General features: G+C 26.0%; 3 protein-coding genes across 3 annotated transcripts; all 3 read left to right on the top strand.

Moving 5' to 3' along the window:
* Positions 1–18267: 18267 nt before the first annotated feature.
* Positions 18268–19626, top strand: LOC108773582 (elongation of very long chain fatty acids protein AAEL008004; the record flags this gene model as incomplete). The annotated part of the gene is made up of 2 exons (XM_018539434.1): positions 18268–18438; positions 19081–19626. Coding segments are annotated over 2 exons (717 nt in total), but the record flags the coding sequence as incomplete, so codon positions are not given.
* An 8477-nt stretch (positions 19627–28103) lies between these two features.
* Positions 28104–37086, top strand: LOC108773578 (elongation of very long chain fatty acids protein AAEL008004). Its single transcript, XM_018539430.1, has 5 exons — positions 28104–28352; positions 32988–33178; positions 33514–33594; positions 33831–34014; positions 36739–37086. Exons 1-5 carry the CDS (start codon positions 28292–28294, stop codon positions 37083–37085), a joined length of 864 nt encoding a protein of 287 aa, XP_018394932.1. The 5' UTR covers positions 28104–28291; the 3' UTR covers position 37086.
* Positions 37087–56527: 19441 nt separating this feature from the next.
* bond (elongation of very long chain fatty acid james bond protein) lies at positions 56528–61520 on the top strand. The gene is made up of 6 exons (XM_018539384.1): positions 56528–56588; positions 58459–58649; positions 59023–59118; positions 59227–59283; positions 59855–60097; positions 61219–61520. Exons 1-6 carry the CDS (start codon positions 56528–56530, stop codon positions 61375–61377), a joined length of 807 nt encoding a protein of 268 aa, XP_018394886.1. The 3' UTR covers positions 61378–61520.
* The last annotated feature ends 10569 nt before the right edge of the window (positions 61521–72089 follow it).

A 72089-nucleotide genomic window follows, 5' to 3' on the forward strand; every position in this document is an offset into this window, starting at 1 on the left:
TACGCATAAATATAAAATTAAAGTTAAGTAAGAAAATAATATGTATTTTTAGAGAATTTGTTTTAAAACATATAATTTGTGTTTTATAAGTAGAGAGAATAGTACATGCTTGTAGGTAATAATACATACAAGCAAAAGTAATTCCGTTTCTAAAATTTTTATTTGTGTGCAAATATGTATGTAGGTAATCAAGCCGTAGTAAATAATTTTTGTTCACAAACGAATTGTCAGCAAAAGTAATGTAGGCAAATAATGCTGTAGGCAATTGATTTGTTAGACAAAAGAAGCTATCTTTTCTTATAGATAATGAACAAGTATTATATAGCTTTTTTATATTATATATATATATAAAAAAATATATATATATATATTAATTGCAAGTTTGTGTTATTACGAAAATAATTCAAAGCAAATATTATAAAAATCAAAAGATGGTAGATCTTTTTGAAAATATATTTTTTACTATAAAAACCCATACAATAAACATTTATTTGTCGAAAAACAAATTTTTGATTAAAATTTGTTATTTAGTTTAATGCATGTTTTTTTCAGTTGAAGAAAATATCATCTAAGACTTTATTTTCTTTGAAATATTGAATATCACAGAGAGAAAGAAAGAAAAAGAGAAATAAAGATGAAATAATAATAATGTTATTCGTACACATAAAAATTCGTGTAGAAAAATATTGAATTTTGTAGGAATATTAATATAGTATTATCTATCTGTGAATAAAAGAGAGAAAGACTCTGTATATATGTTTTCTAAAACTCTAATGCGGCTGATAGACAAGGAACATTTACTAAAGATTCTCTGACAATGAGAAGAAACATGTGCGCACGTGTGAGAGAAAACAGCCTAACCCTTGTATTCAACGAAAGCTATGTTATCGGTAAGATGCAATTAGCATTATATATTATTGCGAAAGAATGTAATCTTCTTGTTATGCTCATGATAAACGTTCTATGAAACGGTATTTTATGTAAATACATATATATAAATAGCAGTAAACATCGCTTAAAGCAAAATCCGAGAAATGCAAATGTGATTACTCTGATGCACACCATGAGATACACAGATACATTATACATATAAGTCATTGTGATTCTATATGTCTTAACACTTGACTTTATTATAAAATGGATGTTTATATAAAATCAACAAATCCGATCATTTCAATAGTGCATATTAAAAATTGTTCTACTCGCATTTAGGCCAGTATTCATACTTGATTCTTATATTTAAGACTGTCTTAAGATGTCATGAACCAATCACAGTATCGCATTAGCACTGTAAAATATTACTTACGACGGTCTTGAAGTAAAAATTAACTATGAATATCGATTATATTATTTCTCCTATCTTTTAGTTGTAAGTAATAAAATTTAGTTAATACATGTTACAAAGATGCAATTGTAATTGGGAAAAAGTAATGAAAAAATACATTTAAGAATCCATACAATTAATAGGAATTTATATATATTATGTTATTAGGTGTACAAATTCGAAAATTGAGAGATTGGAAAAAGTAATAGCCAGCGATGGACAATACTTTAATTAATCTGTTCATTCATTTTGTTTTGAAATAAATGCATTTTTGAACACAAAAAACGGACCGAACTAATTTGTACTCCCAATATAATAATATTTTTCTTTTATATTAGTGAAATAATTACGTTTTTGCCATAAATGATTATGTTATTAAATACCAATTTATAATGAATTAAAATGACATTATTCCGAGAAAAAGAAAGAACATTATATCCATTACACATAATTTACAAAGGAATTCAAATATTAAACAATTATTAAACATGACAAAAGAACTAATCAATATTACGAGAAAAAAATAAAAATAAAGTGCAAGTATAATTACGATTTGATATAGTGTTTTTCAAAAAGTAGCAAGTAAATAAATAATTCGATAAAGATTATTAAATATTTAATAAACTAATTATAAATATTATAATATTTTGATAGAGAGAGAGAGAGAGAGAGAGAGAGAGAGAGAGAGAGAGAGAGAGAGAGAAAAATTATAGATATATGCAACTGCAAAGAAATTTGTAATGTATCAGAAAAATGTGTCGATAAAGGATTGGAAAGGCCTCGGGCAAGGTTAAAGGAAAGCAACAAAACTGCAGACATTACCTTCGTTACCATGAGAACCTTCTCCGCAACTTTTTTTCACCGTGCTTACGACCGACCTCGACGTATGCACGTAAAATTCGATGGCAGTCGTCTTTCACAATGTCCTTTGTTCTTGCTCTTAACTAGATCTAATATATTACAAAGATTTTACCTCTGCAAATTTTTTAATTTATAAAGCTAGATACAGTAGAAAATATTATACACAATTTGAAAATAATATCGTTATTTATAATTGCTTTTGCGTAAGTCTCCTCGTTAATATGCACGCATAATTATAGATAATTGTTGCAATATATTAGATATCACATTGATAGATCAAGTATACCGGTATACTAGATTGATAAATCAGATATTAATTACCATTTTTGTACTGTATCAATTTTACTGTACCAAATATGTATATATACATTAATGTATATATATACATACATACATATAAGACTGCTGATTGTTTAATAACTGCTAAAAAGAATGCATGGAATTTCTTCCAGGATATATATGTATGTATGTATATATATATATATATAACTGCTAAAAAAAATGCATGAAGTTTCCAGTCTCATGCAGTCTTCGTCCAGTAACTGAGAAGTAACATCGTACATAGAATCTCAATCAAGATATACCTAATACTTGGCCTGCAATTAATGCGCACAAAATTTGAACCCATTTATTGAACAAGACATAAATACACAATAATATTTTAATTAACAATAATCTACTAAAACTAAGCAATAACTGAGCAGATTTAATTTGATAGATGTTTATAAAAACTATTTCTAAGATATACTATATATATTATATATAATAGAAAGAAATACTGAAAACACTATTTTATTTTATTCTATTTACTATTTGATCACTTAAAGTTAATTTATTTAAAACATGCTAAAGTTCTTCTGGTTATGTATATTCTATTAATTAATTGTCTAAGAATTGTAATTGCCAATATACACAAATCAGGAAATAAATTTTTTTTAATAAAAAATAATCTCGCAAATACCGATTTCTTTTCCAATCGTCATATAAATTTCCATTAGTCGCTATATATTAACGTTGTAAGATAACGTATGTATTTTAGAAGTAATGCTATAATGCAGGAGGAACGAGTTCGTAGGGAGTGGCGCATTGCAATTTTGAAACAAATTTTGAAAGTAACCAAACGAGCATAAATTTCACGAGAAATCTCAGGCAATAGTCAATTACTAATAAAATCTTTAACTAAAAAAAAGTAAGAAAGTGAAGGGGTAAATTGTATATAAGGGTGAGCAAAACATACATATACATTTTTTAAAACATAATCAATCTGTATTATGCTAAACTTCATAATGACACATACAAATACTTTCATCAATCGTTGGAATTTCAAAATCTTAGATTATATAAAATAGAGTAGCACAAAAATGAAAATAATGTAAGTGTATACATATTTTGTCCCTTTTTCTATGTATTTTATCCAAGTATTAATCTAATGCGTTTTGTTTAACATTTAAGATATCTATTTACGTCGAATCGTTTTATGTATTTATTATCCTTTTCCTTAATTTCATTATATATTTTTCTAACATTACACAATGTACATTAAATTTTTTTCTGACGCCATTACGATAGTACATTAAGTTACACAAAGATAGTAAAAGATACTTGCTCTTTTTACGATCAGCCCATAATCTTCAATATAAGTTCATGTCGCAATACGACTATTACAAATATGTTTGCACAAAAGAAGATATAATTATTAACTAATTAATAAAATATTTTAAAAGACTATATTAATTTAAAAACTTTAATACACATATATAACTCTAATTCTTGTTCTTCTCCAAAATGTATTCTATTTATATATATTTCATTGACATATAATTATAATAGATTTTTTCAAGTCTTTATGAATTATTCACAAGGTAAAAGTAAAATACTGATAAGTTATTATACATATGCTTTCTTCTTTAAATAGTAGACCCCCAAACACTTAATAACAATACAAAGAAAGAAGGGTTCAATACTAGTCCAATAAAAACACTTCTTTAATGTGTGCGCTACTGCTGCATGCTGTCACTTCTGCTCCGGAGGACATCCACATAGTTTGCGAAAGGGGGAAAGAACCGCGGCACATACACCGTACATCCGTCGTACTGTAGATACGAACTGCCACTTCACACACGGTGTTCGAACAGTGTCTCGTTAACTTGCATTGGAGACTAATCTGCTCTATTCATCTATCGTCTCACTGGTTTTTCCTATATTTTTTTTTTTTATTTGCTTATCATTTCCTACGTATCTTAAGAATCAATTATACATAAGCATCTGATCTTGCTCGTCATTTCCATCCGGAGAACCATTTTATCAACAACGAGACTCACGGGAGATCTGATAAACGATATATAACAAGAATAAAAAATAGCTATATATACAATATACACCAAAAATAAAATATAGCAAGAATAAAAAATTGTAGCAAATATTTCGTTAGTAACAGAGATAGACGAATTATCGGAACGGCGCAAATTATCTGGATCAAACATCTTTCGGAATCGTGAGGTGACACAATCAGGAATAACTATACATCAACTATTCTAGCTGGAACCTGTGACAAGAAGAGTCTAGTTGAAATTTAGTGTGTGACTGATTGTATTCTGTACTTTTATGTGAGTATTAATAATATAATTTAATAAATTGTATATATATGTATATAATTATATATATATATTTTTTTTTATTTAAATGGCGGTTAGAGAACATTCACTGTTGACATTTTTGTTTACTATCCTTGTCATTTTAAGTTTATTACTGAGCAAATATGGATTAAATTAAAATAAAATTTTAAAAAATTAATATTCTGAGACGACAACATTATACTACTTTATATTTTAAGTTTAATTCACAATTATTAATTTTAATGAGTGAGAATAATTTATTTCTTTCAGAACGTTATTCGATTGTTCATGTTTTTAAATATATTCTATATTATTACTTATAAAAAAAAATCGAGTATATTTTGCATTATGATTTTTAAAAAATAATAAAATTTTTTTAAAGCTTTGTAATTTCTACATACTAAAAATTCACGTATGGATTTATTTATTTGAACAAATGACTAGATTAAACGTATGTACTTTAAACGTATTTTAAACATGAAAATTAATTATATACAATATGTAACTTCTATTTTCAAATACAATTTTGTAAATGTACATGACTATTTCCACGTATTAATTTTTCACTTTAATTAACTTACACTAGAAAAATAGTGTAAGAGATTTAATACATCACGAAAAAAAAAACGGCTACGGTTGGCATGGCCAAGTCGTCGTGTATAAAAAAAATAAAATATCATATTTTAACGATTATGGCTGTTAAGATATGATCATTTTACGATTATCACAACTAAATGTCTTGATAGGCGAAAATTATCATTATGTCCGATTGTAACAACAGTACATTTTTTCTGTGATTGTTTTAAATTGCAACTGACAAGGATCGAGAAAACATTGAGTGTTAAATTTTAAACAAATTAGTATAATAATGTAAATGTACCAATAATCAAATTTTATTCTTAAAACATTTTTATTTATAAAAAATTATTTAATTTTAACTCCCTTTTCTTCTTATTTTATACTTATTTTTTAATTTAAATCTTTATCTTTATTTGTCTTTTAAATAGCTTTGTAAAATCATGTATCTTGGTAACACACACAAACACACTTTTCAAATATTTTAATAACAAATTAATTACTTTTTTTGTTACAAAGCTCTTAATTATATTATTATATAATTATGTAAAATATAACCTTATGAAAGAATGAATTCTCTTTCTTCATCTTAAAACTTTTTTCATATTAATTAATTTTTCTCAATTTCTTTTCTAAACAAGAGAGAAAAGAGAGGTATATTAAAGTTTTGGTATTTGCATATAGATATTTTTAAATATAAATATTCTTTAATATATAAATATTAAATACAGAGTAGATATTTCGATGTATACACTTATGTAAAATTATATCTTATTATTGTAATAACACATGTTTTTATTTATATTCCATTAAAGTTTACTATATTCAGATTTTATTATATTTTTCTTTGAATGTTTTAATTATGTCAAATTTTAATTATATTATTATTGAATAATAAAATTAAACTCACACACATATTAAAAATTTTATTATTATATATAATATTATTTCATGTAGCATTTTATTTACAAGTTTGTTAATACAATTGTTTATTTATAATAATATTATAATTATTTTTTGCACGCAATATATTGTATACGGATTAAAATTACAATAATTTAATAAGTGCTTATTTATTTATCTTATCTAGCTATTTGTCTGTTTGTCTATCTACTTATATGTCTATTTGTCACGCTAAATAGTTCTGCTCAATTGAATCACGTAAGTATAGTTTCCTCTCTCTCTCTCTCTCTCTCTCACTTTTATACTAAGTTTTAAATTCATCTGATTTCATAAATTGCTAATTTTACATAAATGAAGTTGATTCACTTATATGCGGTAAGTCGAGAAACAAAGGAAAATATCATGATATTTAAATTTCTTCATAAATGTAAGTGCATATGGCAAAGACTCTATCAATCACTGCACCTTCACTTGCATGCCAATCTCACAGGTTCAATGAAAGACTTGAGAACCGTTCATATCAGTGAACGGTTCCCAAGTCTTTCATAACCCAATGAATTTCACTAATGTATAAATGTTAAATTTACAGTTTATTTATATTAATTCTTACATTTCTAATTTATTGCTTGATTTATTTACTAAATTAAGTACTATTAAAATAGTGCTTGCTTCAATTAATTATGTTTATCATAATAAACTTTAATTTTGAGTTATAATATTTATTATACATTTACATTATTTGTTGCTACATATACAGTGATCCGAGAGTTTCTTCCAATCGCTTTTGTGTAGATAGAGCGGACTAAACTGAGTCGAAAAGTCTTGTATCATTTTGTAAATTTTGCAATGTTAAACGAGATATTAATTTTTAAAGATAGCCGAATGTTGGTGTTCAATAATTTGTTCTCAAGAATTTTTCCAAAATTTTTGAATACTGTATTTCTTATGTTGGTAAAAATAGTTGCCAATAAGAAAATGCAGTACTAAAAAGTTAACAAAAAATTCTGAAAAAAGTTTTAGAGTTCTATGAGAAGAAGATACACAATTTTTATCCCTTTGCAGTTTTTCTGTAAAGTTGATAGTATTTGAAAAAAGAATTATTAAAAATCAATATTCGGCTATCTTTAAAAATTAATACTATAACTATTGCGAAATTTGCAAAGTGATAGAGAACTTTACGACTTAGTTTAGTCCACTCTATCTATACAAAAGCGATTGGAAGAAACTCTCGGGACACCCTGTATACATACATATATCCGCAATGTGAAATGATACACGTGAGATATATTCTTATCTATATTAAACTGATTATGTTGATTTTTAATGTTAAATTTTATATAATATTTACGTGATATCCACGTACATTAAAAATAAAATTGTTTTAAGTATGTACAAATGAGTATATATAATTAATAAACAATTTTTAACTTAGTAAAGACTTTACTTATTCGGAAAAAATATTTGAATTTTATGTATAATATTAAATTTAATTAATATGATTACTTTACATCTGAAAAATGCATTCAATCCATTGTATTATATTTACATAGTTTTCTATGCATATAAACTTACATATATGGCGATGGCACGTATACCGGTTCTACAGACATTTCACAATTGTACAATGAAATGCGATTTGTGTATTCAATGACCCCTTTATGCCCTTGCTATATTTAAGAAATAGCAACTACAGGATGTGTTGTATGTTTCAGAAGAGCGGTATACATATTAATGTTACCGTGACATTAAGAAAAACATTAAGAATATATATATAATGAATCTATCGACCGCGCGAAATCAGACAATTTCCGCGCAAGTCTCGACGCCGAAGGACGCGTGAATGGGTGGTGGCCGGAACTTTTTGAGGACGCGACCAAGAAAGTTACTGACTTTAACGTGACTGAAAACCACACATCATTATTTTATTATCTATCGACCGAAAAATTCGTATGTACGAAAAACAAATAAGAAAACGTGATTAAAAGTCTATACGTTAAAAAAAAACTAAATTATTAACCATTTAAAAATCCAAGGACCTCTTATTATAAGAAAGATCTTTAAAGCAGCGAGATGAGATACTCTTATAAATAATTCGCACTACTGAACATTCAAAGCCATAAAAACTCTTTTGCTGTAACAATTTTTAACAAATCTATTTCCTATTAAGAATTAAAAGTACAAAAAAACCTTTTCATTAAAAGTATCTTTTATAGATTCTTTGAGGAAACAACGTATGTAAAACGTTACAAAAAAAGTAATTTTATTATTATATGTAAATAATTAAAGAACATCGATTTTTTTCGATTGTATCACGATATCTCAAACGGGAATCAATAATTTTGTCTTTTATATACGAATCTTAAAAATATCTACAAATTAAACTTCATAAAAAAAAACTTTCCACGTTTTAATAAATTAATAACAATATCATGATTTAAAATAAAAAATTTTTAGTTTATATTAAAAATTTAATTGATAAAATTATTGTTTACAAAGAATTAAAAACAATCTTAATTGTAGCGCGCGCAAAAGGAAAATAATATTATTTAAAATCATTTACAACTTTTGATAAAATTACATTTGTACAACATTTTATGCACAACTTCTCATAAAATATCTAACAATTATGTTTTAAAAAAATTCTTTAAACATCTTTAGTTTTTCAATTGATAGTAAATATTATATTATAATAGAAGTGTTTTTCCGTGTGAAAAGGTCCTATAAATATGTTTTGGATATTATTTTCTTTTAGATTTTCCAAACGTTCGGCGTACCTTTCATTTGCTTGTCCCAATTACCGAGACACGTCATGGATATTGATAGTAGTTTACGTATACCAATTAATACTTCGGTATCTAATCCGTGCACTCTGCGACAGAAAACGGAGAAAGGATCTGGATCAATTTTGTCCGATCGATTTCAGCACAATGATGCAATTGGCGTACGAAAGCAACAATGTCGCTGCTGCACTAAAAATAGTATGCACTTTTGTACGCATATATTGGTTTAAGTGTTTTGTATTTGTTCTTTACTTGAATCATCACACGTACTGCATAATTTGTTCCGTAAGAACTGAATAAATATTTTGTTTTACATATTGTGACACGTGATTGCAAAGACAAATAGATTGTGGAAACATACCAAAACGTATTATACATATACAACCATGCCAAGTGTATTTCAAACAGTTAATAGAAGATAAATATTTGAATTGACTATAATACATTTTTAGACCTGTCAGTCCATAACCGCAGTTATTAATTATCTGCTCATAATTTCAGGAAATTTGCATTATGAAAGCTGTCTTTAGTAAAAAATCTCTCTTAAATGTCTATATTTAATTTTTTCTATCTTTTTCAATATGTTTTAAGATTATGACATCAAGATAGAGAAAACAAAGATACGTGCAAAGAGATTTTTGCAAAAATTACACTTAAATATACATCTTTTCTAATAAAACAACACTTACAATTACGACAGAAATTTATAAAATACATCATAAACTATTTTCTTATTTCGAGAAAAAATTAAATCATATTTATTTTTATATTAATATATTTATTTCTATATATTTATTTAATAATTTATCATCGCTATAAATATAGCTTACTTTATTTTAGATTATACATATTCATTTCCAGATATATGATTATTTATTAATTTACAAAATAAAAAAGATGTTTAATATGTTTTACAAATTAATCTTATCGATCTTTTAACTGTTATTTTATTAATGTTTCTACATCAATATATCTTGCGAGAACTTTAATCTGCATTTTTTCGCTTTTGATATCATAATCCGATATAATAGTGGTAATAAAACAGAATTCTTAAGTAATTTACATTATGTTTAAATTAATATCGTAAAAATTAAATGAATTAATTATCATTTTTTATAATAATTATTTACTTCGACATAAAAACCATTAGAGTATGTAATCTGTGTTATTTATTATCTTTTTCGATATCGTTTAAACGTTTACAGATGTCTAATGAAATATTTGGAAATTTAATACGCAAAAATATTTAATATATCTAATACGAATAAAGTAAGAATATAGAGTTACATAACACATAGAACTGCGACTCAATTTAAAATATGCTTTTAAGTTTTTATGTTTGGATCACATCAGAATTTATAAGATCATTTTTCTACAATCAAATATTGGACACAATAATTCGACACTGTACAGTGTATTGCCGATTCTGTCAAGTTGATAGACTACACTGACAAAATCGGCAACCAATCACGCGCCACACAGCGACGTTGACACATGAGCGCTGACATTTAGTACTGTAGTAGGTACTGAGTTCTTACCGTCGATTCCTTTGAACACTTGCTTTTCTAAAACTTCATTTACTGCCTTTTTGAAAGAATAATTTTGTAAAGCCACTTCGATTACTGACGATGTTAAAAATTGTTGAATTTTTCTACATATTACTCTCATATTCATAAATAATTCTTTATCAAGATTTACATACCTCCAACTTCGTTTTAATATAGATAAATTCTTCCACGGTTTCTGTCTGATCGGCTTCATATTTGTTCATTATGTATTTTGTTTTTATACCGCAAGTATCTCGCATCGCGTCGGCACGTTCGCACATGTTCGTACGTACGACGCTGCCGGTTCCGACTTCTCAAACCCTCTCTATGCACTTACCACCCGCTGGAGGGAGAAAACTTGACAAAATCGTACTTGTTAGAATCAACAACGCACTGTATTGAAAAAAAATTAAAGACAAGACGTCTTTTGGTAAATTTAAGGTAAATTTTCTGTTTATTGTTACATATTATATATCGTGTGTACGGTAAAACTCATAAACAAATTTTTACATATATAATTACATTAATATTATAATATTTAAATATTAAATCTTATAGGACCCTACACATGTGAGAAATACAACCAATAAAAAATTGCCTTTAACGGTCGAGCTGGATCTTAGGTGTTATTATAATTCCGTGTGAATTTATATGCTACGTATAGTATGTAGTCTTTTAAACTGCGCGCCAAACAATTTCTCGGTCTTGATACGCACAACTCTATAAAACTAATTAATATTATATTTGTGAAATATAGCCTACATCGCGATGAGTGTAAAAATTAAAGTATAAAAATAATTATTTTTTGTTGTTACATTATTCATAGTTGTAATACTTCCTTGAGACGTTAATGATGTTATAAATTTAGAAAATAAAAAATATAAAGAGAACATTGTATGTAAAACAAATCATAAAAAGATTCTTTATGTGTAATTGTTTGGTACGTGTGTAAAATATAGCTTATAGCGGAGGTAATAAAAAAAACTCTTATCACGCATGTGTTTGTCTCGTCGATCAGAAAATCTCTTTGAAATCTTTTTTCTAAGCCATTTGAATAAATGAGGTTTATTATCTTCGCTGTTTTTTACTTAACAATTTGCTCTGTTGAAAAAGAATCTAAACAAGTCGTATGATTTTCAACAAATTAATATTTTAATTTTATGCTCAATGAATATCAAAATAGAAATATAATACTATAGATAAATATGCAATAGATAGATCTAGAACGAAGACTTATATAAAAATTTCCACTTTTAAAAACGTAATCAAATACAAATGCAAATTAAAAGTTGTTGCAATTGAAAATTAGATAATATCTATTACACCAGCGTTAAGTATTATTCAAATATAAAGAAAAAATTAATTTTTCAAAAATTAGTTGCATTTCTGAATTATATAATAAACACGTTTAATATCGGCAATAAAAACGTGTTTATAAATGATACCGTGACACCATATAAAATAATATTTTTCTAGAATACATAAGAAAGTGATTTCTTTCGCGTAAATTACAGCTATTATTTTAGTCGCAATACTTCTTGCTTATTTTCATATTTTCAAAAAAGTAACTTTTTTGTGATTAACCGGAGAGTATTTCTTAAATACATTGTTGGACTTAATAAGTTGATTTTTGATCAAACTAAGTGAGTAATTCTTACGTTGATTGTACTAATAAATATTTTGTAAACGTTTAACAAAACGTTTGAAATTATTGTAACTTTGAATCACGTATAGAAAAGTAATTCTTCGTATTTATTTACGTATTTAAGTCATTGTGTTTATATGCATACGCATACCTATGAATTAAATACGAGTTGATCATATTTTTATATTCAATAGCTAGAAAATGCGAATACTTTGTAATTTATACTTTGATTATGAATTATTTGCATAATTGTGATGATGTATTTGCAAAAGAATATGCGGTCAGAGAATATAAAAATGCATGATCTTTTATTAATTACAGATTTTTTACAATCTGTTAGACCATGCAGATATCTCATAGAAGTGCGCTTCATGCGCGCTATTTAGCATTTTATTTTTTATTATTTACTATACTTATTTAATTATTACTTATTATACTTATATATAAATATATATAATTTATTACACTATTTCGGTTATATATACTATTAAACTTCTCGACACTCTCAATATATGCGATGACAATTACTTATGAAGTAATAACATAACTAGAAAATCAATTGGCACATAGTAATCTAAAATCTATGCATCAATTATTATTTATCATAGGTTTTAAAACGCAGTCTAAACCAAAGCTGGAATGTTATATGATACATGATGTATAATATTTGCTTTATTGTTAAATAAATGTACAATTTAAAAATATTTACTCAAAGTTAAACAATTTAATATGTGTTTGATAGCGTTTTGTAAATACAATATTACTTTCACTGGTCTTATACATTATAATATGATTATAATGTACGAATATCAGAATTCTTCAAAATAATGACATCTTTATATCTGATAAATAATCATGTATCAACTTAATTATGTGAAATATATTTTTGAGCAAAAATATTTATTTTGTATAGTGGACAAGATTCATATTTTGTTCGAACCTTTTTATGCTTATAACTTTTCAATGAGTAACAAGCGACGGAAAAGATCAGTGACTTTGATCTCCTTGAGGGTCAAGGTCAAGGTTATTCGGAGGTCATTTGGAGCGGCGGACATTTACCTTCTCTTCGTATATTCAATTGGATGATTAGAAAAAAAATTTAGACATCTCCCACAGTTCGTAGGTTCTTTTTGTAAGTGTGTATGTGTGTATCAATGACAATTCTACACCATTCTCTAATATCAATCAAACGTCTAAAAAGTTGACGATATTATTTAAACCCATTTCTGATAGTAAATTGTATCCTATTATTCTAAGAATTATAAACTTATTTAAAATTTCATTGATTCGACGCGCTCGCGCGTACGGGTTCCGATTAAAGATTAATTTATCGTTAATACATGCTTTTAAAAAATAAATTTTTAAACGCAAGTTTACACTCAATTTTAATAGTTTAATACAATTCTTCTCCGTAGAAAACATGTTTATAATTTAATAAATTTTGAAAAAGATAGTTGAGTTGTGTGTATGTGTATGTGTGTCAATAAATATAATTCTATAAATTCGTGGACTAAATTACAAATAAGAAAAATTACTGTAGCGCAAAACGCATTCTTTATTGACACAAACACATAGGTAGAAAACATTATGTATTTGTAAGTTATTGATTATGTGTGTAATAATTGCGATCAGTGTACTGAGAATGGACTAATTAAATCCGAATCGTTTATATGCTTCTTGTTTATTTAATTCTTTGAATTTTATTTCATATGGAAGTGTGTTTTAGTTTTATGTTGTTAAAACTAATAATATCTTTTTCTATTACTTCTTTGTATAGACTAGACTGATTAGACTTTCCTAATAATCGGTCCATCTGTATGTTATTCTTGTCCAGAGGTATTCATAGAAATAATTTTATTTTTAAATAAAAGTTTAAGTACAAGAATCTCAATTTCAAAATAAGAATGTCCATCTTTTTTCATCAAAATAACGCTTTTACCGTTAGATCTATTTTTTTGCGTTTATTAGATAATAAGATAGATTATTGTTAATTATTATTTGAATCATACAGCTGAAACATGTAATGTTAATTGAAGTGAAGTTTATTCTTTGTTTGTAGTATCTCAGTTCTTTTATTTGAATATTTGTAAAAATGTTTCTATTTATCACACTCTTACTAGTCCTTTCGTATTACACAATCTTATTTTATAATAATTTGCATTAATAAAATAATTTTAGCCATTTTTATTATTGTTTAATTGATTTTGAAACGTTGAAAAAATTAATTTTGTATCTTAATTGTTATATCAAATTACTTAATTGCGTATTAAGAGATGTAATAAAATCTCATCAATTTTTTTTACTTTACTGACGTAAACATGTGGCTTTTACGGAAGGTTCCAGATTAATACTAACAATGAATCGTAATTCTATGAACACAAATTATAATCTTACGTAAGTACCGAGTAGTAAAAAACATATCCAATTATTTCATCGTTAATGTAGTTCAATACAAGTAATACTATAATGACACTTGTGCTGTAGCAAGCGTGTCGCAAGAATCGACTAATCATAATGTTGTCTTATGAAATCATTATTAGTAGTAAATCGTCGTTTAACAACGGGTTTTAAAAGTAATGATCTTTGAAGGACGACGATAATCGTGGCCAAATTTCTGTGGTTAACCGCTGCTCACAAGAAAAAAAGACAATTTCTCTTTGCAGAATACCATATTTCATATTGCCGCTTACATGCATCATTGCTATTATACCTATGAAGCGTCCTCGACTTGATTTGGCTTAAAATTTCCATTTTAATATTAAACGGAAATTGGTATGTTATTGAATGTAACTATAATAGAAACAAAGAAGAAATAAAATTAAATTAGATGAAATTTTAGCATTGCATTGCTCTATTAATAAAAACTACATTGAAACACCCTATTCATGACGTATTATGAAATTATAGAGCAACTCAGGTCCTTGGATAAATAACCTTGAAGCAAAAAATTAAGCATAAACCAGTTATGATGATTTGGGGCTTCCTACAAGTCATAAGAACTTAAAGTAAGTTATGTTAAAAATAAATGTGTAACTCGTAATGACGGTCAAAGCATAAATAATTTACTTTTTCTTCTTATATGTATGTATGTAAGATTCTAATCTATAATAAAGTTCTAGTTATTTTTAATAGTATGATATTATCGTTCTCAAATATAGCAATTATTTTTTTGTAATATATTTTATTCATATTATAGTAAAAAATTTGTATTTTAATAAAAAAAATATAACTTTTATTATATTTTAAAAATTAAACAATTACTTAAAAAGTAGTATTTATTAAAGGTAGTTTTCAGAATACAAATTAAGAGATTATCCAGACAACTCGAAGACCAAAATTGTGATGTAAGATATTTTAATAACGTCTTTTAGGCGTGTTGTATTCTATTTTTGGATAAGCATGATGTCTGAGTATGAATGATAATAAAAGAATTTCAAAAATGAAAACAAAGAAACTAACAAGAGTTTTTTACGCTGTAATTCGAACGATAAAGAAGTTTATTGTAAATTGCGATAAATCAGACGTTTCGGCTTACTTTTGAGCCATGTTCAATATATTTGATTAATACAATGTAGAACATTCCATGGTTAGACGAGAGAATGACAAATCCATCCATCCTGAATCATTTTAACACAAGGTTGGCAAGTAAAACAATATATCCTGGTATGAAATTGGTATCCTTGATCAATAAGAAACGCAATATAATAAAAATTAATAAAACTCCTCACACATGTACACACATTTCCGAATAAAAAGACATCGCGACCTCGTTAAAGGTGGATGTACTTGTATATTTATAATTTCATAAAGACAAGTTGCCCTTTTGCGATTAAGAAAAGTTAGGATAATTTCTCGCGAGTGTTCCACCTTGAGGCCAGTCGAACAAGACGATGACCGTCAAAATTAAGTTAAACGTGCGCGCGCGTGATTTCAATTGTAAAATACATTTGATTAATCACAAAATATAATTATTTCATTTTACATGCACTTTTATATGCGCTTAATATCGGTGTTGTACTGAATTGCGTTAAATTTTTTTAAACATATATTGTAAATAATTGTAATGTTTTAACGTAAAAAGTTTTTTTTTATTTTTAAAATTCTAGAGGTTTAAAATAAATTAATTTTATGTAAACACACACACTGCTCTTTAAATGCTAATTGCATATGTACCTATAATTTTATGACCGTTGCAATTGCCCGTTGCAGTTTGCTTTTCCGTAGGAAAAGGCGCAAACAAGTTTTCATCCTTTTACAGCTCGTAATTTATATTGTCATTAGGACCACCAAGGACAGTCAAGGAAAGACTAGCATAACAATGCAAAGAATTTTCACAATCATTTGTTTTTTAAATGTGAGTTTGCTGCATAACTGCAACGGCTTGCAGTACCAATGTTGCAACCGCTCATAGAGTAATCTAGTCTCCTCTTCTTATAAGCTTCTTTTAACTCATAATTTTTAATTTATGTAAGATTCAAAAATTTATATTAATAAAATAATTAAATTCTTATAAAATATACTGTACTGAATGTTTTTCTACAAATATTTTTTATCATTACTATTATTATTAAGTATACACTACTCAACAAAATCTATAGGGAATACTTTCAAACAAGGTAAAAATTGGGCAATATTCTGAACACCATAACTCGGTGAAAAATCATCTCAGACAAAAAATTAAAATAGCACTTTAAAGGTTGAAATCTCTACTTTCGAAATCTATATAATTAAAATTTCAATATATGACTGATACTTTACAGAATTATACAAACATAAATGGATATCCGTTACATCTAAAAGATTTTCACAAACTTTACAAAAGTTCTGTAACACGAGGTAAAAATTACATGAAAATGCGGTTTACAGCAGTCGAAAGAGTGAACCTTTAATTTGTTTTTTTTTTACTGTTTAATTTGTTTCTTTATCTTTATTTTGTTTCTTTTTAAAAGTTACAAACATTTTTGCTTTAACATTCAATAATTCGATGAAAAAAAATCATATAACGTTCAGTAAAAAAACAAATTAAAGGTTCACTCTTTCGACTGCTATAAACCGCATTTTCATGTAATTTTTACCTCGTGTTACAGAACTTTTTGTAAAGTTTGTGAAAATCTTTTAGATGTAACGGATATCCATTTTTGTTTGTATAACTCTGTAAAGTATCAGTCATATATTGAAACTTTAATTATATAGGTTTCGAAAGTAGAGATTTCAACCTTCAAAATGCTTTCTTAATTTTTTGTTTGCGATGATTTTTCACCGAGTTACGGTGTTCTGAATATTGCCCAATTTTTAGCTTGTTCGAAAGTATTCCCTAGATTTTGTTGAGTAGTGTATATTATATTAAATTAGGTTTTTATATTTTATTACTATTTATAAATTGTTATTAAAATGTAATCAACACAAATTCTTCTGTATTTTGAATTTTTTTAAATGTATTTGTGCTTTCATCATTATTATTATCACCTTTGAAATGCAATTCTACGGAAGCTGAAACAGTAATATTACAAATTAAATTGATACGAAATTTAATAATGTTAATAAGTATCTTAAAATATAGCAAAGAATTTATTGCGAAAAGTATTATTTTAGCCAGATCTTTTTCACAATAAATTTTTTACAGTATGTTTCAAACTTATTATTATTAAATTATTGATTTAATTCGTAATATTATTATTTCAGTTTTCATTTAGGATTGTGTTTTATAATCTATAATCAGTATGCAATCTGTAGAAGATAAATACCTATATTTAAATTTTTACAGAAGTATAAAATTTATTTTTGAGGAATCAATGTTGATATTTAAAACTAATTTGTAACGTGTATTTTTGCAGATTTACAAAATCAGACTACGAGATGTCGTACATTGTGGAATGGTACAGAGATGTGATCGACAACAAATATGGTGATTTTATAACAGAATTAAATTTGCAATAAATAATATTATTATACATGTTAATGTTATGTTGAATGACATTACATTATGTTATATTATATATATATATATATAAGATATATGAAGGACAAGAAACCATACGATTTGAGAAACACTCTAATAATTTATAATTTTATTCAAGTTCTTGTAAGCCTTTATCTTGTTTACGAAGGTTTGATGGCTGGTTGGTTGTACGAATATAGTTATATTTGTCAACCAGTCGATTATTCATATAAACCGAGTTCAGTGAGGGTAAGTCTGAAACACATTATTAATATAATAACTCTATAATAATAATACATAGAGCACGGAAATAATAATAATAATAATTTGTATACAGTACGAAATAGTTTAGCGGTATTGCAGTAATATTGCAATGTTACAAATTATAGTGCAAGGGACATCTCCCACTCCTCTCATATTTATACATTAAAATTATATGATATTTGTAGACACATAATATGTAATGCCGTATGCTTATAATAACATTCCATTAACATATTGCGATATGTTACATTGCAAATTTTCTCAAAACGGATGTTTTTATTGGCTACTCCAATATCACGATAATGTTACGACATAGAAATCTAATGCTACGCAATAGGTATATTTGCAACTTGGCGATTGTTCTATGCTATATAAGAAAATTGTAATAATAAGACTTTTGGAGACATTCGTATTTTTGTAACGCGACGGGTTCCTATCATTGCACCCGTTATTGCGAAAACTTTAAACCGGTGCTCGAATTCAGTGCAGATTCAAGTCCACTTTAAGTGAAAGAGCGTTCCAGAGCATACCAGAAGAAAATGTTGCTTGACTTGATAATTACAATGTATCATTAGTTCATATCATTAATAATATTTGTTTGATTTTTATGTAATTATGTTCTTGTAGATGGCCGATGGTGTTTACCTGTACTTCGTATGCAAACTGATTGAGCTACTAGACACGGTGTTTTTCGTTCTGCGCAAAAAAGATCGACAGATTACGTTCTTGCATCTTTACCATCATTCGCTGATGCCAGTCTGTGCTTGGATTGGTGTGAAGTTCTTTGCCGGTGGTCACCCGACTCTCCTTGGCGTCATCAACGCTTTCGTCCACGTTTTTATGTATACCTATTACATGTTGGCAGCATTCGGGCCGCATATGCAGAAATATCTTTGGTGGAAAAAATATCTGACCATCATACAGATTATACAATTTATTATAGTATTTTTCCACAACTTCCAAATGCTGTTTACTAGCTGTAATTTCCCTAAGCCACTGTCGTTTTTGCTCATGATCAATGCCGGCTTATTCATGTACATGTTTGGATCATTTTATGTAAATAATTATTTGAAGTCGAATGTAGGACGATTATCGAAAACTAATGGCGCTATTAATGGCTCTGTTAGAACTAACGGTAACGCAATTTCCAACAAGCATAATAAATCCAACTAAAAGACTTGCGGATCCCTTCTGATCATAGGACTGTAACTGTGAGAGTAGAAGAATGATTTTTCAAGGTTCTTATAAGAATAATTCACTAAAGAGCGGATTAAATTTTTATAAAATAAATGTAGGTAATCAAATGTCACGTTCGCTAAATAACGTGATGTTCTTCCAACCTTAGCATTATTCTGCCAATATTTCTATAATACAACGAAAATAGATTACTGCGAAGTAATGATATTTTATAAGTATAAATAAAGATAGATTTGTCTTATTTGTATCAGGAACGATCTACATATAAGAGAGAGAGAGAGAGAGAGAGAGCGATTCTTACAAACTAAATGTGATTTGGATGTATAAATTAAATCGATCTGTTTTTTGTGTTCAAAAATGCATTTATTTCAAAACAAAATGAATGAACAGATTAATTGAAGTATTGTCCATCGCTGGCTACTGCTTTTTCCCATCTCTCAGGCAATTTTCGAATTCCATCTCGAAAAAATAACTCGTCTTTGGAGGCGATCCAATTTTAGAAAACGGACCGAACTAATTTGTACTCCCAATATTACAGAGAGAATATTTGATTATTATTCTCGCATAAAATTTACAGATGCTTGTCTAAAATACTTAACGATATTAATATGATTATAATATGGTCTAGCATAAAATAATAGTAATAGTAAGTTCTAAATTCTGTTTCAAAGTTTTATTAAGAAATTCATGTTTGCGTCATATAAGTAAGATAGGCGTTCGATTGAAATTTATATTTTAAATTTTATTTCAAAACATATTTTGTTTTACTTATAATATGTTTTTATTATGCAAAACTATATCTACAAATTTATTTTCAAATCTCCTTTTATATTGTAAAAATAAATGAAATATTTGAGGTAAATTATTAGAACATAACTTTTGTTACATGTATATACATGTACTTATATAATATACGTATATACAACGTGTTTGACAAGTAATGAAAAATTCTATCGCATAGAGGTAAAATGGATTAAACTGAGAAGAAAGATCCTTTATCATTTTACAATTTTCGCAATAGTTAACGAGATATTAATTTATAAAATGTTAGTATTAAAAAAAATGAAGAGAAAATATGTGACAGAACATCTTTGCATTAAACTTTATATTTCATAACATATTTGAAAATTCGTCAAAAAATACATCAAGTCAGTGATTTAATTATTCTCTTTTGTCATATGCAACCTTGGTCAAAACTATAAAACACCTTCAATTTAATGAAGTTGCTGCATTTTTTTTTAAAACAGTAATAAAATCTAAAGAATTAACAAAATATTAAAATTGTAATAAAAATAAGTATTATTTTTAAATTTATTTTTTGTCAAATGTAGATCGTTTATATTAATTTATGGAAGTATTTTATATATTTATGGCCAAACCAATACATTACATTTTAATTATCAAAGTTTCGAAGAACATCATTTATACAAGTGTATTTATGTGTTATTGGGAATGTGCTACAATAATTAATTTTATAATCAAGCCGTTTCATAAGACGAAGTGCGATGTAGTGTAAAAAAAATAGGTATTTGTATAAGATTTTTTTATCAAACATTGATAAAATAGAAATTTTCAATACTATTATCAATGGTTGCACGGATAAAATAAAAACTAATTAAATTTCTTTTGAAATCTAGCTTCAATAAAGCCAATTCAATAGATAATATTGTACTTTATTTTTGTCAATATCAGAAATCTCTTTATTTAGAAACAAATTACAATAACATTTGTTTTGAAAAGACAATAATAACCTTATATATTTTATATATAATTACATACTATTATATTAACCCTTACTAGTCTAACGTTTTTTCGGCACCTTTAATGGTCTAACGTGGGCCATTCGTGTCTCGGCGTTTTTTAGACATGTTAAAGGGCTTTAAAAAATCTGCAAAAATTCATGGACCTTCATTAATTCTTCAATTTCAAGAAAAAAAAATTTGTATGTCGAAAATAATTATTTTTGTATATAATTTTGTATTAAAAATGGTGGTACCGCGTGTAAAATCACTCGATCACTTAAAAAATCATAACTTCAATCCAAATGAAGCTATCGACATAAATCAAAGTGGAAATTAAAGGTGAAGAGTGTACCTTTTAGGGGACTTGAACGACCCACGTTAGACCATTAAGGGTTAACCTGGCAAACCACACATATAACTTAGATGTAGATAAAATTACATAAGTGTCAAGAATATTACATGTATTATAATATCATTTGTAATGATAAATATATATAACGTATAACTCTACGTCAGTAACTTTGAATATGTTATTTCTACATCAGAAATAAATAAGTATCTAATATATTACTGCAATGTAATATAAACTTTTTTGACATATGTCTGATATATGTATATACAAAATATATATAAAATAAATAAAATAGATAAAATAGTATCGTTTCCATAATCATACAATATATCACTGTTCTTTCTATATGCTTTCTAAATTATATTGCGTTTTGGTTTGTTGGGAATAAACAATGCTGACTATTTAACCTTTAATTAATTTAATAAGGCATTATATGTATACAATTCATTGTTACAAGCTCGAAGTCGAATAATTTTCTGTTTTTATAACGAAATTTGCAAGTATACGAAGAGACAAATCACTAAACAATATACTTTACAACTCATCACAAATATAATTTTTCTTTATCATATCAGTTAAAAATTAATTTTATATAAAAAAATATTTACTGTTTATCTCTGTTAATGTCATTTTTTAATGTATTTTCTAAAAATTAAGATTTATTAAAATAAATTAAATAGCGTCGAAATATTATATAATATTGTATAATATTCACAAGAGCAGTAAAAAAAAGTTGTATTAAATGTTAAATAAATCCTTGTTTTTTTTAATTAGAAAATATTTTAGTTAAAAAGAGTATAAGTAATAAATTGTACATCTAGTATACATATTTAAATGTATAATATACATATAATACATATATGAAAAGTTATTCACAATGTTTATATTATATTACTACAGAGCTTCTGCATTAAACATTTTATATTAATCATAAATTGTGTAATCATATTAATGATGTAAATAATGATAAAGCTATTATATGAATTAATTTATATTATGTTTATTAATGTTTATTTTTATGTATAAATCCTCATTATTCGATATACAATAATAATAATGATTTTTAACGGTCATTTCCTTTACAGTTACAACTTCTTAATCGCATAAATAAGTATTTTGCAAGTCATGATGTGTATCATATCGGAAACAATGACGTGCTGATTTCAAACTCTGTATTTATAATTTAAGCAATGCTTTATTATAACAAAATATAATTTGTTTCTTTTAATATAATTTGTTTCAAATTTCACATATTTACAATGGTACTAATTATAAAAATTGTCAATTTTTAGTATGTATAATATGATTATTATACATATATAAACTTTCTAAAACCGACATAATGTATAATTTGACATTAATTTTTATATTATATAGGATTAATTTCTATTAGAAAAAATAAAATGAAATATTTTAATTGTATTTTATATTAACATAATTTTTGTAAGAAATATAATAATAAAATACAATATTAGGTAGTATAAACTGAGTTTCTGCAGTTTTTTTGCTTAAAAAACTCATTTATCTCGATCAAAAGCAAAAAATACGTCAATCAAAATATTTGCTCTCACTAGCTATACATTTTTCCTATCTTCCGGGCAATAAGTGGATTCCGCGACGATAGAACGATTGGTCTTTTGAAGCAATCCATTCGTCGATCCATTTTTGCACATCCTCGTAATTTCTGAAGTGTGTATCCATCAAGCCGTGCTGCATCGATCGGAACAAGTAATAATCTGAAGGAGCTAAGTCTGGTGAATATCCTGGGTGAGGGAGAATTTCCCACTCGAGCTACACCAGTGTTTCCTTGATGGCTTTTGCAACGTATGGTCGTCGAGCGTTCGCTTAAATGAATCTTTTCTCACTGAATTTTGTTGACAAATGACTAACTTCTAAAATGCAGCGTTTCAGATGCAAGAATTCAAGGTTGTGGCCTTAGAACTGTGGCCTTAGAGTATTAGAGTTCTTCTTTCCGCTTCATATAAATTTCACAATACTAATAACAAGATACATAAGAGTATCACATACTTTATTTTCATCTTTATCAAATATAATAAAACATGCCAAATCTAAAATAATTTGGAAATAAATTTTCTATTTTATTCAGCTCTAGATAATTTACATAATCAGAAAATTGTTTTAAATAATTTTTCAAAGAAGATATAATTGTAAAAATTTTATAAAAATTAATATAATATATTAATATAATAAATAATAAAAAAGAAATTAAGGGATATAACGTTGAAAGACAAAATTAAAAAACCAAATTATAAATACAGAATATTGTAAAATTTATGAAAATATTTTTTTACTTTCAATACAATTTTATATTATTTCTATTACATTATTTTTTACAAATATATATGATTACCTGCAAAGTAACTTATAGGTAATTTATGAAAAAACTTTCTCAATCCTACTTATAATAGTACTTTCACTTATAATAGTACTTTAAAAGTTTTAGTGGCAATTCCTTAAGAAGAATAACAGTACACGGCAAGAATTAATTATAACTGTGAACTTAATTGAGAAGTGACAGCGATAATGGAACATGAAGTATTATTACGTTTCAGTGACGGTACGTTAAATTGTTAATTAAGTAAGACACACATTGCAATCGTTGTCTGATGTTTAGTATTAATTTTATACTCTTAATGTTTTTTTATTTTACGATTATGAGATTGATAAGAATAATGATTAAGACAATAACAATACGACAAATTTAATAAACAAATAATAATTAAAATTAAAAAATAAGAATAAAGATATAATTAAGAAATATATATAGATATTCTGTTGTTATATGGATTGTCAAAATAAGCCAAAACTCAATATAACATAACGCACTGTAATAAATAAAAAGTTGAAATATTTGAAATTTGTTTAAATATTATTTGGTATGTGTATAAATTGTGATTTTTTTAAGATTTGCTATTTAATTAAATCACTATTATTTCAATTTTTACACAATCTTTCAAATAACAAGAATGCCAGAAGTCAATAGCATAGAGTTTCAGAAGAAACTTAATGTTTGTTGCAAGTTATACGTATATTAATAGTTTATTCACGAAATTCTAACAAATTAAAGTAAACAAAATCGCAATGTAAATAGGAAAAGCTTTATATTCATATTAAATCTTGGTTAAAAGGTATTTTCAATATAATCAACTTTAAGAATATCTGTTTTACGCGGTCAGTGGCCTGTGTTACAGTACATTGTATGTTAAACGACCAGTAAATTTATCATGAACCTGAATATAATTAAATAAAACAAAATATAGCTTTTTGTTGTGAGATAAAATAATACATTCTTATAAAACTTCTTTGATCTGCTATATGATCAAAAAACAGTGAAATTTCATGTTAATGAAAATTGTAGACAAATGGAAAATAATTTTTTTTTTTATACAAAAATTATAAATTAAAAATAACCCTTCCATAGAACAATTTAGGATCTTTAAAATCAATCTTGCATTTTTTGTACTACTAATCGATGATATAATAATTTAAGTTTTCGCATGAGCAACATTTTTTATAATAATACTACTACATATAATAATACTACATAAATAAGACTACTAGAATTGTACAAACATTGATAAGTATCCGAAATGAGATCGAAACGTATGTAATAGGAAATGTCATCTAATTTTTGAATAAATCATATCACACACAATCAACCAACTGGCTCTACAAGGCATTATTTATCGACTATATGATACATCTCTACCGAGCTTTATTAATTATATTATTCTTAAGTATAAATAACTTTACAAAAAAATTCTCAATTTTTTGACTGTAAAATATATCAACAAATTTAAAAAATATAATAATTAAATTAATATATAATAAATAAATTAGAAGTTCTTTGAAAAGGATCCAAACTGTGGATCGAAACGTAAGAAAAACTGTACATATACAATAAATCAAAGTTTTACACACATCAACATCCGGTGTACAAGATTCGATTTGACACGTCTCTTCCTTTGATTAATAATTAAAAGTTACGATATTTTAAAGATGCCTAAATTGACTTGGAATGTCTTATAATCATAGAGGTCAAAAAGTATTGGATGGAATACAGTTTAGGATGGATGACCATTTAAAAAAATATAAAATTAATTTTTGAATTTATAGAAAAACATTTCTTTTAATTTTAATTTTGCCGTGTGTATTCTGAAATATAATGTGCGTGTGCGTGTGCGAGTTCGCGCGCGCGCTACTCATCAACATTTATTTTATCAACAAAACTAATTAATTTTATAGTTTTCCTTTTTCTTATCAGTATATAATATATAATTATATTATTATACAACATTATAAACATATTTTATATGTAATTACATATAATTATATACTATAAACAATTTTTTCAAGCGAAATTAATAATTTTGTAGTTGATTTCCAAAATTTTTAGTTTTAAATTAATTTAAAAATTAGAAAATTGTATTTACAGAAAACTAGAGAAAATTAATACTTGGTTACATGGAACAATACAGTGTGTTACTATTAAATATTAATAGATAAATATTTTAATGGAAGGCAAGGAAATAATTTTTTTTGTTAGAAACTATGTAGAAATAGCAACGTCACAATATGCATATCTTTTCTTGAATGTCGGTCGCGATTGTTGCAATGCTTCATATTCGCATTCTTAACAATATATCATACGTCTGAACATTGTAAGTGCAATTACGTTGCAATTAGCCGCAATTATTCGCAAGAAAGCTAAAACTGAAGAATTGTGTTGCAGACAAATTAGCGGCTTAAAAAATTTTGGAAATTAATTATATGTCAACTACAAGGTTGTCAACTAGAAGAGGTAAGTAGAGTAAAAGCAGATAGATGCAATATGAAATATTCGTTTGTAAATTTAAATTACTCCAATATAATGTATTTTAAAATGTGTACATTAAAATATATATATTAATTATCTATTTTATACATAACTCTTAAAAAAATATTACATATAATATATAATTAAAAATCCGAGAAACGGTTAATATATAATATTAATATATAAGCTAATATATAATTAAAAATTAAAAGACTCTTGAAATATAAATTATATTAAGAAGGAATAAAGGCTAAAATAAGAGGCATGCATCAATATGGTATTAACATAAAAAAAATTAATATCTTCAAAACTTGTATATTAATAAATTTGCAAAACGCTAGAACATTTTTTTATTTAAAAGTTACAAAAATAAGATAATTAAGAAAAGATCGATGCTGTAAAAATATTTTCATAATTTTCTTATTTTTCTAATTTTTAAATTAAAAAATGTTCTAGCGTTTTGCATATTTTTTAATATATATGTGTTAGTTTTTAATATATTAATTTTTTTCGTGTTAATATATATACTAATGCGTGACTCTTCTTATTAGCCTTCATTCCTTTTTAATGTATAATATATAATTATTGGAAGTCTTCAAAATTTAAGTTTAATTCAATATTAAAGACAAAATGAAAAGTATAAAAAAATGAAAGTATTTGAAAGATAGAAATTCTATGAAATACGAGTTAAATTTCAGAAACAATAATAAATAATATAATAAAAGGTACATTATATAATATATAAACGTTATAGACATAACTATATTCTATATTTTCTATTTTTAAAATATTTTGGCACATATATCTTAATCTGAATAACAAAATTTTTTCGTGTTAATAAAAGAGTTAAGAATCTCAATTATAAACAGCATAACATTACTCATCAAACATTATTAAAATCAGCTCTAGTCTATAAACGTTAAAGAATTTACTTTCAACTTTTAGGTATATTATAATGTCTCCAGGAGCAATTAATATAAATAAATGCTTAGGTGGCTATGGAAGAAAATTTTATGTTGTATCAATGAACGGGTTGAAATGGGCAAAGGTGAATGATCAAAAATTTGCCAAATGGTGAAAGGTCGAAATTTAAATAAAATTCCAAATTTGGCGATTCTCTCTCTCTCTTTCTATCTCTCTCTTTCTCTTTCTCTTTTATTAATATAATCATCTATAAATATTTAATACTCTTTTTTTCATAATTGTAATGATGGGCCAAGTTGCCTAAGAGGTCAAGTTACCTAAAAGGGGTAAACATCAGTGCGATACTTGAAAGATGCCGTTCTTATTACACAAGCCTGCTATAATTATAATACAATGAAATGTTAACATCGTGACGGAGCGGAAAGGAAAAAGGCATTGCCGCAGTCAGTTTGCAAACTTCGTGGCGACTAGTCGCGTTGAAGTAAATTGTTGAAAAACGCAATCAGTAAAAGTATCTCCTAAATGATCAATTAAAACATTAAAATTCGAGCTAATCAATTCGTCGGAATTAAGATAACTAGGAATAAGTGCATTAAAAAGCAGAAACTGGAAACACGCTTGTTTTTGTTTCTAGCACTGCTGATATTGATAAAAAAAAAAGAGTAATTAATCAACGTGCGTTTTCTTTTATTATTCATGTGAATATCGTGATAAGCTGTAATCGCATGACGATTCTTTTAAACAATTGCATAATAATAGCACCAAAGTTTATTCAGAATCGTCACCATGGCTACAATGATACAGGAACTTATAGCATGGTATAAATACCTTAATGAAGATGTAGCGGGTAAGTGTGTGTGTGTGTGTGTATGTGTGTGCAGTGTTTTATATTATTACTCGTACTTATAAGATACTTACCTTTTACGTAACGTTTCTTATTTACGGATATTTATTTCATATTTTTGGAATAATTTATTACAAGGGAAATATATGTATATTGTAAAATATTATAAAATCAACTTGTAATTTGGAATGTAAAGGGGAATGAAATTTGTATGGAAAGTTCAGATATTCTGGATATTCATTCACTGTAAAACATTTCAATTGCGCTTGTATTAATTTATAAATAAATAAAAAGTATATACGTTATATATTTATATGTATATACATATAAAAGGTGTACCATTTGAAGTTTTGAATGTAATGATATGTCCCAAATTATTCATTAAACTATTCAAAAAAATGTTTTGAGGAAAGCCTCTTTTGACGATCACAAATTCTCTCTATCTAGATAGACGTGCCTCCAAGATTTCAAGGTGATGTTTATTTTTTTAAATTGAATTATGTGATACCGTAAAAAAAAATTAGCAATGATTTAGTAGATAATAATAATAAAATAATAATGAGCATAACAGCCTTTTTTTACGCTGAACGTGTTTTGCAAAATAAAAACAATAAAATAGACGTTTCGCCCATTTTATTTTATTGAATCAGCCTCAGTATTTATATCTAGTCTAAATCATTTGCGTTAAATTAAAATATATACGAATTATATAGGTTTTTCTAGATAATAATTTTTCTAATTATTTTGCATATAAAAGTATTAATAGAGACATCAAAGAATCAATAGTTTACAAAGTATTTTATACTTTATTTTGGCACATATTGACATGAAATATTAGATATCTCGTAAACTATTAATTTTTTTTATAATCGTACCTTAGTACACTTATGAATAAAATAATGAGACGTATTGGTACAAAAAAAACACAGTTGCATATTTAAAAAATTATCTGTTTTGTTTACTTATTTTTCTTTATACCATTTGATTTATCTCATTATTCTATCTATCAAAGTGCTAAGGTACAATTATCAAATAATTAATAATTCAGATACTTAATATTTTATATTAATATGTGCCAAAATAAAGTATAAAATATCTCGAAAACTATTAATTTTTTAGTGTCTTTATTAATACTTTTATATGCATAATAATTAGAGATATTATATTATGTAAAAAAGAATATATAATTCAATTTAAAGAAATAAAGGTCCTCTTGACATCTCTTGCAGGTACGTCCACTTCAAAAGAATTTATGACCACCAAAAGATGTTCTCCTCAGAGAAACAAAGTAAGTTTCACTTGAAACCTTTTTTTACAGTAACAAATAGTTTCGGATGCAATACAATTGTATCCGAAACTTCAAATAAGACACCCCGTATAAAGAGTTGGGAAAGTTACTTTACAAGTTATTTCTTGTTCTAAAAGTTGAATATAGTAAGTTCGGGTATTTTATTTTTCATATTTTATCATTTGCCCTAATTTTATATTACTTCAGCAATTAATTTTTATAACAAACATATACATATATATAAGATTTATAAAATAATCTAAAAAGTAAGTTAAAATAAATAATTATAAACAAACTTTTCAAAATCTTGACAATGTACATGTATAAATATATATTATATATGCGCGCGCATGCATGTGTGTGTGTGTGTGTGTGGGTGTGTGTAAGAGAGAGAGAGAGAACTATTCAAAGTTTACATGTATATATGATTAACAAAAATATTTACATAATTTACATGCAACAAATACTGCTATTATGAATACGTATAAACAAATACATTTCTCTTTACTAAATACTTCTTAAAATAATGTGTTCAATATGTTAGAACTTGATTTTTAAAATCCTTTTACAAAATAAATCATATGAATATATGTATATGTATATAGCCTCTTAAAAGCTACATTTTAGAGAAATAAAAAATAATAGAAATTCTTTTACTCATTAACTTTTTTTTAATAGCTCTTAAGCAATAAAAGATTAAAAAAATTTTATATAACCTATTTTTCTTCAAAATATTGACATTAAATTTGCTACATGTACAGAATTTCTCAGGAGTTTTTATATGCAAATAGAGCGGATTAAACTAAGTCAAAAAGTTCGTTATAACTTTTCAATTTTCGCAATAGTTAACGAGTTTTTAGTTATTAAAAATCACCGCATTAGCCCGGCGGCGAATGCAAGCGCACGGCAAGTGCGCACGGAAAGTTGTTTATTAGTAATAAACAACTCCGCGTGCCTATCAATCTCGATCGCTATGTTGCTTTCCAAAACTTAACTCTGTCAACCAGAGTATCTTCTATCCTTGTTTAACCTTTAGTAAACAACAAAGCTAAAATAATATTCAGGTTGACAGAATCAAATTTTGGAACGCACTCGGAGACGGCTGCATCTCGCCGTGCTTATCTACATTCAGCGGCAAACCGGGCTAATATTTTTAATAATTAATAACTCGTTAACTATTGCGAAAATTGAAAGGTTGTAGAGCTAGAAATTTTCGACTCAGTTTAGTCTGCTCTATCTGTGTATTAAAATAATCCCAAATATTTTGGGATACCTTATATATATATATATATATATATATATACATACACTCTCTCTCTCTCTCTACGCTATACAGTTTTAATAAGACAGCGATAAGAAGCAAAAAATAAAGCCAATGCCTTGCTAATTTATTGAAGCAAATTTAAAGAAACTTTTTTTGTTTAAGACCTAGTTAAAAAAAATAATTTTATAAAATTTTTATCTAGTTGTTTTTTTATAAGCATATCTTACTGTTTGATCAAATTTTTTTTTTTAATTTTAAGAATGTTTATTTGTTTACTGTTTTTTTTTAATACTATACATATGAGCGCATTCTCTCTCGTAATATATAAAACACGATGATTGACGTATATTTTCATATTATTAAGTACATTTCCACAGCATCAATTTTTTATTACTGCTTGCAAATTCTGCTCTCATATACACACATATGTCATAATAACAGGGCAAGTATAGGTCAATTATTACTACAAAATTATTTGTTTTGTAAAAAAAATAGCTGGTCACAGTTTACAAAAGAAATAGTAAGAAATGATAGGCAACTTTATTACTATTCTCTTATTAATTTTTATTTTATTAGATTCGTTAATTTATATGATTGAGATAAGGCTCAATATGTATTAAATAACTAATATAGGAGATAAGGGCAAGAGCCAATAATACCGTTAAAACCTTTTTTAAAAATAATCTAATATATATTACGAAGAATATCTCATAATTATGGCGTTTCGTCCCAACTTCCACTACTGGACTCATCAGTAAGGCATTGTAGTGGAAGCCTACCTTAGACGCCTGTTTAAGTTATTAAATCGAGATTCTATATATACAGATATACGCGTATCAAAGCACTTGCGAGAATTTTTGCGAATATCTATAAACCTCTGATGGCGGGTCGACGTAGTAATATTCTTCGCAATATTTATTTTAAAGTAATATATGTAATTCCCCTCCCACCCCCTTCTTTTTCAACTTGCGCGCCGAACATTCGTCGGTCTTGAAATGCAACTTTATCTGAAAATTTCCCCCGTTAATTTATGCCTAAATTCCAAGCAGAATCGTAAGGCTTGTAATATATTCTCGACTTACAAGAATTTTTAAGTGTATATGCCTTTATACAATATCTATAAAGACAGTTTTTTGCTAGCTATAAGATTGTAAGACAAGCAATCGTAGATATTTACGAATAATCGTACGTTTTACGATACATACGCATACAATTAGAACACTTGATCATAAGTTCTTACAAGTTTTGCTTGAACAAGTTATGAGTCTTATGATTCTGCTTAGAATTGATTCGTTAAATCTTCTAAAGTTGATATCTAAATCTGTAGCACAATTGAGTCCGCGGCACACGATGCTTGTTTTCTTGCTGAATTGCTAATTGGATCAAATTCTTGCCACCGGATTGGGTGCGATGCTAGCACTGTCTGCACCGAAACCAATCCGGTGGCAAGATTCTAATTCAGCTAGCACTCCAACAAGAAAACAAGCATCGTGTGGCGCCGGTTTTACTAACACTGACAATGAGTCTGTAAGAACCATTTGACTTATGTCGACTAAAATAGGTATAACTAATTAATTTTAAAATGTTTAAATGACACTTTTATTTTAAAAAAGAAAGAATATTGAGTTTATCTTAATAACAATAATTTAAATTTGCAAATAAAATATAAAGAACATAATTGAGTGAGTCGAATAAAATTAAGTTAGCTCCGAAGGTTTAATTCTCCGTCGACAATATGACTTTTAACTGTTTCCATCAGCAATAGAGATCTCTTATAAATATTTTAAAGTGATGTTTTAAATTTTGTTAATAAAAACTTTATATAAATGTTTATTAACAGTATACATTCTTTACGTCAGGCTTTATACTTTATACACAATTGTAGAATGTTTGATAACAATCATATAAGATAATATTTAATTATAAGATAATATCTATGTCAAATTGATTTAAAATATTTAAAATAATTATTTGTAAATAATATTATTTAAGATGCATTTTATATAATATATAATAAGAAATATTTAATTTATACCTTTTAATACTTTACATATTTAATGATTTTATTTATTTCTTATATTGCCAGATCAACGTACAAAAGATTACTTTCTCATTGGTACACCATGGCCTGGCTTAACTTTGATTGGATTTTATGTCTATTTTATATATAATCTTGGACCGAGACTCATGGAAAAAAGACAGCCTTTTACATTATACAGGATATTGCAAATATACAATGTGACACAAATTCTATTAAATGCATATTTATTTTACAAAGTAAGTTACATTATATTCTAAATTAATTATTTAATATCTAATTTGTTTTACAATAAGTATATGAAACAAGAAAATATATCTTTTATTATTTATATAATTTGACAGAAATTAAAAAATATTTTTTTATTAAATTACATAACTTAATAAAGAAATAAAAAATGATATTTCAAGAAAAAAGACTTCTAAAAGTATCATATATTTTATGAACTTTCTGATATGCTTAAACAATTAAACATTACGCATACAATCCGTAATTTAATAATTATTTGATATAACTAAATATATAAGACTGTCATTCTATTTACAAAAATTTATTTTGTAATTATACATTTCAGGCAATGACAATGGGTTGGATAGGGGAATTTAGTTACTTTTGCGAACCTATCGATTATTCGAACACGCCAAAGACAAGGGAGGTAATTGTAAAAAGAAATTAGTTAATCAGAAATTGATTTTTGCTATATCTGGAGCTAATTAATTTTAAATATATTCATTTATTAAATATATTTTGTGTAGTTTAAAGTAGCGTAATTTTTTTTAATTTTTATAAAAACATTTTTTAGTTTTTATAAAAATAAAATATATTTACATTTGTTTCATATGAGGTAAAAATAATCAACGGATTAATGTTTATCACTCGTATCTGTTGCAGATCACTAGATTGGTTTGGTCTTATTTTATGATAAAGGTACTAGATTTAATGGATACCGTCTTTTTCGTACTCAGAAAGAAGCAAAGCCAAATAACGTTTCTTCATTTATATCATCATATTGGTATCGTAATGGGTACTTGGGGTGCCGTTAAATGGTTGCCTGGTGGTCATGTCACATTCCTAGGTATACAAAAGAAATGCAAAAATTTTACTTTGAATTTTATTTTAATTATGCTTTATATACATATATATACCGAGGGGGTAATCACTTAATGTAATCGTGGGACAGAGTCCCTGAAATCATTATAAAATTTGTACAAAATTTCGATATATAATTCGACAATTACAAGAAATAATTGTGTAATATTAGATAAAATCGTTAATTTTACCAAATGACCGCATATATAGTGAGGAAAATTATTTGTCATCAAATAAAATTATATAAAATTAAATGAAATCATGTAATCTGTGGGACAATATTTCAGATAGTGGTTACCCCCTCGACATATACTATATCCTGAATACATATAATAAAAATATAAGATTAAAATACATCGTACATTTTACGATATAATTAATTCTCATTATGTAAACGTTTATGTAATGCATATTTAAGTTAAACAAGAGTCATTAATGTCCAAAGTATTTTTTAATGGATTAAATGGTTCAAAAAATATTAAAAATTTTTTTAGCTTCCTTAACTATTCTAAGTAAAAAATAGATAAACATAATTCTCATTACTTGTAAATTTTACTCTGTTTGTTTAATGTATTGCGATTTTGAGTTAATTACATTTATATATCTTTTTAAAAAAATTATTAGCTCTTTTCTCTTATTTTTAATCAATTTATAATTCTCATTATTTTCTATTAAGTATAATTCCTTTTCGTCTTTATGTTACTTTTAATGTTTTTATCAACTATAATTTTTATATTAAAAAAATAATTCATTTTCCCTTCACCATATAAGTAAGGATCATTTATATCATATTTAAGAAGTATTTTATATCGTTTGTGCCTATACTTCGTTCAACAAGAAAATGACCTCGGATCGGTTGAAAACTCGTCTATTCGCGCAGGTTTCCAACCGTTCTTCACAGCGTTGTATAGCAGCTCGCTAATACCCCGTATCAGAAGATATTATCACAGAATTAAATTACTCTTTATTTATTTATTTGTATTTCGTTATAGTTATTCCAAAAATAATATCCTTAATTATCCTGCCAATTCACAAATTCTACACAATAAAATGGAAGAAGAATTTGATATCAAAATATTATCGTTAGGTATATACGGTAATGGATACTCAAAAAAATTATCTTTTTAAAAAAACGGAATAAAGGCGTCAAGTGTGCGTGTTCACCTCACAAAAGACCGTTGCATATATTATTGCAGTATACAAAAAATGAAATAAAATTGCGACAATTGTGAAAGGAATATATTTTCTTGCCACATACATATAAACGTATACTTTATTTCAAAAAGTAAAAGTACAACAAACTTAGCGCTGCTAGACCTCAAAATATCATAATGTTACATAAAAGAAATGAATATAGTTTAATATTTATTTTTAAATTAACATAACTCACTCATGTATACCTTATCCTGTATCTTTGATTTTTTGTACATGTATTTATACTTATTCTGTATAAAATCTCACAATCTCATGCTGTGTGTTTACTTGGCACGAAACACTATATATACTGTGTCTCTTGATAATCTGCATCTTAATACTGTATTTTCTTTCTTAAATCTTTTCATTATTTTTTTTACTCGGTATTATTTAACCCGTAGTGGTCACACTGGGTCTGTTTGACCCGAGGCAATTTTTGAGGTGATGTAGTCAATAGATCAAGTAGAACGCAAATGACGACTGTTTTTTTGCGTCGGATCAACTGGAACCAGTGTGACCAATACGTTATTTTTAAGAGGTGTGACCACTACGGGTTAATAACCATCTCATTATTGTATATTTTGAGGTCTAGCAGCGCCAAGTTTTTGTACTTTTACTTTTTGAAATAAAATATATATTATATATGTGGCAAGAAAATATATTCCTTTCACAATTAGTACAATTTAAAGATTTCATTTTATTTTTTGTATACTGTAATAATATATATAACGGTTTTTTGTGAGGCGAACACTTGGCGGCTTTATTCCCTTTTTTTAAAAAGATAATTTTGTTGAGATATCACACATTTTATAATGTTAAATATCTTTTATTACATGTGCATAATTAATATGCATAATTAACATTCGAACAGTATATCGTAAAATATCAATTCAATAACAAAATATTACAAATATATCAATTAAAATAAATTCATAACTATGTTCATTTATCTCGTATGGTAAACATTTGTATTTACATCGATATAAAATAAGATATGCTAACGAGTGCCATCTGACGTTTAAAATGTGAATCAGATAACATTTCTGAGGACGATAATGATGATGATGATGACTTATCTGACATCGAAATTTGACAGTTCAAATTTCGTATTGCAACATCTCCATTCATAGAGTATGTAGGCCATAAAAACCAATTTTATTATATAAAATTATATTTCTGAGTAAATTAAGAATACAGTCGTTATTGTGAGATCCGATAATTTCGGGTGCTCGGAACTCACCGAATCGCGTAAATATATGGTGCGGTCTCGCTTCGCGTTCATTCACTTGGTGCGACACTACCATGTCTCTTGGGAGCCTCACTTCACTTGTTATATCACCTCCCATGCGCAGAACGAGGTCATTCTCTCATTGAACGGAGTATAGGCAATTTTAAAATTACAAATATTTTTAAAACAAGTTAATACAGACGCGCCGTATAATTGACTAATAAGTTTCACGCACTGACAAAAGCATCTTTAGTCTATGTTAAGCTAATTACGAACAATATGTTTCAGGACTTATTAATACATTTGTTCACGTAATAATGTATACGCACTATCTATTAGCGGCCATGAAGATAAATACAAGTTTATGGAAAAAGCACATCACTCAATTGCAGCTAATCCAATTCTTCTTGATCACTTTACACTATCTGCAATTAGCCTGGGTAGAAGATTGCGGTTTTCCAATATGGCCGGCATATGTGATGGTACCGCAGAATTTGTTTATGATTATATTATTTGGAGATTTTTATTATAAAACATATATCAAGGAAAAATCGGCAATCGAAAAAGTAATGACAAAAATGGAAATAAACGGCATCTCCACTGAAATTTCGAATAGAAAATCGAAAGAACAATAAATTCGAAACACAACGTCTTGTCTAATATCTTATCTTTTCTGATCTTATTTTATGTTTCACATTGAAATAAATCTCAAAATTAGATAATAGGTTTGTTTGCGTTGCTTGAAATTTCCAGAAATTTTTGCACTTACAAGGAAATGATTATATATTCGAGCGTTAAGAGAGAAAAAGCGAAGATACTGAGTGCAAAAAATGCAAGAAACGCGAATAGACCTATTAATTGCTCGGGACCTGAAGATCTATAATTTCACGATTATCACGTTAGTTTAAAAAGTTGTTTATATATTGAATATTTTACAATACATATTTTATTTCTTATAAATCTCTATTATATTAAACCTAATACACTATTTAACAAAAAATGTAAATAAATAAAGGTAATTATTTCTCATAGTTTTAAACGCTGAATATGCTTTTGTTTATTCTATAATGTCATACTTTTAAAAAATTTGTAATTAAACTTGAAAACATTATTTTAGTATATTTTTTATTTATTATTTATTAATATATTTTATATATTAGTAAATAATAAATTGGATTAGTATTCGAAACCTGTAAACACTCTTAAGTTTAAATAACACACATAATTAAAAACTATTAGTTAAATCCTTAATGTAAACCTAGGTGTAATTGTAATTTCAAGACAATATACTTTACACTAATTTTTAATTATAACTTACATAACAAATTCTTTTTAACTCTTAAAATTTTTAATTATAGTTTATGTATTTTATGGATCGTTGAGATCCACAAGATATTTATTTATTATTCCAAATTATATAAAAATCTGCAAAAATTCTTGTACAGTTCTGAAACCTTCAGCAAGTTTTTACTATAATAAGAACCAGAAGTAAGAACTATATTTATTTATTTTTTACATATTAAAATCTGAATAAGAGTGTTGATAAAACGCGAAATTGGTTAAAAGTTCATAATTTTTATTAAAAAAATAAATAAAAATAAATCTTTTTAAATTATAATACTTGAGGGTATGTACGTCGACAAAAAAACGATTTCAATAAGTTGAATTATTTGAGCACTTGAAATTAAAAATTTTTATACATATGTACAAAAATAGCTTCTTTACAAGAAATATTGATAAAGTGTTTTTTACAGTATATTAATTATAACTGTACATATATTATAAAGAACATAATTATTTAATTCATTTTAACAAAAAATAAAATATGACTTTGAATTTTATAAAATCTATAAAGTTAAATTTGAAAGAAGTCAAATAAATGATTTATAATTAAAAGCATGAAACATTTTAAAGCAAAATCTCTATAACCATTGAAAATATCATCAAAAACATATAAAATACAAGAACAAAAAATTTTTCTATAAAAATACATAGATTGCAATTTTAATCATTGATAGTACAGCTTTTTATTCGTTCTAACAACAAAACCAAGGGGGTAATCACTTAATGTAATCATGGAATAGAGCCCTGAAATCATTATCAAAATTATATGAAATTTCGGTATATAATCCGATAATTACATATGTAAATACAAGAAATAATTGTGTAATATTAGTTAAAATCGTTAATTTTACCAAATGACCGTATATATAATAAGGAAAATTATTTGTCATCAAATAAAATTATATAAAATTAAATGAAATCATATGTAATCTGTGGGACAATATTTTAGATAGTGGTTACCCCCTCGAACGAAACGAACAACTGCTCACTAATGATCTTGTACATGAGGTTTGTTTTTTATTGTTAATCAATGTACACATTTAGAATTTAAAGTATATATTACACATATACATATGTAGATATGATATTTATAATAATAAAAGTGAGAAAAAGAGATTTAGTGCAGTTCTTCATCTTTAGTGCATGAATAAAAAACAGATTTACGTTGTCATTATCACCAAGTTCCTTTAAGACACAATAACGAGCCACCGCAACAATCCATTTTCTTGATATTTACAATAAAAATATCGATTATGCTTTAAAAGAACCAGTGGAGGATTAATAAAACTTTTTCAACGTGCCATATTTCTCAGTTTTAGTATTTATAATATAACAAAATAAATTAAAAAATAATCCTTTTTTTCTCCATAACTTTTATTTCTAAAAAGTATAACAACAGCGCCCCAAAAACTATAGGAAATAATCACTTTTTGCGCTAAAGAAAGTCTTTTTTATTGAATAGTGTTCTTAATGCTACACTTGTCATAATGGAAAAACAGATATAAGGTAATTTATTATTGCCTCTAATAGCGTTTTTAGCTCGAGCAATTTTGCACCAACCTGGGTTGAATTAATATTCTATTAATAGTTTACGTTACATGTTCTACCAATAGGAAAGCATGCAACGTCATTAATCCAATCTAAATCGGTGCAAGCCCGCTCGAACGCATAATCGAATGCTATAAAATTAAAAGATGTTTTTTCATAATAATAGAAATGATAATACACTTATTTATACAATAACACTACAATAATCAAAATTGACTGCAAGATTATTTTTTACAATTGTATTTTTTCTTATATACAGCCTTTCACCGAAATAACATTGTTTTATATACAATAATACAGATATATATAATAATATATTTTATTGCAACAAACACAGTATCGCACAATTAGAACCTAATAAAATAATATTTATAAATAATATTTATATAGTAATACGTTTAATAATATTATTTACATATAATATTATTATATTGTATGACAATTTTTATAATATTTATAAATATTATTTATAAATAGATAAAAATTATTTAAGATATAATATGAGCGATAGAGAGAGAACGTAAGTAAATACAACTCAAGTTTTATGGTTAACATTTTTGTTTCTAATTACTTTTTATATACTACATATTCGTCCAACTATTTTTATATATATTATATAATATATATAAAGGCAATATTTTTAGAAGGTTTTTATGATATTGTACTTGGAATATGATAAACATTAATTAAAGTTCTATATTAAGAGCCAGATAATTGCGAGTTGCATAGTAGTTTTTATTTTAAGCTTAGAGATACATTTATTTTTTACGAGATTTGTAGACATATATATATATATACACACATATATACTATATATACGAAGTGTGTACAAAAAGTTCGTGCACTCGGTTCACCAAAAATTCAAATTAAATTATTCTGTAACGAGGATGTGGTCACCCTCGAAGTACTCTCCCCTTGACAGAATGCACTTGGTCCAACGCTTCTTCCTGAAAACAGTGCTACATGTCTTCCTTTGTCAATCCTTTTAGCAGCTCCATCGTTTCTCTTGTTATGGTATCAACATCCACAAAATGTTCACATTATATTTTTTACTTTAGGGAACAGGTAGAAGTCATAGGGTGCTATATCAGGTGAATAGAGAAAGTAGTAGCGATATTATTTTGGCCAAAAACTCGCGCTTAACGAACGTGGTATGCGAAGGTGCATTGTCCTAATGCAGGATCCATGCGTTCTCCGCCCACAATTCAGGTCGTGTACGTCGCACATGTTAACACAGACGCTTTAAGACTTCAACATAGAATTTTGCATTAACAGATTCACCTTCTGGAACATAATTCATGATGAATAACTCCACGAATATCGAAAAAAAACTATTGACACTCTTCCTTTCCTTCTTAAACCGGTCCACCCATTTATACACACAGTTCTATGCTTTATGGCAGACCCATCATACATCATTTTCAACATTTAAAGAATTTTCTGGCCGTTCTTGTTAAGTTTTACGAGAAATTTGATATTGGTTCTTTGCTCGGTTAAAACATCTTGCTCCATTCCGCCAACACGACCAAAAAGTACGTTAACAGACACGAAAAGCAATTAAAGATCTTACTCGACCGTGACCTAACTTTACTAAGGATACGTGACTTCCCTCGAGAGGTTGCATCACTGTACAAGCTTATAGCGTCACCACATCGGCAGAATAAAATTCAGTGCACGAATTTTTTATACACACCTCGTATATTAGATCAATCAGAAAGTTCCGTCCGTTTTTTTTGCAAAAAATAATATTTTATTTAAGAAACAAAGTGAAAATACATCAATCAAAATATTGTCCATCGTTAGCAATGATTTTTTCCCATCTTTCGGGCAGCAAGTGAATTCCGCCGCAAAAGAATGACTCATCCTTGGAGGCTATCCAATCAGAGACCCATTTTTCGACGTCTTCATAAGAATTGAAGCGTTTCTCAGCAAGTGCGTGAGCCATCACTGAAATAAGTGGTAGTCGGAAAGGACACAGTCTGGTGAATAAGCTGCATATGGGGTAGCACTTCCCAGCAAAGTGCTTTTAATGTTTCCTTAACAGTCTTTTCGATTTTGAAAAAGTTAGTGCGCACTCAGTTCACAGCAACACTGGACGAGTTCTATGGGTTGCACTGATAGTGCAAGTTCAAAGGAACACGCCAAGATTTTTAGTGCAAAAGCTGAAGTGCCATTTTTAATTGTAAGTGTAAGTACTTGACTAGACTGCAGTATGAAAATGTGACTAGACAAAGTATGGAATGTCTTTTTCCATTTTTTTTACACATCCCACATAATTTATGGTTTTGAAAATTATTGCTCTAATTCGGAGAGTTGTAATTATTTCTTCATCCTCGCTTGAGCTTGAAGAAAATTTCCAAAATATTAAAAAGAATTAAATCCGAACTCATTTTGTTCACTTTGAAACGACGTTTTACAAAACGTGACAAAACCACAATATAAAGATATACAGGAGGAACAAGACCCCGTTTTCGATTCAACCACGCAGATTTGCTTGTCCCTACTGTGTATTCTTATACATATTGTGACAAAATGATGTACTGATATTTTATGTATGTATCTAGTACACTGAACTGGCACCGTCAAAATATTTTAGTACGCCACTTAGTGCGTACTGAGTGCTCACTATGCGAGTGTCGTTGCGATCAAATGACAACTAGTCAAGTGCGCATTGGCATTACCAAATGAACACGCTCTTGATACTAAGTGCAGCCAGTGCACCCCAATCGAAAACGCTATTAGTGACATGAGATCAAGCGTTGTCATAAAGCAAAATTTAGCAAATCTCTTTATGCTGTCTTGTCTCATATTCTGGTCATTTTTCGCACAATGCTCAACTCAAATGGATTAATTTGTTCTCGATAGAGATCCCCTGTAACTGTTTGACCAGATTTCAACAGTTCATGGTACACTACACCCTTCTGATCCCACCAAATACAGAGCATTGCCTTTTTTCCGTAGATATTCCGCTTTGGCGTCGATGTCGATGGTTGGCCTGGATCGCAAATCGTTTTTCGACGTTTGGGGTTATCGAAATAGATCCATTTTGCATCAGCAATCACAATTCGGTGCAAAAATCCCTTTCTTTGTTGCCTAACAAGTAGAATTTTGCATGTGGTTTTTCGCCTTTCAATATCTTTTGGCTTCAGTTCATATAGGACCCATTTTCCTTCCTTATAGATCTTTCCCAAGGCTTTCAAAGGATCGAAAATAACAGATCGAGCACAGTTTAATGTTTCTGCAAATTGTTTTTGCGTTTAACATGAGTCTTTCTCCACTAATGTCTGCAATTCTTCGTCTTCAAATACTTTTGGCCGTCCAGAACGCTTTTTGTCCTCCACATCAAAATCACCATTTTGAAAGCGTTAAAACCATTCTCTGCATGTTTTATTGGAAAAAGCACTATCACTATAAACTTCTACAAGCATTCGATGAGCTTCAGCTGCAGTTTTTTTCCATTTGAAGCAAACGATTAATACTTCGCGCAAATAACGTTTATTTGGCTCAAATTTCGACATTTTCGATGCAGTAAGAAACAATTAATGTTATTGATGCAAAACATATCCTTTTACCATATATACAGAATTTTATTGACAGATGGTAAAACTAAAAAATTAAGTTTGATTTAGACATTAGAATTGTCGAAACAGTTCCAACTTAGATACTTGCCGCTAGATAGACGGAACTTTCCGATTGACCTAATACATATACATAATGCATATGTATATACATATATATATATATATGTGCATATACAAAAATTTTAATATTAATATTAGCATAGTTAATAAATCGTTATTATTAATATGTTGTTTATAATAATTAATAATCCTAATATACAATATTTTTTTCTTTTTTTAAAGTAGATTCAATTTAAAATATTTTAATTATTATAGATGTAATATATATTATATATATTTATAAATAGATATTTTAAGATTAAGTCGCAATATAAAAATTTCTGTTAATATTTTTTATTTCTATACTTATAAAAGTATATTTTATTTATATAAAGTTTAAAATGAAAAAGAGAAAATTATAAAAATTGTTCAACTTAATTTTTTTAACATTTAAATATTAATTATATTTGTTCAACGATATAAAAATTTCGATATTGTTGCTGCTAATTTTATAATAATTTTAATAATGCTTTATAACATTAAAATTCTTCACAACAATTTAAAATATAGAAAAATGTAAATAAATTGGCATATTTCTAATTTAATTCAATTTAAGATAAAGATGGAATATTGGTTCAAAAAAATAATAAACATATATATCTGATTATATTCGGTATGCGAAATGATAAAACACTTATAAATACAAGAAATTTCTTGTACTTTATAAATCATGTTTAATATTAAAGTATACAAAGAATATTCTTCTTTTGATCCAATAAGGCCGCGATTATCTCGCGTCAGCATAATTCTTTTTATTTTACTGTTCAGTTGAATATCAGATTAAATAATTAGTCATAGTCATGACCGTTGCGGATACATAATCCACGACCTACTTTTTTAAGAGGACAGATCCTAAACGGGGACGAAAGGAAAAGATGGTAAAGAGACGATGAACGGCACATGGTATCCATTGCATCTCGTTTTTACCATGGAGATGCCGTTATATTTGATCTTAGGCTATTCCTGGAGATTTGCGCATGAATATAATCAAATTTTTCTTTATGAAGCGTTACTTCACAAAAGTACGAAGTATCTAGTGTTTTATTTTCTTCATGGAATAAGTGTTTAGAATTTAAAAATTATATTTCAAGTTTTAGATGTTTGTCTATCTTAAATACTTTGATTAAAATTTGTGTAAATGTGGTTTTTACACAAACTTTCTTAATTTAAAAAATATAAAGAAATAGTAGAACAGAATTTAAGATGAGAAGATATGTCAATTTCTACAGCACCCATTAATTATGTTACTTTGGTTTTTCCTTTTCATCAGAAATTTTTTGTTTAATCAGTGCAACGTTAATACAATAATACAATAAATGCAAATCATAATTATATTATTTGCATGAGAAAAGCATGTGTTGTCAAAAATATCCAATATAGTACACGTTTCATATATGTATCCTAAACATATATCAATATTTTATAACCATTAAGAATCAATAAAGAAACAATTCAATGGAAACGTTTTTAAAATTATAATTAAAAAATGTACTTTTCACGTTTTTTTGTGTTGTATTTTATACATATGTAATAAAACAAATGTTATATTTTTTAATTAAGTATTTTATATATGTGTACATGTAATATACACATACGCGTCTATATACGTGTGCGTAAATGTATATAAATATTATTATATTATAGATATACTCGTAATTTATATATATAAATTTGTATCTTTTTTTCGATACAAGTAAAGGGCAGTGTTTTCTTTATATTTATTTAAAAAAATTCGCTTTTTGACGATATTAATAAAATAATGTATTTACGTATCTATATATTTTTTTTATAATAATATATTATTTAATTCTTTTTGAAAAATATATATAGATACGTAAATACATTATTTTAATAATACGTGAAAAAGTGAATCTTTTTGACTAATAAAGAAAACACTGTTCTTTTCATGTATTGAAAAAAAGATAGATAAAATAATGTGTTTACATATCTATATATTTTTTTTAAATAGAATTGAATACATCATTCTATTGAAAAAAAATTAATTATTCAATTCTATTTAAAAAAAAAATATGTAGATACGTAAATACATTATTTTATTAATGCCGTGAAAAAGCGAATTTTTAAGAAAAATTTTATTTTAATAATTTATTCAACTTTATTTACAAAACTACATATAATGCATAATGTATAATCCATTATTTAAATAAGTCTGTGAAAAAGAATTACTCACATTTTTTTCACAAATTAGAACTAATCACATTTTTTTCAAAAATATCGGAAATATGTATTTCGATCGTTTTTTAAACGATATTTTTTTCAGTACAAAAAACAATTTCCTTAATGCTTTTCGAATAGATGTTTTAATAAATCAAAAACGTTTAAAAGAAACATTTGTGAAACGTTCTTTAAAGGAATATGTGCTACCTGGAATATCAATTTATTAATTAACTAGAGATAAAAAAATTAAATTATTATTTCTAAACAAATTTAAAACTTTTGCTTAGATAAATCTTCTAAAAAAAATAATTCTTATTAAATTTTTTTTATAAATTTTATTATAAAAAAAAGTAACTAACAATAAGTATATACAATTACAATATATTTTTAAATTAAATACACTGTGTGTAGTACAAATCAATTTACAGCCAATGCATTTGTTGTTTTAAAAATATAATAAAGATTTATAAAACAAATTAATTATTATTGACTATTACCGTGTCATTATAAATACCTCAAACAACATTATTCATGGCTACAGTATTGAAATAAAAATCACAATAATAGTTATTAGTCATCCAGAATCGTACAGAATTGCTTCTACTTATTTTTCTCTCTACTTATCTTCTGTTTAAATATTGATGAATTTGTATGTATATTTTTTGTCTTCTTCCGTATTTATTCTATTAGTTCTTGGAATTATAAATGACAAGTTTTGTCTATAACATGTGTGTGTGTGTGGATTTAAAATTTTTATATTTTTGACGTTCTTAAGACAAACTATTTGCAAAAATTCTGAACTTATTACATATTTATTGTATATCATTATAAACGTTAAAGTTGCACTATTGTATATTAAAATTTTGATATAATAATATGCAATGGCATGTATATGCATTGAAAAAATATCTTAGTTTTAAATATCTTTTGCTCGTATTAAAAAAAATTATTTCTTTGGATTAATGAAAATTTCTTTGAAATTAAAATGTTTTTTTTCAGTGTGTCATTGAATTAATACATAATGATGATACAATACGATACGCGGAGATACACATAATAAGTCTGTGTATCCGGATTTAACTATTAAATCTCCTGCCGATAATATTCCGACCGCTTAACCTACTACAAAGAGATAATTCTACTTCTAGACTGTAAATCATTAACTTACTTCTTAAATTAACTAAAAACGATAGAAAGCAGCGTCTCAGATTTTTGCTCATAGTAATATACTTCGGGTATTTGCGCCCCGGGTGTTGACCAGGCCATAATGGATCAGTTATAATTATTTTGCAAATTGATGATAGCGATATAAAACGCATTTATTGTGCATTAAATTGGCTTGCTACATGCCGTCTACCGGTGCATTTCCAACTATAAATTTTTGTCAGATCATTAAAATCAGAGATTGATGTGCAAGAGAATTTTTCTTGAATTTTATCATATAATAATTTCCGTTATTATTTTCATTATCATTATTTATTAAAATTGTCTACGTTTTGGTCTTGAAATTTAAATTGTTTGAAATTTCTTTTATCCAGATCTTATAATTATAATCAGTTTGTTTAATCAATAATTTTATTAAATCTTTAGTCTCTTTTAAATCATTCTTTTTAGTCTCTTTTAAATCATTCTTTAAATCTTAATTATTTTGTTTACATAATTACCTGTAGTTCTGATTTCTTTCATTATTAATAAACCACGTATTATTTTATAAGAGTTTTTGAATAATTTCCTGAATACTTATAATACAGGTAAAATTTGATAACAACTTATATTATAATAACTTTTAATACTAGGGTAATTTTATTGACATTTTACTTCTTTATTCCATTGCATTAACTTTGTATTAACCGCATGAATTAATACAAATACATATACAAAATTTGTCATTTTACTATCTTATGTAACATTATTTTTATCTAGAAGGCACAGCTGCAGCTTTTACAAACATTTTATCTCTTTATTGAACTAATGTAAAACAATATAATATAAAGCTTACTCAAATTTGTAAAAACAATTGATTAAGAAGATACATCAGAATTCAGCATTAAAAAGATATTATGTAATTTTTTACACATTAATTATATAAAATATTAATCTATTACAAAAAAAAAGTAAAATAAATATTTCAACAAATTCAATATACGGAACGTTTTAACTTTACTTAACCTTATTCAGTCGTTTTAAATACTAAACAAAATTATGAAATAATTAAAAAATATAGTTAAACGTTGGAAAAAACATATATCAAATCAATAAAATCATATGAATGACTGAACAATATAACATTATAAATAAATTATGTCTTTATTATATCAGTGTATAGTCAAAAATGAAAATCGGAACTATTTCTTCGTTCAAATGCGAGAAAAAGTGGAGTCACAAGTTGAAATTTTTATAATTACGTTATAAGTGATGGATTAATATCTTAATAAACGTTTACATAATATTTTTTATACTCAATTTTAACCTATATCTTCTTAATCAATTGATTTTATTACTTGTATTACACTTATAAAATAATTTTCATCATTTAATATCCGACCAATATTCTTGAATATTTAATTTTGTTAAAGAAAGAAAACGTGTCGATGGCACCTTCTAACGGTTCTATCAATCATGCTTTTATTCTGTCTTACTTGTGTTAGAAATATCAATGACTGCGCGTTTTCTTTTGCTCTATTGCATAATATATCACAGTTCAACGTCAGAATATATTTCTCCTTGCAAGTAACCATTTATTGAACAGAGATATTATTATTTATTATATATAAAAAAATGTATTATGAAATTATTATTAAAATCGATTATTTACAAATTAAAGCTAGAGCAATATTTAATCTAGGCTTGTTTATCTAAAAAATCAATGCCTTCTTATATAATAAAATTTTATAAATTTGGAATTGATTATTTTACGGTTTACATAAACATACGGCCAATTAAATGTTATATTGACCCATATACATACAAAATCAGATATCGGAAAGGCAAAAATCTTGCCTATTTCTATCGTCGGCACGGAACGGGCATAACAGTATTATATTATTAAAAAAAATAATTTTGCAATTATAACGGAAAATTATCTAGATACGAAAAAATAGCTAAAATAAATACATTAGCTAAAATAGCAAACAATACGATATTGGATATGTTTTATATCTAATCAATACAGAGAGATGACAGAGATAAAATTTATGTCTAAATCATTTGTTAAATTTATCAAGAATAAATCTTTCTGTATATAAGTTCAATCACATGTTTGTAACTGTAATTCATATTTAATTGTGAAATTTAAGTTTTTATGTATTGTTAAAATGTTGTACTATAAATTTTACATGTGTTGTACACAATTTTCTATCAGATACAGAAAAAAGTGATAATTCTACCTGAAAGAATAAAATATTTTTGGTGTAATATTATTATATCTCTCCATAAAATAAAAAAAAGCATTATAATAACATTAAAATAACGTTAAAATAGTTTCGAAATAGTTATTAAAGGCATTTTTTGGTCAATGATGATTTTTTACTTTAACATTGTCTTGACATTCCAATAATCTAAATTGTTTTGTTAAATTACTAAATATTAAATTTTTACATGACATAGAAGCAATTTTTATCAACCATACTTCGATGTAAATAAACATGTCATAATTTTACATATATTGTAATAATATTTTTAAGTTTAAAATTATTATTACAGGCGTACAATAAAATTCGTAAATCATGCAGCTAAAGAACACATATGTAAGACGTATTGATGTTTTACATTTTTTTAATATTGTATTATTATATTGTACTTTTTTAAATTATATTTTTATTAATATTTATAATATTGATTAATAATAATTAATAAAATATATATTAAGTGCTTAATGATTGCATAAAATTACGTAAATTTCCCTGTCAATTATGTACTTTATAGCTCTTATGTTTTTTAAATAAGCAAATCACATCTATCTTTTTCACTTTCTTGTTAAATATATTATATTCTATATTTGATCTAAAATAAGAAATAATATATTTAATAAAACAATAAATTTGTAAAGGTTAATTGATCAGAATAAACGAGCAAAGGTAGCTGTTAAAAAAATTAATAAAACTTATATATATTTATATATAATAACTTTAAGTAGAACGTTTCGACTTAGTGGAGTCTTTTTCAACCGTTAAAAACAATTACCTAACTAATTATTCGGTTGAAGAAGGCTTTATTAACGAATTCATCGAATTGTTTTGCTTAAGTCATTAGCATATATACATTTAATTAATTTAACATTTATTTTTGTATTCTGACCTATTAACCTTTCCATTATTTTTTTAATACGCGCACTATTGTTTTACCTCATTATTTATAAATTTAAAACATTAATGTATTCCTCAAGCAAAAAATTTGCATTAAAAAGAATAACTGAATCTATGGATATTTTCATATTATATGTTGATCTTTTTTCAAAAAACGGCCACAAAATGATGTTCTGAAGATGTTTTACGAATATTAAATATTGACATGTCTCACACAAATAAGACATAAATTTGTGAATAAAATGATGTATAATTCAAGTCTTGGATATTCTTTTATTGTTTGAGATACATATTGTTCATTACTCGATTCATTTATTCCGAATAAATAAAAATTTATCATTAAATATTTGAATCTTTTTTTATTTATTTTTAAACTAATTTTAAACCTGTTCAATTGTACTAGTATTAAATCTATCTGAAGCAAATATATATCATAAATATATATATGTATATATATATTAAAAAGAATAGTAAAGTTATGAAACTAAATATTTTTACAGTAGAATATTTTGTATATCTGCAATTCATACAAACAACTTCGTGCTTCGAAATACGAACTCACAACTGACAATGAGTTCTTATTATTTGATAATGCGCTGTCCTATTTTAAATAATAAGAGCTTTACGTTTACGAGTTTACGTTTACGTTTACTTCAGTTTTTTTTAATGTATCTAAGTACAAAAGAATATTAATAAGCTTTTATTTATATTACAATCATACGATTATTTGATTATTATTGGAACTGTTTTGTGTTCTAACATGTTCAGATAAACAAAATTCTTCTGTTTTATATATTTTTAATTTTTACTTTATATATCTTTAATTCTTACACAATTTCTTAAAACTTAATTTTTTTTATTAAAAGTTTATTTTTCTTATTAATAATATTTTATTTTAAACACAGGGAATACATATTCTTAAATGCAGTTTATAAAAATATAGTTACATATATAAACGCAACAATAAATCATATACAGAGCGCTTATGAGAAATGTTTACGCTTTTAATTCCGTATTTAAAAAATGCAATTTTATTGATATTTTTTATGTTAATTATTGATATTCATTTAATAAAATACTAATCGTTATGCGAATTACATACCTAAATTTCCCTATCAACTATTTGCTCTAATTCTTATTCTCTTAATACAATAAAATAAAAGTTACATATATTTTTTTCATTTTTTTGTTAAATATAATATTAATCCTTATTTTTCTAAATATCATTTATATACTTTTTTTTAAGTAATAATAGATTGTTTTATATTGTTTTTAAACATTAAAATTATTAATAACTTCTGTGTGTTAATTTATCAGATGTAAGTCATATAAGAGAGTTTGTAAAAAATTTAACAATTACTAATAGTATAATTTGTGTCGTTAATCGTAATAAATACATTTTCTTTTCGTACAGTCATATCTTACTTATTCCGGTTAAATATATAATGTCAAATATTTAAACGGTTTCATAGCTATACATTTCAAAAGACACTTCAAAATTTGTAAATAATAATTAACTGATTTACATTTAGACATTTTAGGTATTTCTGTATAAAAACGAATTTTACAATCTTATAATTTCTATTGCCTTCATTGACTTTTGCATTGGCATTTAAAATTTTTTGATTAAACGATCACATATGAGAATATAATACAAATACATGCAATAAAAGTAATAAGCATAAAATTATAATAACCTTGCATTTTTTAATTAAAAATAAAAATCGATAATATTTATACACGTACAAATTATGTCAACAGGTTTTATTTACCTAAGATGATTAAATCATCTATGGAGATGTATTTATGATATAAACAGTAATAAAAAAGTGAATTTCTTCAAATTACTACTTTATTCCATTAGAATAACAAATTTAATAGTTTTGAGTCATGACTTTGAAGTCATCCTCAGCTAATACAAATTTAATATCCTTCCTTTGCATGGATTGTTCGAGTCACATTAGATTTACAGATTTAATGTTGCAATTTCCGTTAAATTTAAATTAGTGTTAATTAGGGTTACCAATCCAAGGCCGCAGAAAAAGAGTTACATTGGTTGCCAAAAAGAGTACATTTTCCAAAAAAAAAAAAAAAGGAAATGTAGAAGGTTTTCTCTTTTGATTACCGGATTCAATAAAATGATATGTGTGCAATGTAACATCCAAATATATGTTGATATAATAAAAGTAATATTTGTTTGCGTTTTAGTGACTATATTCGTACATATAACATTATTAAAATTGGAAAATTAAAATTAATTCGAATTTAAAAAAAACTCAATCTTTTATGTATCAAACGTATATATATGTACAGTCTTTAGGTGTCACGAACCAATTAGAGGGCCGCATTCGCATCTTAAGACATTACTTAAGACAGTCTTCAAATAAGAACTGACTATATGAATACCTAACACAACCTAGTACAAACCAAGCATAACTTCGTATAAATTTATAAATATTAAATAATAATTTTTTACATTCTGTCTCATTTTTAAAAAAAGAGTACAATAAGTGAAAAGTAAGAGTACACTGTTTTCCGACATCGAAAAGAGTACATGTACTCTTTAAAGAGTACGGTTGGTAACCCTAGTGTTAATTGACTAAATTTTTTTGGTAGTTAAAGTATAAAGAGTGACTCATCTCAACAGTACAAATAAGATGTCTTTGTATGCTTAAAACATTGGATCAATCAGTAAAAAAAAAAGTAGATTTCATCGCAAATTACATTAATTTAGTAAACTTTTTTGGTCTGACGTACTTATACTTGAGCGTCAACTTTTTAACTGATAATTTAATAATACAATACATGTCAATACAATTCTTAACAAAATTCTTTAATAATAAAAAATATTTAAAATTAAAGATAAAATTAAAGATAAAATATAATTTTATTGTAAAATATAAATTTTAAAAGTAAAAAAAATTTTTAGATGTTTACATAATATTAAATATTTTTATTCTACTTTTTAAAATTTTAAATGTTAAAAATGTTATCATGGGCAATATTATCTACTTTTTCAATTGTTATTTGTTCTTATTAATTATCAAGCATTTTAAAGCTTCGTACAATGGTACCTGATGTAGCCTATACCTATACATTTCAATGTAATCGCGGTCATCTTCACGAATTCTTTCAGCGTTCTCCTTTTCCTTAGTATCTTTTTTACTACTTCCTCCTTTTACTCTTATACAGACTCCTTGTGTTTCTTCTATGCAGCTTTTTTGTATTCTCCTATTTTTATTTTACTAATCTAATTAATAAAACTATGTCATTTTCTCAACATTAGATTCACATCCACATTTTTAATTATCGCCGTTGGCCTTTTATGGCTTAATTATCATAAGTAGCGGAATTCAATGGTGGGGATTGTGGAAGCCGCGTTTCTTGGGCAACAGTCTTCTTGGTAGCACCGAGCACGATCAGTTTCTGGTAGGACGCGTCTCTCTTCTCATCGATGATCGAAACCGTGAAGCAAATCGCAATCAAACTTTCCCGGCATTCTTCGTTCAAGCGTGCCAATCTCGGTAGAAGGTCGCGGTCACGAGGTTTCTGAGTTTGTAAAACTAATAATCTCGCAAGATTTAGTTTCTTGTTTTTTTAAGAAAGGTAAGTACTCTACAAAAAAACTATTATTAAAAAATTTTTTATTTAATATTCAACAAGATTTTTTGAAAGCTAATAATATTAAGTATTACCTCTTATAGTCACATGTATACATCAGTGTACACAAATTTGTATACCTCGTCTCAGTAGTTTATAAAATTTTAACTTGATTATAAAACAACAAACAGATTGAAAACAGGTATCAATCAACTCAAAAATTTTTGTTAACATTTAAATTTATCGCAAACATACAAGTTCCAAAAGCAAAAGAATTTTAAATTTTATTGACCAACATATCAAATGTTATTCTATTTTTAGAGAATATTTATATATCACTTTTTAACGTTTAATATAATATATTATTTACTTGATTGCTTTTTGATACATTATCTTTTTTTTTGTCGAAATTACAATTTTATTGGGTGAACTCAAGCTATTCTCGCTGTCAAACTTCAAACAGATTTCATAGATTTTAACAAATACTAAAATCTTTTTAAGACCGTACAATTGATAAATAATAAACTAACAAGAAGAAGGAAACCGCAATAACTGTCAAAACCAATAACGGTCGAAGCTGGATCACAAATGCTTATTAAGATTATGTGTGAATTTTATGTACCGCGTATGTAGTTCGCGTGCCGAAATTTTTTCATAGATTTCATTTCATTGCCTACCTAGTCCATTTTTTCATTTACTTATTTCAGAAACATAACCATTTATGCTCGTTTACTTTTATCTTTTAACTTTCATAATTGACTACTCATTTTATATAATGTTTACACTATTACGTGCCTACTTTCAACCTTGACGTTGGTTTCTTATTAAACGTCCTTATTTAAGTATCTTCATTTTAAATAATTCTTTGACTATGTATTTTTTTTTTCTTAATATATCATGTTTGGCTATAACAATTTATTTTAATATTCATTTAAGTAACTTTTTTAATAAATATTTTGAGAGGACCCCGTTAACCTACAGATCGATTGCCCACAAGTATTATTGTCTAAAACTCGATTGCCTACATGTATTTGCTATAGGCAAATAGGATGTAGACAAAAATAAATATAGGCAATCGAGATGTAGGCAAAAATACATGTATACAAAAATTAATGTAGGCGATCCGGATGTAAGCAAAAATACATGTAGGCAACCGAGCTGTAGGCAATAATACTTGTAGTCAATTGATTTGTAGGTAAATGAGATGTAGGCAAACGGTGCTGTAAGCAATCGATTTGTAAGCAAACGGAGCTCCCTCAATATTTTAATGCCGAAATTTTGTGCAGCCGAAACGGTCAGAATTGTTATTATCTATGGTATGTAAATAAAAATTATTATAATTATAAGTTAATCAACCCTAAATTTTTTATGGTTTTTACCTATATTAATATTTTTAATAGCAAATAAGTAAAAACTATGTTAAAAAGTAAAAAAAGTTAAAAAAAACTACATTTATTGATACGATGATCTTTGCAAAAAAAAGTAAGTTATTCTCAAGCATGTAAAATTTTAAATGAAAATTGCGCATGAGTACATCTTCCATGTTTTTATTATATATATGATTGTCCTAAATCAAATAGTACAACGAAATATTTAAAAAAAAAAAGTTATTATCTAATATATAAAATTTATCATTTATCATTCTAAGCAGTTTTTAAAATACAATAATTTAAGAGCAAATCTCTGACTAATTGTAGATTATGGTTAAATGGCTATCAAGTTGTATTTATCTGTCCACGTGTTTTTTAATTTAATTAAAAATGAAAAGAACTTAGATAACAAATATAAAAAATATTTGAAAATATTAGATTAAAATAAAAACAGTTTTGCGGCTCCAAGAGTAAACTATAAATATAAACACAAATTTCTGCTTGCTTAAAAATACAAATTACATACTTTCTTATTTAAATATCTATGCGCAAAAGTGCATGTAACGTTCCACACAATGGAGATGTCAGCAATAACTTACATATGAATAATCAATCTGTAAGTAAATAAGAAATGGACAAACGGTAGACAATCAATTTATAGGCAAAAAGAGTTCTTTCGTTTAATATAATAGAATTTGCATTTCAAGACTAAAAAATTGTTCGACGCGCAGTTTAAAAGACTTCATACGTAATAATTGATAGTATATATATTATTATATTATATAAGCGCCTACGATCCAACTAGACCAAAGGCATCGTTTCGTACTGGTTATTGTATTAAATTTTAATCATATTTTTTATCTATATTGTCATACACATATATTTTTACTTATAAGCATTTTTAAAGATCACTTTACCATTTTTTTTATACATATACTTTTTCATTTTTCTTAAATTTGAGTGTATCATTATACAAATATATGTATATTTAAGTTTAAATAAATTTTATTTACTAATTAAGATTTTATTTGATTGTATATATCTTAATTTATATATATAAATTTATATATATAATACTATATATATTTATATATATAATGGAAGATTAATTTATATATATAAAAAAAGTCACATAATAGCGTAGCATTTTACTAATATAGCTCCCTAATCGTGCTTATTTCTTCTCTTTCTTTTTTGAGATTATCATATTAAAATAATTATTCTATACAAATTGATTATATTTTTATTCTTACTCAGTAATATATATGAACCATATGTTATATACACGAAGAGAAATCTGTTATGATTTTGGGCCTTGGCACACAAAAAATTTAAGGCAGTAAGACGTAAGCAGTAAGGAAATCAACGTTGTGGATTTGCCTACTGTAATTGGTCAATTCGCTTACTGCTAAGAGCCCCAACACAGACTTTTGCATAACGCATAAAGCATGTGCATAAGGAATTTTATTGACCCATTTTCTTATGCATGAGACAATAGACCAATCAAATTCTTTATGTATATGGTTTATGCGTTATGCAAAAGTCTGTGCTCCCCGCTTAAGTCTTACTGCCTTTGTGTGCCAGGGCCCTTTGGCACGAATAATCGTCGGTATTACTATCACGTGACCTATTTCAATGCAGGCAATCGGGATGTAAACAAAAACACATGTAGGCAATAACACATGTCGGCAAAAATACATGTAGGCAATCGATCTGTAAGCAAATGAGATGTAGGCAAACGGAGTCCTCTCATTTTTTTTATTTGTTAAGGTAGAAATAAATGATAAAAATTTAATTAGCTTTTTAGTCATTATCATTTTAACGAAATATAATTTATTCGATTTCTTATATATACATATTCTTTTTATCTTTACTTTAATTTTATAAGTTAACATTAAAAAATAATTGTTCTAGTTTTCCGTTTCATCATAAACAGTAGGTTTTAAAATTAAATATTATTATATTTTTTAATATTTATTTCAGATTTTCTCATAAATAGGAATTATATCTTTATCAAGTGCCGTCTCTGTCTTTAGAAAATTATACCACTAATATGACTAGTCTTATAAAACTTGTCGTTAGCAATTATAACGAAGTTCTAAAAAATGTCAAAGGTAAGTCTTTTTAACAGAATAATATCAAATTTATTATAATAAGTGTACATATATATTAGTTTACAAAGAATATTTTTCTTTATAAATAAATCGAAGACTTGTAAAAAATATTCTAAATTGTATTTATATATTATATATTATATAATATATAAAATATAAAATGTTTTATTATAAAAATTTAAAATAAATTTTGTGTAATTCGTATGACTATTCTAAAAATATATTTTTAGTATATTTACGCAGCAAGTTGACATTATTTGTTATCTTTTGTGGAAAAAATATGTATGTCATTTTAATATTAAAGTAATGATAAATAGCTTACTAAGTAGCTATATGCATTATATATACGTATATATGTATACATATATGATATTCAATACATAGTTGAATTTTTCTGTAAAACTTAAAAAACGTAATAGTAATTAATTTTTTTAAATTATTTTTATGGTAATTAATTATATATTCTAATTGCTTTAAACTTTAGAGTAAAAAGCCTAATTACTGATAGTGTCCTAAATGCTGGCAATATGATTTTGAATGCTATTTTTGAATATATAAATTATATTATAAGTCCTAATTGTATTTAACTTTATTTAAATATTTTGAAAATGTCTATTTATAAGTAAAATTAATTATAATATTTGAATACTAAATTTTATAGAACTGTACATGTGAGACACAACCAATGAGAAATTGCCATTAACAGTCAAGTTGGTTCTTAAGTGCTATTATAATTTCGTGTGAATTTATATATTATGTATGTACTCTTTCAAACCGCGCAACACAAATTGTTCGGCGCGCAATTTGAAGGACTACATACGTAATATATAAATTCACACGAAATTATAATAGCACCTAAGATCCAGCTCGATCGTTAAAAGCAAAATTAATTATTAAAAAAATTACTTAAAATATAATTTATATAATATATTCAAAAAAGTATTATAAATTTAATTGCTAGTATTTAGATCAGTGTATTTGGTCAGTTAGTATTTGGTCTTTTTAACAAGGAACAGAAAAAATTAATGAATTGTGCAACTATTTATAAGAATGTAAAGTGACGAAAATAAAAAGAAGAGCGTAAATCGAACGTAAGGGGGAAATACCGTTATACAGGGGGAAATATAGTAGAAGTACAAACAAAATTTTTAGAAAATTTGAATCAAAATTTTATAACAATAAAACATAAAAATAAGGTAAACATCTCTTTATTTACACTTTGATTTTTATTTTTGTCAGAGAATATATCAAAATCATCAATTGTACACGCAGACCATAAGAACTATTTGTTATTTATAAAAATTTTTAACTGTGTATGTGTACACAACAGCTAAAGAACTCAATTAAGTAAAAACGCGCATGTTTTGCCGCATTATTAAAAGGTGCACTAAATATATACATTTTTTATTAAACTGTCATCATAAATGTTTGTTCCGCCTTTTTATTCTTGTATATATGTATGTATTTCAATACGAATCTCTTCACATATTTAATACATTTTAACAAACTATTTTTTACTTTACATTCAAATAATACAATGTATCATGATTATTACCCTTTTTCAGAGGTGCCAAAAAGTTTGATACAGTATCAGTGCGCTCCTCGCCCTGATAAAGTAAATACCGAAGTTCACAAAACGTTTGGCATTAGCAATGACACGACATTGCAATAATCCGCAAACTCTTTGACACTTCTGAAGAAAATATCTGTAAAAGCCTGAAAAGTATAATTACGCTTTTTATTTTACTACAATGTGCATAATTTTTATTGTACATATCTGTTGTGCGTTCATTATTACAAATAAACGCACACGTCAAAAAACATATTTTTTGAAAACTTGTCAAAAATAAATTACACTTGTTTATAACAGATCCAATGGTAGATACTTGGCCTTTAATGGAATCTCCAGGTCCTATGTTATGTATTGTTGGCGCATATTTAATATTCGTTTTAAAAGTTGGTCCAAAAATGATGGAAAAAAAACCAGCCTTTGAGCTAAATGGTCTCATGATCGGATATAATGCATTTCAAGTACTTTTCAGTATTTGGTTGTCATCTTTGGTAAGTTTAATTCTTTATTCGTACAATTTATTCCATTAGTATTTAAAAACAAGGAAAGTGTCATAATATCTACGCAGCAAACACAGCATATAACTGCAATATTACAGCAATATTGTAGTTATATTTTATATGTTTGCTAAATACTCCATTTAATAATTTTTTACTTTGTTTTGTTTACTATATTTAAAGTGTTTTATATAAATCTTGAAATCACACAAAAGAGATGTTTTAATTAATAATTACCTATATTAGAGTTGCACATATATTTGCGTATACATATAGATATAAAACATGATTTAACCATACTATCTTTTGCACATTTGAAAAGATAAATAATAATCTGCATATATAAAAAAATATTTATCAATTTTAGGCATTGGAAATCGTTGATGTTAGACACTTGTTTTTTGCTCATGGATATGATAATCGTTTTTCACCTCATTTACAAAACACGAACTTACAAATAAAGGTAAATATTTTCTCCTTGTCATTTTTAGCAATATTAAATTTAATTTTAATTTTTGGTTATTTTAATAAGTAGTACTTATTGCTCAATATTATATATCAAATGTAATAGATATCACGAGGCGCTTGGTGGTATTTTTTCGCAAAAGTTATCGAGCTTCTAGACACAGTAAGTAAAGTAAACATTTATATTAATAAAATTAATCGATTAATTAAAAATTAAAACGTTTACGTTTGATTTTTATTATTTAATTAACTCATAAAGATTTAATAAGACAATAAAGTATATATATCGTACTTCCGTTATTTAAAGTAGCATCATTGTGTCGCCATTTACTCAAGGAGAGCTATTGTAATCGTATATTGTGAAATATGAACAAAGCATTTTTTTAACTTGGTCATCAGAAAAGCATTTACAAATTGTTCGTATTACTTTTAATAAATTTAATAATCTTTTTTAAATGTATCCTTCTTTAAAATCAATATTAACGTACATGTGTGATAAAAAATATAAAAAAGTATTTTAAATACTTTAAATTCAAAACATATTTAATATAGAAATAATACAAGGAATACATTGTAAACAATATTTATATAATAGCAATTATAAATATAAGGATATAATAAAATATAAGAATAAAGTATTTAAATAAAACATAAATAAGAATTTTACGTAAAAAATATATATATAATATAAATGTTAGAAGAAAATAAATTTCTAATGTATTGTGTTATTCAAGGTATTTTTCGTGTTGAGGAAGAAGCAAAACCAAATTACTTTCCTTCATGTTTTTCACCACAGTACAACGGCCGTTTTCTCATGGTGCTATTTAAAATTCCTTCCTGGCGAACAAGGCATCGTCATTGGTTTCTTAAACTCCTCAGTCCATATCATTATGTACAGTTATTATCTCATCGCAGCACTTGGGCCAAAGTATAGAAAGTTTCTCTGGTGGAAGAAATATATGACTTGGATTCAGTTGGTAATTATTATTGTTTATACATATTTGACAGCCAAAGCAAATTATAAAGTTTTTAATACCTTATTTTATCTATTTCTTGTCCATTTATTAATAAGATTAATTAAAGATTTGTATTTCTCTCTCTCTCTCTCTCTCTCTCTCTATATATATATATATATATATATATATATATATTACTACGTGTATATGTCTATAACATTCTTTAGAATACATAATATATATTATATATATGTACATGTATAACGTATTCTGTATATATGCATTCTAAAAAATGTTGATGTGGATTTAACAACAGAAAATTATACATATAAACACCGCATAATATTAAATTCAAATCGCTATTCTTTAGAGTGTGTGTATATATACATATATATATCATTTATTATGTTATATATATTTTATATATATACATAACTCATAACATAATAAACATAATATACATACATATAGTACATATTTTTACATTATATTCTAAGTTAACATTTTTTACGTCATAATAGAAAGTATTATAACATTGCTTTTTTTGCTTATTTTAAAAGTGATACAAATCAATAAACGCGATTTTTTAGTTATTACTATAAATGAGTTATAGGTATAAACATTTATCCTATTAAAAATTTATAAAATGTTGTCCAACGTTGTAACTGAAATAAAATGATTTTAAAATAACTCTTTAAAATAGGGTGATTTTAAAATAACTTTTAAAAAAATGTCAAAATTCTCACAATTTAAAAGCATGATTTAAAAAATGTTTTAAGGGTTATAAAATAAAAATAACAATAATGATATTTAATTGTGTTTAGAACTTATTTTTTACTAATATTATTTAGTTAATTAATACTTTCTTGTCAACTCAAAAATATGTATAATTTCTCCTCTTTTCTAAGAAACTTAATTTTCTTAAGTTTTATTATTTTTTAAGTAATGAAGCAATAAAATAATTTATCTTTTTAAGTTAAGTCCCTTTATTTTTATTTTCTTTTGTTAAAATCATAAATAGTATTTATTTTATTTGTTTAATGAATTATTATTTTAATGTTTTATTCAATTAAGTAAACAATCGTGGAAACATCGGGGAAAACTACAAAAATTAAATTTAATAATTCTCTTTCAAATTTCAGGTACAATTTGGCTTAATGTTAGTTTTTCTAGTACTAACATTGATCATGGATTGTCGAACACCAAAAGCTCTAACTTATTTTTTCACAACAGTTGTAATAATTTTCATATATCTATTTAGTGACTTTTATCGTCAAGCATATAAAAAGAAAATTACTTAATAATAAATGTTAAGTCTTGCAAATAACCAATAAATACAGAACAATTTATTTAAATAAACTTATATTTAAACGTTACATATGTAATAAAAGTATTGAAATTAATGAGGGCAAAAAACAGCGCGGAAAAAGTAGCTTACCTACAATAATGCACCAATTATGTCATTGGCTTTTACAATGACATAAAACGCATCGAAAATGAGTAAAAAATAATGTACATTTAAATGTAAAAGTAGATGTAAATTGTTTAAATTTCTAACTAGTTTTTAAACATTTAAAATAAAAATTTCGTTCTTTTACATATACATTTACACCTTTTTACATTTAAACCTTTTTCGAAGAATTGTTTATTAAATTTGTTATTTAATCAACATTATTGATTATACATACGTTCTGTGTAGTTAACTATTATTGACAATATTTAATTTGGTAAAAGTTTAGAAAAGGGGAGACATCCCCGATGACCTTGACCTTGACATATGTTGTCAAGATCATGACCCTGAGTAACCCCCCGCAGGTTTTAGGTGACGGTCGCTGTCCGTTAAAAAGTTATTAACAAAAAAGTTTTAAAATCAACGTATCATTTCTGGGAAATTATACATATTAACGGACACCGTGCCGAAGACCTTGATATGATGTTTACAATTTCATGATTCGCGCATACCTCAGGCATTCTCACTCACAGTGTATATCAGTCAATAGATGAGCTAAATTGGATCAGAACACGTTTGTGGACATGCATTATCTGCCATATATGTATTATAACAAGTACTATTTTATATCTCTTTCTGTTTAGAAACGTTAAACTTTCCACGCGAAGTAACTTTTACCCCTCCCCCTCCCTGCACAGGGGCACAAGACTTCTACGATTATACTGTTGCTATGATAGTACTGTCGGGGCAGACCTCTGTCGACGGTGTGGGTACAGGGGGGTGGCCGAAGGCCGCCCCCTTGCACGTGTGTGTTTGTGTGTGTGTGTGTGTGTGTGTGTGTGTGTGTGTAAAATATCAAGTAATAGACTCATAATCGTTATATAACGAATGGAACACACACACACACACACGGGCAGGTGCAAGGGGGCGGCCTTCGGCCACCCATCCATTATTTTTCCTATAGATTTTCATACAAAAATAATGGATTTCTAATATAGCAATATTGTATATATATGTGGATTATTATATTATGTATACAATTTTCTTTAAATTTAAATTGTACAATATCTAAATTGTGCAATTGTATAAGACAATAAAATGTAGATATACATTATATAAATAGCTAATTTTAAACTATTATATTTCAAGAACTATTGTGCAGAACAACAATTATAGCAAATACTTTTATTATGTATTGTTAATTAATAACTTATTTCTTTGAGAACTTTCTATGTTTTAATTCGAAAATTTTGAAATAACCTAGGTACGTTCGGCATTGCAAATCGGAGGCGTCCGTTTGCACCTTCATCTCGGAAATCGTTCGGCAACTCGTATCTTTCTGTTACATGTCATCTCATCTGCGTTCGGTATTAACATTTCTAGAGCTAATCAAGCTCCTCAATCCACTGTGGATTCAAAGACCTCGTAGAGCTAATGCAAAATTTTGCGCCTAAATTGAATATAATCTTTCAAATCATAACCTTAATGTTAAGAAGACCCTCAAATTTTGATAAAAATACGCGAAAACGCATCAATTGAGCACATTTTTATCAGAATTTGAGGCGGCCGAGATCTTCTTAACATTTATCTTAAAAAACACTATGGCAGCTCTATATCGTTCGGAATCAATTTTCGGCACTTGATTTGCCCGAAAATCACATGATCAAGCTCACCATCTGCTAGCTCGCATCTCAGATTTACATTGCCGAACGCACCTTCTATATGTATATATTCTCTTAACTATAACATTTTAATGTTGTAAATATAAATTTTTAAAAGAATACTGGAGAATACCAACATTTAAACAAAATACCTAAGATGTATTTGTCGCAGTCCCGCATTTTTTAGAGTTTAGACTAATCTTTTTCCCGGTATGAAAAATGTAACAAATTAATTAGTAAATTTCGCTCGTTTTTTGCAATGCAAATTAAATAATTAAACGGTTTAAATCAAGCTAAATGGATTTAATAATAATAATTATTGTTCTTAAATTTTGCAATATAAAAAATACTAACAAAAAATGTCGTACGTTTTGGAACTCACAGATCCTTTTTCAGCGATACTTATAGATGTTTACATCGTTGGATTGATAATATTCTTATAATATGTGATAATGCGTTACAGCATGCTGATATAACAATCATAGTTCGGATTGATTTTCCTGTTCTCAATGCGAGTGTATTGTAAAGGCACGTGAAACAGGACCATCATTACAAATTAGTTCGATCGAATTAAACGTAGATGTAACAAATTAACTTTTTAAATAATGGTAACGGTAACGAGTTAATGAGATTTAGTTATTAATAATTGTAACTGATTAGGGGAGCAAGGAGCTAGTTGTAACAGTAGCTAGTTGTAAACAGTAACACGCAATTTTTACTGAGATTTTGAATTCTTTGACGTCGAATATTTAACACAATCTTAGCCTTATAACTCCCTGCATTACGTAAGTACAACCAGTATTCCGCCAGGCAGTACTTGATTGGTTTCATAATATATTCAATATTCTGAAAATTGTTACAACATGCCCCTCGCTCCCCTACTTTTAAAAGTAACACTTGTCATTTTCTGATATTAATAATCTCTAATATTTACTCAATACACGATTAAATTTTTTTGTACTTAAAAAATGCAATTATTACAATTAATAATACAATTCAATTGCTTTATACACTTTGCAAAGTAAAGAAAAAATCAATAAATCACGCGATGTACTTTTATGAATACAAATGTAGGTACCTAGAATTATAAATTTTACATGCGCATAGTATAAACTATTTGTAATTGTATTGTATTCAATAAAAGATTTAAAATCATATACGATGGATATTATTTTATCAGTGTTTCTTTTCTCTCGCTTAAGTTACTGCGAAGATTAATGAACATAATATGGAAGAGAGAGAGAGGGAGAGAGAGAGTAATATATCCTAAACAAATTTATTCGTAAAATATGTAAATTACAATTAATTACAATTAAATTACAGATATAATAATATTATTTTGTTTTGTGTACGTTATACTAATACTTTGTTATGTAAATATAATAATCAAAATCGTAATAATCCATCTATAATATTGAACATTTCACAGATAAATCATAACAAATTATTTCCTCATTTTGATATGATCCGCAATTATTACACTTTTTACTTTATTGCATTGAATAATAATAATAATAATAATAATAATAATAATAATAATAATAATAATATCTTTATTGTATGTGACTCTCATTACAGAGATAATAGAGTAATAAAATAAATGATAAATTACAATAAAATATATGTTGTAGATAATGTGAAGTTCCATTTCAATAGGCGGGGCGACAGCTAAATAGCTGATTTAAAGCCGTACCTGTATATAGACTTAAATGTACAACCAGAAACATTATAGTACATATAAAAAATACACAGAATTACAATATAAACAATTTAATGCAACAAAAGCATAATTAAAAAATGATCAAAAGTAAGAATAGAGAATAAGTAGAATAAAACAATAATAATGGTAATATATAGTGTGGTTAAACGAAGTGTACAATATTTGCTCAAATACTAAAAATTAAAATTATGAAATTAATTGTCAAAACAGTGCGCAATGGCATATTAATAATTAGTTTAAAAAATTTGTCCGTGTGTTTATATTTAATATAAGTATTTAAAATAATTTTTATGTTCTATAACATTCTCTAATATTATATTGTTACATCTAAAGAAGAATACATTCAAGAAAAATTATTTAATTTATTGATGATAATGCAAACAATCGACAGATACTTACTTTTCCAATGACCAAGTTAGTAAATGCTTTGTTCATGTTTCACAATACATGGTTGCAACAGCTTTTCTCGAGTAAATGGCGAAACAATGGTGCCACTTTTAATCGATAACGGAAGCATGATATATGCTTTATTGTGTGTGTGTCTTATGAAACCTTTATATGTTAGTTAATACATTTTAATTTTTAATTAATCAAATTATTATTATAAATACATGTTTACTATATCTGAAAACTTGATGAATATGATTTTAATACAAATTAATACGTTAAATTAGGTTTTTATTTCATTTCTACACGTATCGATCTCCATTTTGAATAATTTGATATTATAAAAAATTATATACATATAATTTTTTGCAGTAATGCACGCATAATACTTTGCAGTACGATACGTAATACAGATTATAATTTAAGGTAAAACTTCCCCTTTACACAGTCAGTCTCAAACTTATTGTTCTTTCGTACACCAAATTGTGGTAAAGCTGAAATATGTACCATGTGTTCGAAAATTACGAATTATTGAAAAAAATGCTTTCATTAATAACTTTTCAACGAATAACGAGCAATGGGAATGGTCAATGTCCTTGACCTTCTTAAGGGTTAAGATCAAGGTCACTCGGAAGTCATTTGAGGCTGACTGTGTAAAGGGAAAGTTTTACCAAATTTAATATATATATATTGTTTATTTACGTGCCTGAAAGAAAACGTTTCTCACTTCACATATACCAATTATTGCAAGAAATATTACTAAGGCCTCGGTAGTCTAATTGGCTGGTACACTTGTGTAAAGCGAGAGATTCGGGTTATACTCTCGGCCGAGGTAATATTTTTCGTAATAAGAATTATTATTTTCAGATTTATACATCGTTAAAGATCGTAAATAAATTGTTACAATAATGCATTATGTTAATGATACATACTTTTATTCTACAACAAATTACACGCATAATATATATTATAATACAAAATTGCGATCGACATAATTAGTTAATCATCCATGTGAGGTCGCAGCACTGAAGCTCACAATCGACCAATAATTTTAGGGCGATTTTTCAAATATAAATCATTTGAAAATTTAGAAAAACATAGAGCAATTGATAATTATTTACAGTAAGAATTCTACTTTAATATTTCTAAAGAATAAACCGTACACCAAACCTTATATATCGTATTCTTATTTAAAAAATAATACAAATAATATATGATTTCGTACTATTATCTTGAATGAATTAAGTTAATATTATTTTATCAATCACACACAAACATGATCTAACTTAACTCCATCAAAAATCATTACACTTCAAACAGGATGATTTCACAAGGATTTTTCAAAATAGAAATAGATAAAAATGATATTTAATCATGTTAAAAATGTATTTTTTTACTGTTATTATTTAATGAGTCAATCATTTTCTATTAATTAAAAAACAGTTTTCTCCCTATTCTGAAAAATTTAATTCTTTTAATTATGTCATTTTTAAATAAATAAGCGATATATTATTATTTAAATATTATATTATTTAAATATAAAAGAAGAAAAAAATGTATTATAATATTTTATAAGGCATTCTTCAATTGGCGCAAATTATAGAAAGCAAATTTAAAGCCATATTCTTTGGATTCAATTAATCATTATTTTGATATTAACGCTTTATACGGCGTGTGCATCCGAAATTATTTTCTTAGTTTAGATTAAATATTTATTTTTTGCATTTATTTATTTTCATTGAAATTAATTTCCAATTTCTATATAAAAACTTAATTAATAAAAAAATCTAATAGAACAATCGCAATATATTGCAGCGCCACAAATATATTTTTATTAAAGTGATTTAAATATATGAAAGAAGCACTTTTAATAAGTTAAAGCGATATAAGCATCTAATTTTATTAAATATTTTTAAAGAAGCATTAAACTAAAAATTGAATAAACAGTTTTATAGAATAAAGTTCTAAAATTAAAAGTAATATATACTTTTTATTAAAAAAAATAGTCAAAAATTGGAAGTATATAAAAAAAATAAAATATATTACTTGAGCTAAGAAAAATCCATTTATAAAAATGTAAATATTAATTAAACAATAAGAAATTATCAATTTATATGAACATTTTCAATTTATCTGAACTTACTTAAATAATATCTCATCTTGAAAATTAAATGTTACATTCAGTTTCTAATTTAAAAAGCAGTTATAATAAAAGATATTATTCTTAAGTTACTTGTTTATTTCTTAACTACGTTTAATTAATTGACATATTTAAAGTTTATGAATATTGTTAATATCACGTATCTATGTATCATATTGTTACTTTATTCAAAATAACGATTACTTTATATATACCCCTTATTCTTACAAGACCTGACATCTACAATTATTTGACATACAAATTTGATTATTGACTTTTCGAACACATTTGATGCGTAACTTGTGATAAACCATTATTCAAAATTATCTTCAACGCATATGCTTATACCCAGCGTTTTCCGATATCTAGATGAAACCATCTTAGATGGTCATCTAGATAGAAAATTGGAACATCTCATCTTACATCTAGATTGTGCAAATATAAACCATCTTCATCTTCATCTTAGAGAGAAAAATATACCATTCTATCTAAAAAAAATTTTAGATGATTTTAATTTGACATAAATAGGTTTGTTTCTTACAATTTTCAGCTGACATTTTTCTTTTTCTTACGATTTTATGAAAAAAAAAAAAAGATCTTATTAGTACGCAACCAATTATCAGCAGCAGCATAGAAGCGCTTTCCTATTTAGAATCAAAATCAAAGGATTTATGTTTCCTCGTAAATTTCCCTAATGTAAAAAAAAATTTTTTTTAATATAATACTTGTTTATCATCATCTGCGCCAGTAGAGCGGCTGTTTAGTATAGGACAACAAATATATGTACTTCGTCGTAACCGTTTGTCGGATGGGAATTTTGAGAAACTTTTGTTTTTGAAAAATAAGGACTTATAAATAAAAATGTGAGCGTTTATATATCCTTTTTCCGATCAGCGCAACATTTTATATTTATAATTATTTTAAAACAAAATCATCTAAAAAACAATCTAGATGGATCGCTTAACCATCTCATCTTTCATCTAGATTTTTGCAAATTAAAACCATCTTCATCTCATCTAAGATGGATTTACGGATTTCCATCTCATTTCCATCTAGAAGATTTTAAAACCATCTAAGCGCAACATACCACGCATACATGTATTATGTAAAAACAGCTATGATGATTACGTCTAATGAAGATATTCTCTAACAAAGATATTTTCTCTTAACAATTTTACATTATGTTATCTTTTAATCATTTTTTGTTAATTACGAAAAAAAATTTAATAATTTTAAATTTAATTTTTTTATATTTACGAGATTTTTACAATAATTCTAAATTCCAGTTATAGCTAATAGTTTTGTATAATTTATTTTACAATTAATTTAAAATTTAATGAATTATTCTTATCTATCTTATATCTCTTACAGAGAAAAAATATATCTTGTATCTGATTATCTATATATCAAGTAATAATATTTATAACAATAATATAATAATTTATTGCTAAGAAATAATTGCTGAATAAAAGAAAAAAGTTTTACATAAAAAAGAATATAAGAACAGAAAAGTATATATAATAATATTAAAAAATAGGACAATCAAAAGGCTCAGTTGAATAAATAAAAAAAAAAAACAAACAAATTGCCAAACACAAGTTCTCAGTGTATGTAAGAAAATAAATCTATATACATATAAAGGATCTGGAGAAAGTGTGTCATTTTGTAAATTCAGGCCTAGTTTTTGTTTTTTAATATGTATCATCTCTAATATTAGTTTTTTATTTAAAATTTGTTTTTTGTCCAAAATATGTACTATATGTATACTATCCCAATCGAATTCATGAGATAAGTCAATACAATGTTATGTGATTAGTGATTACAGAATGTTGGGTTGTGTTTCTGTTGATATGATTTTTATGTTCGTTTACACGCGTTTTTAAACACCTGCTCGTTCGTCAGAAAAATTTACGTTAAAAATAACTTCTAACTTTTAATTTTAAATATTTTTAGTAAACTTAACAATTTGATGAACAAGATTTGACTTAATTTGACTTTAATTTTTTTTAACATTACCGTACCTTAGTATTTATAATTTTTATGCGCTATCATCATTGATGTATCTTATTTTTAATTGTTATTTTTATATTCATTTAAATATGTACTGAAGAGGACCTTAACCGTAGGTCGAAAAGTTTACGTTTTATTATTTATTTCGAATAAATTGTATAAAAATTATACACACTGAGAACATTGTGAGCATAGTATTGGCTCATATTGGCAATTTGTTTGTTTCTTATATTAATATATATTCGAGAATATCTCCAGCAAACTTCATCATTGTATTGTATCGCACATTACGCGTGTAAAAATAGCAAAACATAAATCGTAAATCGTTTTTAAAAGTAACGCGTTTAATTGACATATTTTAGTAAACAAAAAATTATATTTTTTTCTTTCATATAAGAATTATTAATTATCAATTGCACATTTTAAACAGTACTCAAATACACAAAAGGAAAGCGATATACAGATAAAATGTGCATCGAAGAATTACAAAACAATAAATACAAAATATAAAATGGAGATAAGTTTTTCACATTATTATAAATTTAAAATGCGCTCTTAAAAATATCTCATCAAACCCTTCATTAATATTCATAAATAGTTGATTTATACATTGAATAACTATCGTCAAACGATAATAATTAGGGCACGTACTATTTATTTAATAATATTCTAGTATTATAATTAAATCTATATCATGTGATTAATCACAAGATACGTCGCTTATGTCAAAAAGATACAAAACTATTAGCTTGCCATCACAGTGATCCACTCATTTCCACTCAGTTCGTATCTTCTTTACGGTAAATCACAATTTAATTTGCGATTATATCGTTACAGCTAAATCGGCATAATCTTATATAGAAGACTACTGTTGTCAATATACTTACTGCTGTGAAGTTACTAAATCATGATAGGCCTTTAGAAACTGAGATTATGGCTAGCATTCATAATCGATTCTTATATTTAAGATCATTTCAAGTACAGTCTTAAGATGTCACAAGTTAAGCACAAAGCCGTTAAATTAGCATGTTAAATTATTACTTTCCAGTAGCAAGATGACGTTTTAATGGCATCATTAAGACGTCATTTGACATTACCTTGATATTTAGATTAAAACAGTCTTAAAATAAGAACGGACTATATAAATATCAACAATTATGACGATTTAAGTAAACATTTCTCGTTATGTATTGTTTAAAACGATGACACGCGAATGATACGAAGTGTGTTATGCACTCCGAAGAACGATCTTCGTAATAAAAATTTTAATAACAATTTCAATTTATTATTTGCAATTAAATGACGTGTAATATTCGTCATAAGAAATAAAATATTATTTTGTGTTTTTCAAAAAAAATACAAGACAGATAATTTATTTTAGTTTAATCTAAAAAATTTTGATCTACGTAATCTAAAAATATACCTAGCTGCGTTTTGGAAATTGTAAATTTTTAATTATAATTAAACTTTATAAATAATTCATAAGTTATTTCGCGCGCGCGTATTATTTAAAATTATCAATAATATAAATAATATATTATCAATAATATATAAATAATATAAATAATATAAATAGAGACAAATAAAATGCAAAAAATAACTTTTTCATTATTTGTCCTTAATTGTACATTTGTATATATAATGTAATAGTTTAGGTATCCTACGAGCATAATAAATTATGCATAATTAGTTTCAAGGTTGGGAAGTCGTCGTAACGTCGTTATAATTATTCTCTTTAATAACGAATGATTAATGACGTTATGTTTCCTTATTTATAATGTTAACATTAATGCAGTTACATACTTTAAATAACAATAATAAAACATTATTATAGTTACTTTTCATACAACATAAATAATTTCAACAATTGCAGCAACATTGCAATGTTCAATACTCAGTTAAGTAATATTGCAATAACATTATAAACGTTGCGACAATGTTGCTGCAAACTTCTACACTGCTTGATTGTATATAACATATATGTATAGAGTATGCATAAGTGAGTTTTTTAAATTATGTATTAATTAATCGCGTAATCATTATAGATTTTGTATTAAACTGGTCAATTAGTGACATAAACAATTAGACTCCACTTTAAAAAAGATCATTAAGACTTGAAAAAATTTAACAAAAGTTCCAATGATTCGTTAGTTTTTTAGTATCTACACTGAAAAAAGATACTGATTTAGCCATCAAATGTTGAATAAAATAATTTTAGCCAAGTTTGAGTAATATAAACAAATATAATTCTTTATCAATATTTAATAAGTATTATCGTTTACCAATATTAAATATTGATAAGAGTAAAATTATATTTAGTTAAATTACCTGAATATTTGGTTGAAATTATTTCACTCAACATTTGGCTATAACTATGTAAATTCTTTTTCCAATGTAACAGTAACAATAACAAGTTTTTTCAATTAGTAACAAATAGTTATATATATATATATATAACAAGATATTTTTCAGAAAAAATGGTAACAAATAAAGTGCAATAAACGAGTTGATTTTGTAAAATAATTTTCCTAACTCTTTTATATCCTTAATAACTTAGCTGTTCGATACAACTTTGTTATCGTAGAAGAAGATACGTACATACAAGAAGAAACGTAATGAGTGAATCGCTTTCGTTTGTAAATTAA

This window comes from Cyphomyrmex costatus, unplaced genomic scaffold (genome assembly GCF_001594065.2).
Source record: "Cyphomyrmex costatus isolate MS0001 unplaced genomic scaffold, Ccosl1.0 scaffold214, whole genome shotgun sequence".
Classification (NCBI taxonomy): domain Eukaryota; kingdom Metazoa; phylum Arthropoda; class Insecta; order Hymenoptera; family Formicidae; genus Cyphomyrmex; species Cyphomyrmex costatus.

What these genes read in the sequence shown, in the direction of transcription:
- LOC108773578 (XM_018539430.1), top strand. Translation starts at nt 28,292, where the DNA reads ATGGCTACAATGATACAGGAACTTATAGCATGGTATAAATACCTTAAT. An exon ending in ACACGCCAAAGACAAGGGAG is followed by an intron (nt 33,595 to 33,830) that starts GTAATTGTAAAA and finishes TATCTGTTGCAG; the next exon opens with ATCACTAGATTGGTTTGGTC. An exon ending in TGGTCATGTCACATTCCTAG is followed by an intron (nt 34,015 to 36,738) that starts GTATACAAAAGA and finishes AATATGTTTCAG; the next exon opens with GACTTATTAATACATTTGTT.
- bond (XM_018539384.1), top strand. Translation starts at nt 56,528, where the DNA reads ATGACTAGTCTTATAAAACTTGTCGTTAGCAATTATAACGAAGTTCTA. An exon ending in AGTTCTAAAAAATGTCAAAG is followed by an intron (nt 56,589 to 58,458) that starts GTAAGTCTTTTT and finishes TGTTTATAACAG; the next exon opens with ATCCAATGGTAGATACTTGG. An exon ending in TTATCGAGCTTCTAGACACA is followed by an intron (nt 59,284 to 59,854) that starts GTAAGTAAAGTA and finishes GTGTTATTCAAG; the next exon opens with GTATTTTTCGTGTTGAGGAA.